This window comes from Coregonus clupeaformis, chromosome 1, assembly GCF_020615455.1.
Source record: "Coregonus clupeaformis isolate EN_2021a chromosome 1, ASM2061545v1, whole genome shotgun sequence".
In the NCBI taxonomy this organism is placed as follows: domain Eukaryota; kingdom Metazoa; phylum Chordata; class Actinopteri; order Salmoniformes; family Salmonidae; genus Coregonus; species Coregonus clupeaformis.
In genome coordinates this window covers 43,229,235-43,290,122 of record NC_059192.1, presented here as the reverse complement: position 1 = coordinate 43,290,122, position 60,888 = coordinate 43,229,235, and the positions used below count along the sequence as shown (strand labels likewise).

Sequence of the window (60,888 nt, the reverse complement as noted above, 5' to 3'; positions counted from 1 at the left end):
GGGCGATTAGGCCTGGCTCGCAGTCGGTGTTCCAATTCATCCCAAAGGTGTTCGATGGGGTTGAGGTCAGGGCTCTGTGCAGGCCAGTCAAGTTCTTCCACACCAATCTTGACAAACCATTTATGTATGGACCTCGCTTTGTGCACGGGGGTATTGTCATGCTGAAACAGGAAAGGGCGGTCGTGAAATTCTTACACAGGGACACTCGAAGTCAATCTTAAATTAATTATCCTTTATTGTCATTGCGCTGGAGAGGTTCTAACCAGAAGCTCTGCTGGGGCAGTCCCAGCAGTTGTCATATATTCTGCTATACACAGACAAGTTATATTTGCAAGAATTAGCATAATTAATTCATCATTACCGTTTTGTTCATTCATGTGACCGACCAATACTGGTTCATATCATGTGACAGACATATAGCTCACGAGGCTTCTTCTCTCTAAGCTGAGACCTTGAAACTGAGATATCTTTCATTCTCAAAACAAGGTCTGGGCGTACTGACAAATTGCAGATACTGATAGTGAGTATTCGATCAGTCAGTCACTTGCATGAACACAGAAATTGGTTTATAGAAAAGCACAAACATAGAACATAGAAATTGGTAAATAGAGAAGCACAAGTATAACATTTCCATCACATTCCATCCTCATATCACTTGTGTGATAATAATAATTACATTTTTATGCAAGCATTTAGATTTTAGCTTCTATATCAAAATATTCTACACTCCTATTAAAGTAAGGGAAATCAACACAGAAAATAACCAGACACTTCATAATTTCAAACCCTTCATTCTGGGTTGTACAATCCAATTAATATGGTAATACTATAATCATAATAAAGGTTATACTTCTATTAATGGGAGTGAGTATCAAAAATACATACACATACACAAGGGATCTGTAGATTCAGAGGTGAATAAATCTCTCAATGTTAACCATTGTTTCCATATCTTACCACAATCGGGTTGGATTGACCTATGTTTTTCACTAACTGTCCCTAGGACATCAACTTAGTCAAAATATAAAACCCTGTTGTTTAACAATTATTGTTAAATGAAAACAACCTTCAATCATTACTCATCGTCCGTAGCTACAGTGGGAAATGGGAGCTCATCGAGAGTTGGAAGCTCATTAGTTTCACCATCCTCTGGAGGAGCAGAAAACATCTTATCAGCCAGAGAGGCACAGATCGCCTTACAGCATGTTAATAACATGTCACAGGGAATAGAGAGAGAACACGTTATAACAGTTTCACACCAACCTTGCTAAGAATGAGATTGGGGCAAGGTTAGCCCTAGCTACAATCTAGTGTCTCTCCTCACATTTTAGGGCACAGTCTCTAGAAGCCTCGCCTTTCCAAATCATATTTATAACTATTGATAAATTATCCAACCCAAATTTAGAATGACAGTCCTTAGTGCTTCACGTTGCTTCTATCACTTTCATTTAAGACCCTCAACTTAGCACACACCGATACTGGCAGAATGTACATTTACATTGACATAGAGTATATTCATCTTGTTTTTCTAGCATTTAACTTTTCTCATCACTTGTGTTAATGACAGATTGGTATCTCAATGCATTCTTAGTCTAAATTACTATACATTTCGCAGTGTGTTGACCTCCACAATCAACCTGATACCCCAAATAACAATTTTGGATAAGCCTAAATCAATTACGGGCAGGGTTGACCCCCCCCCCCCACCCACCCACCTTTTCACGGCACTCATTCTTCCTTTCCTGGTGTTTCTTCATGTTATTCTTCAGATAGTGTTTCAGTTCGTCTTCCCAATGGTACATGTTCAAAGTGGATGGCCCTTGATAATGTCTCTCACCTGATCCGCCACTGTCCTTTACAGTCCATTATGTCTTTGTCCATTCTCCTACCAGTACACCAGCAAATTGGGATGGGATCTCTCTCCATGCTCACTTCACGTGGACCCATGTTGCACTCCTGAGAGAAAAAGCATGAGAGAAAAGGCAGTTGATAACTTCGACTGGATGCTGTGTACAGGTTGCTGGCTCGGACTCAGGTCTCACAATAGAAGTGGTGAAGGACCATCCTGAACGCCATTTTCACCATAATTTCAGCCGTTTAGAGGGGGTGAGGTTCACACTGTTCTCGACCAAACTATCTTCCATGCGTCTAAATACCATCTGTGGTCACCTTTGCCATAACCTTGAGAGAGGACAGACCAGAACAACAGTTTAGTTTAGGGCATTTCTGATTCAGGAAATCCAGATTTCTAAAACAAATGTCATATTCGGAAGTAGTACTTTCTCCTTTCATACCTCCATACAGAATACCTTTATAACGTTATAAATCTTTAGGTTTTCACCTCCACACAGCAGCAACAATCACAGCGCAGCAGCCCGAGAGGTAAACATATCTTCAATGGCTTCTCCTGTCAGTGCTCACTACCTGTTGATCGATGGGGGGTGGTGGACAGAACCCCTAGATAACGTTATAAATCTAAAAACTCAGCTCACACAGAACTGGTTGGGGTATCCATTCTTTCATGCACTCAGTAATCCTCTTTCACACTGGAGCTAGTCTCCTGACAGCTCTCTTTCACTCTGTAAGGTCAGCTTAATATCCACATTTCAATCTTGTTATCCAAATTTCAATCAGCTTATTATCCAAATTTCAATCAGCTTAACATCCAAATTTCAATCAATCATCTTATTATCCAAATTCCAATCAGCCTAACACCCTAATTTCAATCAATCAGCTTATCCAAATTTCAGTCAGCTTATCACATACTTTCCACACTCACACAACCATACACAACTTTCACATCAACATTCACATGCCCCTACTGTTATTTTATTTTACTTCTGCTCTTTTTTTCTCAACACTTTTTTGTTGTTGTTGTTTGATTTTACTTTAAAATCAATAAAAATAAATGCATTGGTTAAGGGCTGTAAGTAAGCATTTCACGGTAATGTCTACACCTGTTGTATTCGGCGCATGTGGCAAATAACATTTGATTTGATTTGATTTGACATTCACTTAGTACTATTCCCAAACACACTCGGTAATTTCCATTATTACCCCATGTGCATCAATCAACGATTCTCTTGTCGTTACTTGCTATGCACCATATGTTTCTTCACTATACATATAAAATAGCATTGAGTGCACCTTATGCTATTCTCTACCAGTGGCTGCAGACCACGTAGACATTTCTCTTATAAATGCCTACAGACAGCTGTCAGCGGGGCATTGTACCGTTACTTGCCCTCGCTCTAGTCTTCTCTCTAAGACTAACTCTAGCCTTCTTCCACGTCATATGTATCTTCAACAGTTCCTCTATAGTCTCTCCAGTCGCCATAGTCTCTACAGTATCCATGGTCCCTGAGCATCTGTAGTCCCTGAGCGTCCATAGTCCCAATAGCATCCATAGTCCCTATAGTTATAGCATCTATGGTCCCTACAGCATCTATAGTCCCTCAGCATCTACTGTCCCCCAGCATCCATAGTATCAATAGTTTATATAGTCATAAATGCTATGTTCTCTATAGGCTCTGTAGTCTTGCCGCTTCCCATACTTGTAAATAACACCCCGTATTCAAAAACACCTTGTGTTATTTTGTAGGCTAGTGGTACACCCCCTCTACATCTTTATGTTTCTTTTTATTGGTTTTATAATTTGTATTTTATTTTTATACAATTCATTTAAATTAACTTACTGAAATCAGTTGCCGTCCCTCAACTGTTCGCATATGATGTGTCTCCTCCTGGGCAGCTCACAGTAAGGGTCTGGGCAGGTCCTCATCCTCTTTTGGTCAGACGGGAATTTCCCTCACACTTCATAAAATGCACCACCGGTTTTCCTCGCAGACCCCCACTGGAAAGCTCCGCAGGCAGAATCAATCATCCTTTTCGTGACGTCAAACTGTCGTGGAAGTTCTTACACAGGGACACTCGAAGTCAATCTTAAATGAATCATCCTTTATTGTTAGCACGCTGGAGAGGTTCCAACCAACTCAATGCACCATCGTACACATGTCAATCAGGAGCTCTGCTGGGGCAGTCCCAGCAGTTGTCTTATATATACGGCTATACACAGACAAGTTACAGTGGGGAAAAAAAATATTTAGTCAGCCACCAATTGTGCAAGTTCTCCCACTTAAAAAGATGAGAGAGGCCTGTAATTTTCATCATAGGTACACGTCAACTATGACAGACAAAGTGAGAAAATAAATTCCAGAAAATCACATTGTAGGATTTTTAATGAATTTATTTGCAAATTATGGTGGAAAATAAGTATTTGGTCACCTACAAACAAGCAAGATTTCTGGCTCTCACAGACCTGTAACTTCTTCTTTAAGAGGCTCCTCTGTCCTCCACTCGTTACCTGTATTAATGGCACCTGTTTGAACTTGTTATCAGTATAAAAGACACCTGTCCACAACCTCAAACAGTCACACTCCAAACTCCACTATGGCCAAGACCAAAGAGCTGTCAAAGGACACCAGAAACAAAATTGTAGACCTGCACCAGGCTGGGAAGACTGAATCTGCAATAGGTAAGCAGCTTGGTTTGAAGAAATCAACTGTGGGAGCAATTATTCGGAAATGGAAGACATACCAGACCACTGATAATCTCCCTCGATCTGGGGCTCCACACAAGATCTCACCCCGTGGGGTCAAAATGATCACAAGAACGGTGAGCAAAAATCCCAGAACCACACGGGGGGACCTAGTGAATGACCTGCAGAGAGCTGGGACCAAAGTAACAAAGCCTACCATCAGTAACACACTACGCCGCCAGGGACTCAAATCCTGCAGTGCCAGACGTGTCCCCCTGCTTAAGCCAGTACATGTCCAGGCCCGTCTGAAGTTTGCTAGAGTGCATTTGGATGATCCAGAAGAGGATTGGGAGAATGTCATATGGTCAGATGAAACCAAAATATAACTTTTTGGTAAAAACTCAACCTCGTCGTGTTTGGAGGACAAAGAATGCTGAGTTGCATCCAAAGAACACCATACCTACTGTCAAGCATGGGGGTGGAAACATCATGCTTTGGGGCTGTTTTTCTGCAAAGGGACCAGGACGACTGATCCGTGTAAAGGAAAGAATGAATGGGGCCATGTATCGTGACATTTTGAGTGAAAACCTCCTTCCATCAGCAAGGGCATTGAAGATGAAACGTGGCTGGGTCTTTCAGCATGACAATGATCCCAAACACACCACCCGGGCAACGAAGGAGTGGCTTCGTAAGAAGCATTTCAAGGTCCTGGAGTGGCCTAGCAGGTCTCCAGATCTCAACCCCATAGAAAATCTTTGGAGGGAGTTGAAAGTCCGTGTTGCCCAGCGACAGCCCCAAAACATCACTGCTCTAGAGGAGATCTGCATGGAGGAATAGGCCAAAATACCAGCAACAGTGTGTGAAAACCTTGTGAAGACTTACAGAAAACGTTTGACCTGTGTCATTGCCAACAAAGGGTACATAACAAAGTATTGAGAAACTTTTGTTATTGACCAAATACTTATTTTCCACCATAATTTGCAAATAAATTCATAACAAATCCTACAATGTGATTTTCTGGATTCTTTTTCCTCATTTTGTCTGTCATAGTTGACGTGTACCTATGATGAAAATTACAGGCCTCTCTCATCTATTTAAGGGGAGAACTTGCACAATTGGTGGCTGACTAAATACTTTTTTCCCCCACTGTATATTTGCATGATTTAGCATAATTAATTCATCATTACCATTTTGTTCATTCATGTGACCGACCAATACTGGTTCATATCATGTGACAGACCTATACCTCACGAGGCTTCTTCTCTCTAAGCTGAGACCTTGAAACGGAGATATATTTTGTTCTCAAAACAAGGTCTGGGCGTACTGCCAAATTGCAGATACTGATAGTGAGGATTCAATCAGTCAGTCACTTGCATGAACACAGAAATTGGTTTATAGAAAAGCACAAACATAGAACATAGAAATGCGTAAATAGAGAAGCACAAATATAAAATGTCCATCACAGGGCCTTCCCCAAACTGTTGCCACAAAGTTGAAAGCACAGAATCTTCTAGAATGTCATTGTATGCTGTAGCGTTAAGATTTCCCTTCACTGGAACTAAGGGGCCTAGCCCGAACCATGAAAAACAGCCACAGACCATTATTCCTCCTCCACCAAACTTTACAGTTGGCACTATGCATTTGGGCAGGTAGCATTCTCCTGGCATCCGCCAAACCCAGATTTGTCCGTCGGACTGCCAGATGGTGTAGCGTGATTCATCACTCCAGAGAACGCTTTTCCACTGCTCCAGAGTCCAATGGCGGCAAGCTTTACACCACTCCAGCCGACGCTTGGCATTACGTATGGTGATCTTAGGCTTGTGTACGGCTGCTCGGACATGGAAACCCATTTCATGAAGCTCCCGACAAACAGTTCATGTGCTGACATTGCTTCCAGAAGCAGTTTGGAACTCGGTAGTGAACGTTGCAACCGAGGACAGACGATTTTTACATGCTACGCGCTTCAGCACTCTGCCGTCCCGTTCTGTGAGCTTGTGTGGCCTACCACTACCACTTCGCTCCTAGACGTTTCCACTTCACAATAACAGCACTTACAGTTGACTGGGGCAGCTCTCGCAGGACAGAAATTTGATGAACTGACTTGTTGGAAAGGTGGCATCCTATGACGGAGCCACGTTGAATGTCACTGAGCTCTTCAGTAAGGCCATTCTACTGCCAATCCTTGTCTATAGAGATTGCATGGCTGTGTACTCCATTTTATACACCTGTCAGCAACGGCTGTGGCTGAAATAGCAGAATCCACTCATTTGAAGGGGTGTCCACATACTTTTGTATATATAGTGTAGACATAATATGGAAAAGAGCAAACAAAGCGAAGAAAGATAAATAAATATACATTCAGCGGCCCATTAATCAGTTGGTGTGTATAAGTGTGTGTGTGTGCTGCAGGGTTGAAGCTACGAACCCATTGGCTTGGTTCTCTCATCCCTTACAGAATTTTGGGAGGGAGGGAGGGTGGACAATGAGCCTGTCGTAGCGGATGTAAGCAATGTCCCCATCCGCTCTGGCAGCTTTCATGGCTGGGATAAATTATTTCCTCTTCTGGCGCACAGCTTCAGGATAGTCCTTGTTGAGGAAGACGTATGTTCCTCTCAAGTTCTTGGCTCTTTCCAGAACAGCTACCTTGTCCTTGAACCTCAGGAACTTGACCACTATCGGCCTGTGGCTGTCACCTGTGCCGGTGGTGATTTTTCCAGTTCTGTGGGCGCATTCCACCTCAATCTTCCTGTGGTCCATCTTCAGTTTCTCCGAGATCATTTCCCTCACTTTGTCCTCAGACTCCGTCCAGGTCTCGTGGAGATTCTGCAATTCCGTCCACAACAATGTTGTTCCACCTTGATTGTCCCTCGAGATAATCTGCTTTCTCTGTCATTGTTATTATGGATTCACATACAGAACTGATGTCCTCTCTCAATGACTTACAGATTGATGTCATCTTGCCGTTCTCATATTTAAACTCATCGAGCTGACCCTGGGATAACTGCAAACTGTTCTTCAGGTCCTGGACCTCTCTGGTCAGGTCTTTTATTAGTTGACTCCACCAGTACTTGGACACAACACTTGTAGAACTCTTTTTGTTCATTTAAAAGATGATAGAGAGACACCACTGTCTTCAACGGTACTGCCGCCGGCTTGGTCTTTGTCATGGTAGTAATATAGGTTACGCTGTTACTCCTCGCAGTTCCAGACAGGGCAGGTCGCAGGGAAGATTGGAAACAACAACAACAAACAGCAGGGATTTAGACACCCACAAGCCCTGGACAATCGGCAGTCCCAGCCACAATGGCTGACCGAGTCGCGTTCAAGCCCTCAAGAAAAACCCTGCTACGTTGATAGGCAGCTAAGCAGCTCCTCAGAACCGGCCTTGATCGGCAGGATCACTGGACAGATAGTATCAGTCCCAGCATCTGATGCCAACCGGGTCCAAACTCAAAAGGTAGCTAACAATGAACAAAGCTTTTTCAATAGACTTTCAAAACTTTCCAATAAACTTTCCAAAACAACAAAGCGAGCTCTCCCTCACACATGCTCACACCCATGCGCTCGCACGCGCACACACACACACACACACACACACACACACACACACACAGACTCACGCATACATGCACACACACCCGCGCATGTACATTCCAACACACAAACACACTTCAAGGACAGAACATTTTATAACCTTGTCAACAGAGCTTGTCACATATCCTCTATAGGACAGATTAGCTAATTGTTGGTAATTGGAAAACAACTTAGACCAGGATTCAATCAGATCAGCAGTAACCCGCGGTAATCAACAAACGCATAGCTTATCAATGCTTTTGTTTTGTTCATAAACAATTTGTATGCAAATGACCTGATTTTACATCACATAAATAAAACTTTACTAATTTAGGTACATTTGCTCACTTAGGAAATTACATTCGAACTCAATTCCTGTAGCTCAATAGTTCGGAAAACCGCACCAAACCAATTTGGTGTGAAAGCCCTTTAAATGTTTCTGACTCATATAGATGCTACATAGGCCATGTTCAAAGGGATTCGCTGTTTTTTAGGGGCAGTCTGTCTTTAAGGTGGGAGTGTTCTTTAAGGTGGGAGTATTGAATGAGAGAAGCTGTTCTGGGAGTGAAATACATGTACTGTATAAAAATATCATTGCAAAGTTGCACAAATCCCTGTGGTTTTGTGGACCTACACAGTATGATTATATTCCTTATCTATTATTTTTGGAGCTACGGTGTGGATGTGTGCAACTGTGTGTTAGTAGTAACTGCTGTGCTTATGTGAGTGTATGTTTGCGGCACCACTTTGCAAATGTCTGTGTGCTTGGTGTGTGTGCGTGTATGTTTTCATCAGCACTCTCTGAACAGCAGTGATGACTCACCCTCTCTGTACAGATATAGATAGACTCAGAGAGACAGTGTACCCATAGGTTGTCATGTCTCTCTGAATTAGTTAATTTCAGATTATGGCTTTGGGTGCTTCAAAGTGAAGGGAGAGCAAAGGGTTTCCCTGTAACTCACCAAAAAATAGTCTATCTTCTAACTTCTGTCAGGTATTATTTTATGCAATTGTTATTGTATAATAAAAAGCGCTTTACAAATGAAATAATTTGTTTTATTTTATTTGGTATCAAAGCAGCAGTGATTTCAACGTCCACAGATGTTACTTTTTGTTCCATTCCGGACTGGCCTTGATTTAGCCTAAACACAGACGTCTACATTTACATAACAATGTTGGTCATTTAGCAAATGCTCTTATCTAAAGCAACTTGCAGTCAATGCATTCAACTAAAGTAGATAAACAACCACATATCACAGTCATAGCAAGTAAAACATTTCTGTAACCGTTACTGAGAATGTTGTTGTAGTTGCAGTGTTCTTGGTTGTGTCTGATAACTTCGAACACGATCACAGCCAGTTCTGAAGCTTTTGAAAAGGCTAACATAAGCTCAAGTGACAGTTGGGAGTAATAATACATATTCCATACTGCAATGTTCATTTTACTCAATTTTTCGTATTTTAATTGGAAATAAAACTTTTGAACGTGATATAATTGGCTCACTGGATGAGTATGTATTTGTACTGTAAATGTGTATGTCACGCTCGTCGGGAACAGAGGAGGACCAAGGCGCAGCGTTGCAGGCAAACATACTCTTTATTTAGCGATATTACGACAAAATAAACAAACGATAACGTGACAGTTCACGGTCTAACACAAACCAACTAGAAACAAGATCCCACAACTAATGTGGGAAAACAGCCTCTATAAGTATGGCTCCCAATCAGAGACAACCAGCCACAGCTGACACTTGTTGCCTCTGATTGGGAACCACTCTGGCCAACACAGAAATATAATACATAGATCTACACACCCTGGCTCAACATAACAGTGTCCCCAGAGCCAGGGCGTGACAGTGTAGATATCTGTATGATTTGAACCTCAATGCGAGGACACAAAGAAAAAAAAGATTTGAGGAATATTGGGGAGGGGAGCGAAGGGAGATGGTGTTGAGCTGTCACTAACAGAGGCACCACCCACGACTGTTGTTTGGGGTCGTGGGCTGCTGGTACACAGCTTGGTGGGCCCAGTTTGCTTGATAAATATAAACAATGCCAGTTAAACTTCTTCAAAGCTGCGTCAAGGCAAAACATTCTTAAAGTGACAAAAACCAGAGGGAACTACAGCATCATGAATGTATTAAAGGCCCAGTACAGCCATATCAAATAATTTCTGGGAAATAATTCAGTCATTTACTTTAATCGTTTTCAGTTCAAATGCAAAAACCACAATTTCAGGCACAAAAAAGGTCTGATAGGCTGCCCACAATACATAAGACTGGCATAATGGTCAATAACAACATACTCCACATCCAGCCACCTTGACACAACTGTGGGAAGCATTGGAGTCAACAAGGCCAGCATCCCTGTGGAACACTTTCGGCACATGGTAGAGTCCATGCCCCAACGAACTGAGGCTGTTCTGAGGGCAATTGCAACCAACATTGGCCACCAATTTACTGCTCCCTAAAGACTTCCGCATACATACAGTGGAAGTTGGAAGTTTACATACACTTAGGTTGGAGTCATTAAAACTCGTTTTTCAACCACTCCACAAAATTCTTGTTAACAAACTATAGTTTTGGCAAGTCGGTTAGGACATCTACTTTGTGCATGACACAAGTAATTTTTCCAACAATTGTTTTCCAACAATTGTTTATTTCACTTATAATTCACTGTATCACAATTCCAGTTGGTCAGAAGTTTACATACACTAAGTTGACGGTGCCTTTAAACAAAATTCCAGAAAATTATGTCATGGCTTTAGAAGCTTCTGATAGGCTAATTGACATCATTTGAATCAATTGGAGGTGTACCTGTGGATGTATTTCAAGGCCTGCCTTCAAACTCAGTACCTCTTTGCTTGACATAATGGGAAAATCATAAGAAATCAGCCAAGACCTCAGAATTTTTTTGTAGACCTCCACAAGTCTGGTTCATCCTTGGGAGCAATTTCCAAATGCCTGAAGGTACCAAGTTCATCTGTACAAACAATAGTACGCAAGTATAAACACCATGGGACCACGCAGCCGTCATACCGCTCAGGAGGGAAACGCGTTCTGTCTCCTAGAGATGAACATACTTTGGTGCGAAAAGTGCAAATCAATCCCAGAACAACAGCAAAGGACCTTGTGAAGATGCTGGAGGAAACAGGTACAAAAGTATCTATATCCACATTAAAACGAGTCCTATATCGACATAACCTGAAAGGCCGCTCAGCAAGGAAGAAGCCACTGCTCCAAAACCACCATAAAAAAGCCAGACTATGGTTTGCAACTGCACATGGGGACAAATATTGTACTTTTTGGAGAAATGTCCTCTGGTCTGATGAAACAAAAATAGAACTGTTTGGCCATAATGACCATAGTTACAGTGGGGGAAAAAAGTATTTAGTCAGCCACCAATTGTGCAAGTTCTCCCACTTAAAAAGATGAGAGAGGCCTGTAATTTTCATGATAGGTACACGTCAACCATGACAGACAAAATGAGAAAAAGAAATCCAGAAAATCACATTGTAGGATTTTTAATGAATTTATTTGCAAATTATGGTGGAAAATAAGTATTTGGTCAATAACAAAAGTTTCTCAATACTTTGTTATATACCCGTTGTTGGCAATGACACAGGTCAAACGTTTTCTGTAAGTCTTTTCACACACTGTTGGTGGTATTTTGGCCCATTCCTCCATGCAGATCTCCTCTAGAGCAGTGATGTTTTGGGGCTGTCGCTGGGCATTACGGACTTTCAACTCCCTCCAAAGATTTTCTATGGGGTTGAGATCTGGAGACTGGCTAGGCCACTCCAGGACCTTGAAATGCTTCTTACGAAGCCACTCCTTCGTTGCCCGGGCGGTGTGTTTGGGATCATTGTCATGCTGAAAGACCCAACCACGTTTCATATTCAATGACCTTGCTGATGGAAGGAGGTTTTCACTCAAAATCTCACGATACATGGCCCCATTCATTCTTTCCTTTATCAGTCGTCCTGGTCCCTTTGCAGAAAAACAGCCCCAAAGCATGATGTTTCCACCCCCATGCTTCACAGTAGGTATGGTGTTCTTTGGATGCAACTCAGCATTCTTTGTCCTCCAAACACGACGAGTTGAGTTTTTACCAAAAAGTTATATTTTGGTTTCATCTGACCATATGACATTCTCCCAATCCTCTTCTGGATCATCCAAATGCACTCTAGCAAACTTCAGACGGGCCTGGACATGTACTGGCTTAAACAGGGGGACACGTCTGGCACTGCAGGATTTGAGTCCCTGGCGGCGTAGTGTGTTACTGATGGTAGGCTTTGATACTTTGGTCCCAGCTCTCTGCAGGTCATTCACTAGGTCCCCCCGTGTGGTTCTGGGATTTTTGCTCACCGTTCTTGTGATCATTTTGACCCCACGGGGTGAGATCTTGCGTGGAACCCCAGATCGAGGGAGATTATCAGTGGTCTTGTATGTCTTCCATTTCCTAATAATTGCTCCCACAGTTGATTTCTTCAAACCAAGCTGCTTACCTATTGCAGATTCAGTCTTCCCAGCCTGGTGCAGGTCTACAATGTTGTTTCTGGTGTCCTTTGACAGCTCTTTGGTCTTGGCCATAGTGGAGTTTGGAGTGTGACTGTTTGAGGTTGTGGACAGGTGTCTTTTATACTGATAACAAGTTCAAACAGGTGCAATTAATACAGGTAACGAGTGGAGGACAGAGGAGCCTCTTAAAGAAGAAGTTACTGGTCTGTGAGAGCCAGAAATCTTGCTTGTTTGTAGGTGACCAAATACTTATTTTCCACCATAATTTGCAAATAAATACATAAAAAATCCTACAATGTGATTTTCTGGAATTTTTTTCCCTCAATTTGTCTGTCATAGTTGACGTGTACCTATGATGAAAATTACAGGCCTCTCTCATCTTTTTAAGTGGGAGAACTTGCACAATTGGTGGCTGACTAAATACTTTTTTTCCCCACTGTATGTTTGGAGGAAAAACGGGGTGGAATCCGAAGAACACCATCTCAACTGTGAAGCACTGGGGTGGCAGCATCATGCTGTGGGGGTGCTTTGCTGCAGGAGGAAACAAACAAGAAATAAGACAAAAATACCTTGAGCGTGCATAACTATTCACCCCCTCCGCTCCAGCTCCTTCAAGTTAATAATAATAATATAATATGCCATTTAGCAGACACTTTTATCCAAAGCGACTTACAGTCATGTGTGCATACATTTTTACGTATGGGTGGTCCCAGGGATCAAACCCACTACCCTGGCGTAACAAACACCATGCTCTACCAATTGAGCTACAGAGGACCACAATAGAGTTGGATGGGTTCCGCTGGTGTACAGCAATCTTTAAGTCATACCACAGATTCTCAATTGGATTGAGGTCTGGGCTTTGACTAGGCCATTCCAAGACATTTAAATGTTTCCCCTTGAATCACTCGAGTGTTGCTTTAGCAGTATGCTTAGGGTCATTGTCCTGCTGGAAGGTGACCCTTCGTCCCAGTCTCAAATCTCTGGAAGACTGAAACAGGCTTCCCTCAATAATTTCCCTGTATTTAGCGCCATCCATCATTCCTTCAATTCTGACCAGTTTCCCTGTCCCTGCTGATGAAAAACATCCCCACAGCATGATGCTGCCACCACCATGCTTCACTGTGGGGATGGTGTTCTCGGGGTGATGAGAGGTGTTGGGTTTGCGCCAGACATAGCGTTTTCCTTGATGGCCAAAAAGCTCAATTTTAGTCTCATCTGACCAGAGTACCTTCTTCCAAATGTTTGGGGAGTCTCCCACATGTCTTTTGGTGAACACCAAACATGTTTGCTTATTTTTTTCTTTAAGCAATGGGTTTTTTCTGGCCACTCTTCCGTAAAGCCCAGCTCTGTGGAGTGTACGGCTTAAAGTGGTCCTATGGACAGATACTCTAAAAACAAGTAATTTTTTTCATTCCACTTCACCAATTTTGACTATTTTGTGTATGTCCATTACATGAAATCCAAATAAAAATCTATTTAAATTACAGGTTGTAATGCAACAAAATAGGAAAAGCGCCAAGGGGGATGAATACTTTTGCAAAGCACTGTATGTAGGTGAACTGTTTAGACTGTGAGGCATGAGGTAAGCTTAACGCGGATGTTGAGATTAGCTTTTAGTCCTGATTGCAGCCAAAATTTTCAAGACTATTTCGCCTTCTGGTTGGTTTAATTATCGGAACAACATAAGCTACCGTATGCTTCCCAGTTGAAACAGTTTGGCTAAATTTCTGACGTTTTGGTTCATTTTGGTTCTCTGTGGGGGGTTTTTCAGCTGTTCGTGCACACTACTGTATATTGGAACATGACGTGTTTGTCATTCAATGAGAGACGACTAGTTTTCATGCACATTTTCTCACTTGAGAAATACTGCACCAAACATCTTAGCTAGATGTATCAAGATCAGAGGTAAAATATCTCTGGACAGTCTATATTTGAAATGTGTAACTAAATCAAGTAAATCATCATTGAGTTATCAAATCTATATTTTTTATCAAATGAAAATGTAGTTTATAAAGTTCTTTTGAATGGCATATATGATATTATTTTGCCATTTAAGGTGAAACATTTGAATTAAATAATAGGCCTACTACTTCTGTATTCTTATACTGGGGCGGCAAGTAGCCTAGTGGTTAAAGATGTGAAATCCTGGGTCCGACTTAAAAACTCTGGTGGGAAGTGAGCTAGTAGCCAGAGGGTTTTTAGAAATGTTGTGTATTGAAAATGAAATACAGAAATATGTTATTTACATAAGTATTCACAACCCTGAGCCAATACATGTTAGAATTACCTTTGGCAGTGATTACAGCTGTGAGTCTTTTTGGGTAAGTCTCTAAAAGATTTGCACACCTGGATTGTATTATATTTGCACATTATTCTTTGTAAAATTCTTCGAGCTCTGTCAAGTTGGTTATTAATCATCGCTAGACAGACATTTTCAAGTCTTGCCATAGATTTTCAAGCCAATTTAAGTCAAAACTGTAACTAGGCCACTCAGGAACATTCAATGTTGTCTTGGTAAGCAACTCCAGTGTATATTTGGCCTTGTGTTTTAGGTTATTGTCTTGATGAAAGGTGAATTTGTCATGAACCCTGCGTCCTGAGTCGGTTCCTGCCTGTGTTGCCGTTTTTCTGCTCTAAATCTCCTGTTTCCTGAGGGTTCTTGAATGCTCCCTGCCTGGTTGCCGGGCGACGTTGCTAGGCGGGAGATCCCCCGATTACCCGCACCTGCATCTCATCAGCTATCTGCACACCTGGTCCTGATCATCACCCTTCATAAGCTCTGACCTGACATCCATTCCCTGCCGGATCGTTAGCCATGAACAGTATGTTTGTCAGCGTATCAGCCTCTGAGCTACTAGCGTTAGTTTGGTTGTTTTGCACCTTGTTGGCTTGCCGTGTACTGACCTCCGTTTGTTTCTGTCTCCAGTCATTCTCCCGGAACCTTCACCCAACCCCTGCCTGGTCGTTGGCGGCTGCCGAGCCACTATTGGATCTGCCACTGCACCTCCACCAACTCATCCCCGCCGCCCGCTCTGTCCCCTGGATTATTCTGCATCACCTTTTGAATCTGTTAATAAATACTCACCTTCGTTCAACTCACCTTGTCCTGGTCTGCTTCTGGGTTCTGGCTTAGAAAACCGTGACAGAATTTGTCTCCAAATGTCTGTTGGAAGTCAGACTGAACCAGATTTCTCTCTAGGATTTTGCCTGTCCTTAGCTCTATTCCTTTTCTGTTACAGGAGGGGGTCGCAGTTCCGGAGCGACCCACTAGGTGTCATCCTCCGACAACCTTGGGCACCTCCTCACTCACAGTCGGGACTAATCATCATCCTATTGGTGTCACCTGTGTCTATCTGTTCACGTGTATTTATGCCCTCACTTGGAACACTGTGTTCCCTTGCTCAGTTTTCTCTGCTAGTTTCTCTATATCCAGCAGTACTACTCAGTGTCTGATCGGAGACCTATGTACAGGTACTTGAGAAGTGTTCTCCCTGTTTCGTTATTTGTTTCAGTCTAGGTAGTATTTTGTATTTTGTCTGTCAGCCGGTTTTTGGAGACTTATTTGCTCCACCTTTCTTTTATCGTGATACGTCCGTTATTTTGTATTTTGGCTTTGGGACCACCAGATAAGATCCTTGTTTCACCATCTCTGCCTACTGCCTACTGTATATCCTGCACCGCACCTGGGTCACACCTCAACCCAACCCTTACACGTTTATTTTTATCTCCAAAAAACTCCCTAGTCCTTGTTGATGACAAGCAAACCCATAACATGATGCAGCCACCACCATGCTTGAAAATATGGAGAGTGGTACTCAGTGATGTACAGTGTTGAATTTGCCCCAAACATTACGCTTCGTATTCAGGACATAAAGTTAATTTCTTTGCCACATTCTTTGCAGTTTTACTTTAGTGCCTTATTGCAAACAGGATGCATGTTTTGGAATATTATTATTCTGTACTGGCTTCCTTCTTTTCACTCTGTCATTTAGGTTAGTATTTTGGAGTAACTACAATGTTGATCCATCCTCAATTTTCTCCTATCACAGCCATTTGAAGTCACCATTGGCCTCATGTTGAAATCCCTGAGCGGTTTCCTTCCTCTCCGGCAACTGAGTTAGGAAGAACACCTGCATTTTTGTTGTGACTTGGTGTATTGATACACCATCCAAAGTGTAATTAATAACTTCACCATGCTCAAAGGGATATTCAATGTCTGCTTTTTTATTTGTACCCATCTACCAATATGTGCCTTTCTTTGTGAGGCACTGGAATACCTCCCTGGTCTTTGTGATTTAATCTGTGTTTGAAATTCACTGCTGGACTGAGGAACATTACAGATAATTGTATGTGTGGGGTATAGAGATTTCGAGGTAGTCATTCAAAAATCATGCAGTTGTGGCTGGAGCAGCAATTTACAAGTAACATTTTTGATAACTGTGCACCAGTGGCATTGCAAACGTTTTTGCACATGCTTTTTTGAAAGTATACTTATATATATTTTGTGGACATTTAAGTTAAATATACCTCTTTGAAAGTATACTTAAGTACATTTCTTGAGATATGAAAAAGTATTTTCCCAGGAAGCATGTTGTCACGGTTTCGGCCGAGGCTGCTCCTCCTCCTTGTTCGGGCAGGCTTCGGCGGTCGTCGTCCCCGGAGTACTAGCTGCCACCGTTCGATGTTTCATGTTTGTTTGGTTTTGTCTGTTTGTACACCTGTCCCTTGTTAGTGTTTGATTTTGTTTCCTATTTAGTTATCGTGTGTTGGGTCAGGTGTTATGTGTGATTGTTATGTCAGCTGTTGCTGTTGATGGGTTTTCTCTCTCATATTTGTTTGTGTAGAGAGTCCGCACTGCGTGCGCCTTTTCTTGTTTTACGCACTGTTGTGTGTGTGCGTAATTTTGTTCATGCCTCCCGGTTGGGTTGGCTATCCACCTGTTTGGAGTTCTATTTTTGATTACTAAAGTCTGTTGACGAACAGCCTTGTTCCTGCGCTTGATTCCCTGCACCACATCCACACTCAGCGTTCTGACAGAATCACACATCTTACATGGAATCAGCAGGAGCAACCGCGCCAACAGAGACCATGGAGGACCGTCTTCGTGGGCAGGAGGACAGGATCAACCAGATCGGTCACGCCCTGGATCGGGTGATGAACACTCTCCACCGATGGGAAAGCAGCGGGGTACCCACGCCCCCACCTACCGGACCATCCCTATCGGTCAGTCCTCCTGTCCACCTTCCGGAAACCAGTGGGATTCGGCTCTCGCTCCCGAGGGCGTACGACGGCTCCGCTGCCGGGTGTCAAGGGTTCCTGCTGCAAGTGGAGCTCTACCTCGCCACAGTACACCCGGCGCCCTCGGGACACGAGAGCGTCTCCGCCCTCATCTCCTGTCTCACCGGCAAGGCGTTGGAGTGGGCCAACGCCGAATGGAGGAGAATGGACGCCGCTACCGTTACCTATGCGGAGTTCTCCTGCTGCTTCCGTGCCGTGTTTGACCATCCACCAGAAGGGAAGGCGGCGGGGGAGCGTCTGTTCTACCTCCGACAGGGGATGAGGAGCGCCCAGGATTTTGCTCTGGAATTCCGGACTCTAGCGGCAGATGCAGGATGGAAATGAGCGGGCCTCATAGACCACTTCCGCTGCAGCCTCCGGGAGGACGTCCAGAGAGAGTTGGCGTGCAGGGATACCACGTTGTCGTTTGACCAACTGGTCGACATGGCCATTCGGCTGGACACCCTGCTCGCCACCCGTGGACGTCCCGGATGGGGGTCGCCCATTTCACCCTCCAGCGCCTCCGAGCCGAGCCCTATGGAGCTCGGGGGTGCTGGCGCTAGAGAACGGAGGAGTAGGAACCCGAGGGGGGCCGTTCCCTGCACTAACTGTGGCCGTGGAGGGCACACCGCGGCTAGGTGTTGGAGAGGGTCCCCCGGTGGGGGTGAAGGCAGGCCACGCATTGGGGGGTCCCCCCAGGTGAGTAGGCGCCCTACTTACCCAGAGCTTTCTGTCGTTCACTTAACCTTGCCTGTTTGTTTTCCACAGGTTGCACCTCGTTCCCAGCATAAGGCGCTAGTAGATTCAGGCGCAGCTGGGAATTTTGTAGATCGCCAGTTCTGTGTAGAGTTAGGGATTCCTCTCCTTCCCGTTGATAAGCCTTTCCCTGTACATGCCCTAGATAGCCGTCCGTTAGGATCTGGGTTGATTAGGGAGGTCACAGCGCCCCTTAAGATGGTGACGCAGGGGGGTCATGAGGAGACGATTCAGCTCTATCTGATTGACTCTCCTGCGTATCCGGTGGTGCTGGGGCTTCCCTGGTTGATTACCCATGACCCTACGATTTCGTGGCGAGAGAAAGCTCTTAAAGGATGGTCTGCTCAGTGTGAGAGGCTGTGTCTGGGTGTTTCCATAGGGGCGACCTCGGTGGAAAGTCCGAATCTAATGCCAGCACTGCATATTCCCCCCGAGTATGAGGATTTGAAACTGGTGTTTAGTAAGACTAGGGCGGCGCAGCTGCCGCCTCATAGACAGGGGGATTGTGCGATAGATCTCCAGTCAGGAGCAGCCCTCCCCGCGGAGCCATGTGTATCCCTTGTCTCAAGAGGAGAGGAAGGCAATGGAAACTTACATCGCCGAGTCTCTGAGACAGGGATACATACGGGCCTCCACTTCACCCGCTTCCTCAAGTTTATTTTTTGTGAAGAAAAAGATGGAGGTCTGCGCCCGTGTATTGATTACCGCGGTCTCAATCAGATTACGGTGAAGTACAGCTATCCACTTCCTCTGATTGCGACTATGACGGAGTCATTACACGGTGCTCAGTTCTTCACAAAATTGGATCTCAGGACCGCATATAACTTGGTACGCATTAGAGAGGGCGATGAATGGAAGACGGCGTTTAGCACGACCTCCGGACATTACGAGTATCTCGTCATGCCATATGGGTTAATGAATGCTCCCTCAGTCTTCCAATCCTTCGTCGATGAGATTTTCCGGGACATGCAGGGACAGGGAGTAGTCGTGGTACATAGACGACATTCTGGTGTACAGTTCTACCCGAGCAGAGCATGTAGCCCTGGTGCGCCGAAAGTGTTGAGGAGGCTGTTGGAGCATGACCTATATGTCAAGGCAGAGAAATGTCTGTTCTTTCAGAAGTCGGTCTCCTTTTTGGGTTATCAGTTGTCTGCGTCAGGGGTGAAGATGGAGGTTGACCGGGTGTCAGCTGTGCGTAATTGGCAGACCCCAACCACTGTGAAAGAGGTGCAACAGTTCTTGGGTTTTGCGAATTATTACCGGAGGTTTATCCGGGGTTTTGGACAGGTGGCAGCTCCCATAACATCTCTGTTGAAGGGGGGTCCGGTGCGCTTGCGGAGGTCAGCTGAGGCGGACAGGGCTTTTGGGAAACTGAAGGACCTGTTTACCTCGGCGCCGGTGTTGGCGCATCCGGATCCCGCTTTACCTTTCCAGGTAGAGGTAGACGCGTCCCGAGGCCGGTATAGGGGCCGTTCTCTCACAACGGTCTGGCACACCACCTAAACTCCGCCCCTGTGCTTTTTTATTCTAAGAAGCTCAGTCCGGCGGAGCCGGAATTATGACGTAGGGGACAGGGAGCTGTTAGCCGTGGTACAGGCCCTAAAGGTGTGGAGGCATTGGCTTGAGGGGGGCTCAACACCCTTTCCTCATTCTAACTGACCACCGTAACCTGGAATACATCCGGGCAGCTAGGAGACTGAATCCTCGCCAGGCCCGCTGGACTATGTTTCTAGCCCGGTTTGTGTTTAAAATCACTTACATCCCTGGGTCCCAGAACGGGAAGGCAGATGCCCTGTCTCGGCGGTATGACACGGAGGAGAGGTCCGTTGAGCCCACTCCCATACTACCAAAGTCTTGTCTGGTTGCACCGGTGGTATGGGAGGTCGATGCCGAGATCGAGCGGGCGTTACGCACCGACCCAAGTCCTCCACAGTGTCCAGTGGGTCGGACGTACGTTCCGCTCGAGGTACGCGATCGCCTCATTTATTGGGCTCATACGTCCCCCCCCCTCTGGACATCCAGGTATCGGCCGGACAGTTCACTGCCTTAGCACTAAGTACTGGTGGCCAACGTTAGCCAGGGATGTGAGGATTTATGTCTCCTCCTGTTCAGTGTGTGCCCAGTGTAAGGCGCCCAGACATTTGCCCAGGGGTAAGCTACAACCCCTGCCCGTTCCACAACGACCCTGGTCCCACCTCTCGGTGGATTTTGTTACAGACCTTCCCCCTCACAGGGGAATACTACCATCCTGAGTCGTTTGTGGATCGGTTCTCGAAGGCCTGTCGTCTCCTTCCCATGCCGGGTCTACCTACTGCCCTACAGACCGCTGAGGCTCTGTTTACCCATGTCTTCCGGCATTACGGGTACCCGAGGATATAGTGTCTGATCGAGGCCCCCAGTTCACCTCCAGAGTGTGGAGAGCGTTTATGGAACGGTTGGGGGTTTCGGTGAGCCTTTACCTCGGGGTTACCACCCGGAGAGTAATGGGCAGGTTGAACGTGTTAACCAGGATGTGGGTAGGTTTCTGAGGTCTTATTGCCAGGGCCGGCCGGAGGAGTGGGCGAGATACGTTCCTTGGGCCGAGATGGCACAGAACTCTCTCCGCCACTCCTCCACCCAACTAACCCCTTTCCAGTGTGTGTTAGGGTACCAGCCGGTTCTGGCACCTTGGCACGAGAGCCAGATCGAGGCCCCTGCGGTGGATGAGTGGGTGCGGCGCTCGGAGGAGACATGGAACGCTGCCCACGTTCATCTGCAGCGGGCCATCCGTCGGCATAAGACGAGCGCCGATCTCCACCGCAGTGAGGGGCCTGTGTACGCACCTGGAGATCGAGTCTGGCTCTCGACCAGAAACCTGCCCTCCGCCTCGCCCTGCCGGGAAGCTGGGTTGGCGGTTTGTGGGGCCATTTAAAGTCCTGAGGAGGTTGAACGAGGTGTGTTACAGGTTAGAACTGCCTATTGATTATAGGGAATATTAACCCCTGCGTTCCATGTGTCTCTCCTCAGGCCGGTGGTAGCTGGTCCACTCCAGGACTATGAGATAGAAGAGACTCCTCCGCCCCCGTTGGACATCGAGGGGCTCCGGCGTACACTGTGAGGTCCATCCTTGATTCGAGACGCCGGATGGGGGGTCTCCAATATCTCGTGGAGTGGGAGGGGTACGCCCGGAGGAGCGGTGCTGGGTGCCGAGGAGGGACATATTAGACCAGTCCCTGCTGACCGAGTTCCATCGGGGTCATCCTACGCGCCCTGCTCCGCGTCGTCCTGGTCGTCCCCAAGGCCGGGATCGGCGCACGGCTGGAGCCGCGCGTCAAGGGGGGGTACTGTCACGGTTTCGGCCGAGGCTGCTCCTCCTCCTTGTTCGGGCAGGCTTCGGCGGTCGTCGTCCCCGGAGTACTAGCTACCACCGTTCGATGTTTCATGTTTGTTTGGTTTTGTCTGTTTGTACACCTGTCCCTTGTTAGTGTTTGATTTTGTTTCCTATTTAGTTATCGTGTGTTGGGTCAGGTGTTATGTGTGATTGTTATGTCAGCTGTTGCTGTTGATGGGTTTTCTCTCTCGTATTTGTTTGTGTAGAGAGTCCGCACTGCGTGCGCCTTTTCTTGTTTTACGCACTGTTGTGTGTGTGCGTAATTTTGTTCATGCCTCCCGGTTGGGTTGGCTATCCACCTATTTTTGATTACTAAAGTCTGTTGACGAACACCCTTGTTCCTGCGCTTGATTCCCTGCACCACATCCACACTCAGCGTTCTGACACATGTTCCTCAGCTGTGCATGTTCCCTATGTGGAATAAACAATCATTGTCAACTTTGAATATACTAAATTACAATTAAAGCGTATGAAATTAAAGTACACCTTTAATTCGATGTGTTTAAAGTACAGTTTTAATAAGTGTATTGAAGTATTATATTATATGTATAGTATACTTAAATACTGGGAAAACTATTAATTTAAAGTACACTTAATACATTTATTGAAGTGTGATGATAGTACATTTATAGAATACTAAAAGACTGAAAAAAAATATTTATCGTACACTTTTAATAAGTGTGTTGAAGTTTAAGGATAGTACATTCATAGTATACTTAAAATATACTAGAAAAGTACATCTCATATTTGAAGTATATCATTTGAATTTGTAGTATATTTAAGTATACTTTTGCATACTTGTAATATATTGAAATATAATTTTTTCACTGATCTATAAACATAAGCAGATCTGCAAATCTGTATATGCGACCAATAAGCCTTAATTTGATCTGCTGGCATATCCTTGTGGGTTTTGTTGCAATCAAGCATAGTTTAGCACGGAGGTGCATGTAATCTCGCGTTAGTAGCATTTTAAGAAATCCAGCAGTAATGCGTAGCATTCGCCCATTGGTTGCAATTGGCTCAGATCATTTAATTAGGTAAGAATATCAAGTCAAATCATTTTTTGTATGATAGGTCACTTTACTCATTTGAACACTAGATGGTGTCAATAAAAGGCCCCCTTGTTTGCTATGTAGTAAATTCAAGCAAAATGCCTTATTCAAAAGTTGTTAATGAAATACTTTACACTCTGTTACACTACTATTATTCTGCAGTCCTCTTGAAAAGGTGGTCACCCATGATGATGGGCTTCTTTAATTGTCTTTAAACAATGATTGTCACGCCCTGGCCTTGAGAGCCCGGTTTTCTTTAGTTGGTTTGGTCAGGATGTGAATTTCTATGTTTGGCTTGTCTTATGTTTAGCCTTGAGAACTTCGCGTTACGTTGCTTTTGTTGTTTTGTCGGTGTTTAATAAATAAACGAACATGTACGCATACCACGCTGCACCTTAGCCCAATCCTGTATTCAACGGACGTGACAATGATTTTCAAATGTATTAATAATTGACTCTATTCCTCAGCTGGGCAGATACACATGAATGAAAGGTACTAGACAATACAAATAAAGATGATTATTTTGTACATCACTTGACAATTACTATGACAATCAGTATGAAAATGTATGCACTCACTAACTGTAAGTCGCTCTGGATAAGAGCGTCTGCGAAATGACAAAGATGTACAATGATGAAAGATGTAATAGCATCATGCTGGAGGTTTGCCCTGTTGTTGCTTGGAAATCTCTCAATGCAAAAGGTAAGGAGTGCAAGAACAGGTTTCCGTGATCTTTCGTGATGTCCAGAGTTTAAGAAGCACTTACATGCATTTCCCTTGCAGGCACACAGTGAAGGCAGCACAGGTTGTTTAGCAAACATGTACATATAATACAGCACCTATAATTATTGACACGCACCCACAAGTAGCCGGAGTGCTGCTCCTATATCAGATGGTGTGTTGTGTTGTGTTATGACGCCTTAAAAGAGGAGTCGTGCTGAGGGTCTGAGGGTTGGCTTAATAGACAGCTCTAGATCACCGGACAAAAGTAAAGGGGACATCAGGGCTGGACGTGGTACAGGCTATATATTTGCTGTGCCTCCCCTCGTTCAGGTGGAAACAGCTCTGCTATACATTCTCAATGTCTCATATAATAAATCACAATAGGATATAACATTACAATTTAAAAAGAGGCTTTAAGATCAATAGCTAATATATCTTGAAATATGAATAGACCAAATAGATGAATACATAGGAATTAGTGATATAAAATGACTTTCAATGTGATTTAAAACATTTCTCAATATAATAGAATACAGAATAGGGCAAATAGACAGTGTTTCACAATAACAAGCCCATCAATACAATTTAAATGACCAACAATTTGATTAAAAATAGTCATGAAATCACAGATACAAATATGAACCACATTCTCAATTAATACCATCAATAGAATATCATAATCCTATGTTAAAAAGGATGTTCAATGAAAAACCTTGTAACCTAGGGTCAATGAATGAGCCAATTGAATCGTTTACACAGTATGTGACCAATATTGTTATGATTAAAGTACAACGTTTTCAGAGGGTATGTGTCCATTTAGTGAGTTTTATACATTTAAGGGGAGGGGGGGAGAGAACACAGCCTACCTCGTTCAGATGGAAACAATTGAGGGCATCCTGTCGGGCTGTATCAGAGGGTGGTGCTTGTCCATATATGTATATATTCTTAAATTCCATTCCTTACTAGATTTGTGTGTATTGGGTATATGTTGTGAAATTGTTAGATATTACTTGTTAGATATCAAAGCACAAGCATTTCGCTACACCCACAATAACATCTGCTAAACACGTGTATGTGACAAATCAAATTTGATTTGATTTGAACAGCTTTGAACAAGCTCGCGCGCGCAGCGCTGACGTCACACAAAATACAAGACTATTACAGTGAAGATCCTCTGTGTTTCTGCTAATCTCAAACAGAGTCCTATATTAGCCACACTTTTTATTTATTCAGACACACCATTTGTTTTGGATTCAGTGATTGGATTTGACTCATATGGCAACTATATTGTTACTCTTCTAATAAGCCTTATGTCATTTACAAAAGCTTCCTTGGATGGGATCATTTTGGGGCTTTATGGGATCAGTTACCTAATACCTAGGTTTCGGTATTAGAACAAGGGCCGAGCAACGAGTGTGTCTTGAGATGGTTGGTGTTCACTAGATCAGTATATTTAATTGAGTGATAGACCGTATTTAATTTACATGTATTTTAAATACATACTTCAAATAATTTGGTAGGTAAGGTTAGATGAATAGTAAGCCATGTTTCTACAATGGTAACCTCTCATGGACAGACTATGTCACACCTCTAAGGTACAAGTACTTGTTTTTCCAATAGGTCATACAGTTTCCCTGTGAACATATTATTATTATAGATTATTGCAGTAACACATATAGTGTAAAGGTAACTAGATTTTGGACCTGGATAACCTTATTTGAGTTTTGTTAAAAGTTTTCTCAGATAATGTTCTTGGACAAGTGGATTGGGTTTTTAGGACCATCTGAGTTCGTAGTCTAGACCACTTTTTTTTACCTCCAGATTACAGATTAAATCTTGTCCTTCACTAAAAAGCATTTTCAATGGAGATCCAAAACAGTAATCCCAGTATTCCAGTATGCGCATATCCACCTTTCATCTCACTGGACAACTGAAGATGAAGAAGCACAACTACATTGCCACATATAACAAATAAAAACTGGACCAAATGTGAAACATTAATCATACACAGGAAAGGTTGACTTTTCTCTAGTCACAACAATAATTTTATCTTCACCTCTCTGGAACCAAGGGACCTGAATATTTATTGGCTTACTTTTATTCCTCTCTTCCTGCATGTGTATCAATAAGAGGCTTTTCACATTTCGTTTTATTTGGAGAGCCTCCCAAAGGTAGAACAACAGGGTTTGTATTTCTACCCCAAGTCCCCCTGTTCAGCTTTACATCAGAGAGGATTTCGTGTTCACACAGCTGTCCAAGCAAGCACCAAACACCCTTCTTTCCCTGCCTGTCTCCCTTTGTACAGCAGCTCCATGAACCAGTAATCTCAAACAGTAGCACTTGTTTCTCTTTACACCCACAGCTCCTTGTATCTTTCACTGCTAATTAGAGTTTCTCCCAGAGGAGCTAGGCTCACAGTGGCACGTGTTCTACCCCACCTCATGTCATGCGCAATTACGACCTTTTCCCACTGAATTAGGGTGACCTATTCATTTTACATATTTGGTTACGGGTTCATTCATATTGGTGCAATGGAACGAATTGTGAGCCAGCCAGACGAATTAGCAGGTTGCACGCGAAGGACTTGGGGTTGAGCCAAATCGTGGAATGGTTAGGTCATTTTCTCTCTCTCTCTCGCTCTCTCTCGCTCTCTCTCTCTTTCTCTCTCTCTCTTTCTCTCTCTCTCTTTCTCTCTCTCTCTCTCTCTCACGCTCGCTCTCTCTCTCTTTCTCTCTCTCTCTCTCTCTCTCACGCTCGCTCTCTCCATCTCTCTCTCTTGTACTCTCGCTCTCTCTCTTGCTTTAAGAATAAGAGAAAAATCACTTCATTATGCATTTGATTCCCAGAAGTGCTAACCTTCCCAATTGACCTGCTGGATCTCCAGACACCAACATTGTGGGATCGAGCAGCTATTAGGGCCTAATTGTATTTGACATTCATAAGTGTGGAATGTTCCGGTTAAGTACTGAGACAAATCTAGGTGGTCTGGGGATCACCGGGGTGCTAGAGGTGAAGCAGGTCAATAATCCTCTTACTCTGAGTCTAATTCTTAGGGGCATGAATATTTGCTGACTGGGGTCGCCTTAGGATTTCTGTTCATGTCCAGGGATTTCTATGTGTTTGATAGTTTGGCTAATACTTTTAGCCAGTTTACTGACAGTTTCCATTTTAATGCAGCAGAGGGTGCTGGCTGCTCACCAGTTACAAGATCTGTGAAGCATCTGTTGAGTGATCAGTGGTGATATTTATTTCACATAATTTCAACATTCACATTTATACTGGATTTGTTAACATCCTCCACCACAAACCATTAACCCTTTTTTTCTACTCAAAATGCAAATTTGATGTGTACATGAAACAGATGTGATCGTACTTCGTAAAGAAAGAAAGGAATGCCCAGCCAGCAGCCGCAGTTGATTGGTGTTTATTATGAAAATAGACACAAGAAAGCACATTAGATGTGCAGGACAACAATATGTTAATGGAAGTAGATTCGTGATTCGTCGCTTTTGCATGTCAATTACAGACTGGGCATTTTGTAATCAAATCTCATAACAATGACAAAAATAGTTATGTGTTTTTTCATAGTTTTGATGTCTCCACTATTATTCTACAGTGTAGAAAATAGTAAAAATAAAGAAAAACCCTTGAATGAGTAGGTGTGTCCAAACTTTTATCTGGTACTGTATATATATATATATATATATATATATATATCAGGAAATGTACATAGTGATCTCGTACACATTGTAAATATGAAAATAGAATACAGTATTTCAGAACGTGAACTACGTCTTGCATAGAATTATCGGACTGGGAAGAATTGGCATTCACAATCTCCTCCTATCTGCAAGCATAAATAACCAATGGCATAACACCTTATTGATATGTAAATTCAACCAACCAACAGGAATACATAAACATTGAATACATATTGCTGCATTGGCAAGTGGAACCACAACCAACCCTGTTACATATATGTCAATAATTGTTGTTCATACAATGTGTTATTGTACCTCAGCTATGGAAATACTATTTAGTATTAATTTGAGTATTTGAATATTTCCGGAATAATTTGTAGTAGGATTTCAGGATTTATTGAAACTATGCAAATAGGTGTAAATTATGTTTGGATTTGAAATCCCACTTTTGAATAAAATTATGCGATCCTGATAATGTAAACATTACCCCAGACAAGTAATTTCCCCACTGAAGACTGGGAGGGAGGACCATTTACTCTAAGAACCACAGATGAAGAACCATGTTTGGAGGAGTTCAAAAATGTATACTTCAGTGAAATATTCACAGATCATTCAACTTGACATTGGTGATGTACACAGTGGTGTAAAGTACTTAATTAAAAATACTTTAAAGTACTACTTAAGTAGTTTATATGGTTATCTGTACTTTACTATTTATATTTTTGACAACTTTTACTTTTACTTCACTACACTCCTAAAGAAAATAATGTACTTTTTACTCCTTGACACCCAAAAGTACTCATTACATTTTGAGTGATTAGCAGGACAGGAAAATGGTCCAATTCACACACTATTCAAGAGAACATCCCTGGTCATCCCTACTGCCTCTGATCTGGCGGACTCACTAAACACACATGCTTCGTTTGTAAATTATGTCTGAATGTTGGAGTGTGCCCCTGGCTATCCATAAATACATTTAAAAAAAATAATTGTGCCGTCTGGTTTGCTTAATATAAGGAATTTGAAATTATTTACTTTTGATACTTAAGTATATTTTAGCAATTACATTTACTTTTGATACTTAAGTATATTTAAAACCAAATACTTTTAAACTTTTACTCAAGTAGGATTTTACTGGGTGACTTTCACTTTTACTTAAGTTATTTTGTATTAAGGTATCTTTACTCTTCCTGAAGTATGACAATTCTGTACTTTTTTCACCACTGGTATAGCAAAACAACAAAAATACTTAGATCTGAGAAAATTCACTGCTGCTATTTTCCATCTTGACTGAAAACCTTTTGACTTTTGATCTTTTGGAAAGATTAGTTAAATAAGAGTTTTACATCTGCCTTATTGATGTCAGTGTGTGTACACAAGAGGAACTGGGTAATGTGTTAATAAAAGAGTCACACGACTGGCAAAAATACATTTACAGATACAAGGTATTGTGACAAAATAGACTAACGTGATTTTTTGAGACATACAGCATGGCTTACAGTACATCTTATTTTTAAATGGTCTAATTCTCAATCAGACAGTGATTGAGGTCTGAGTAGAAATGTCATGTGGATCCTGGCTCAGGGCGTACTGGAGGTTTGTCACAGACTTACCCCATGCTGACTGGCCTTATCAGAAGGACAGGCCTCTCTCAGTCCTGTCCTATCTGTGATTGACAGTCCACTGGAAAAAGGTTCAAACAGACAAAACGTAAAGTGAACAGTGCCCAACTGCTGCCTGATTATTCAAGGGTTTAGACTATAGAGGAACCTGTTGGAGATGTCTTGCAGATGTGATCACATGACAGCTCCAGTGACAACAACAACAACAAAATGTTTGTTTTTTTAAGCGATAAAAGAGAGTCTGGGTCACTGATAGAGCTCCCTGGAAATGGAGGGATCAAGAGGAGGATAGGGAAAGAGGGAAACAGAGAGTAGGGTCTTACCTTAAAAGGGCAGAATCCGAGGGCGGCTGGGCCATAACGGTAGGAATGTAAACCGTTGACCTGTGAACGCTCCTCCATTTGAAAATGGGGGGAAAAATCCATTTGTGTGTGTGTGTTTGTTTTTGTGTGTGTGTGTGTGTGTGTGTGTGTTGCAGTAGGTTGAACTTGGGTGCATTATTGGTTAATGCAGGAAGTTAATGCAAGAAGCAGATAAAAGCAATATTGCTTTCTTTGAGTTAGTCACTGGCTAGAATGTAAAACATGTTTTCATGCATTTGTAATACTTTTCAAATTCATTATAGAAACTCATATTATATCTATATTGTAGTGTTATGATATGGGTTAGGGAGTTTAGGTCTTAGGAGCGTAAGTAGACACTACCACTTCCACACTCCATCCCCAGGGGGCAGCAGCAACCGGGTCAGAGGCTCTACCAGGAAGCCTTGTGAAGCCTTGATGAGCACACAGGTGTGGGCAATTAGAGATGATTGTCAATCCGTGACACGAATCCTCTCTAATTGCCCACACCTGTGTGCTTATCTGGCCAGAAGCCTTATTTCTCCTGCCTTTTTTTGTGTTATCTATTTAGTTTGGGCATTCCTTTTGTACATATTAACTTTTGTCACCATTTTGAACTAATCATCTGCTTGGGCAGGCCGACCCATGGGATTCAAGACAGGGGTGGCCCTGGACCCCAGTAAGTTTGCTGTCTCCTGGGCACATGCATACACCACAGTCCGCATACTCTGACTTCTCACACAACAAATCAGGGTATAGACCATGTAGCTAGGCCAAGGACCCCTAGACATAGCGAGGGCAACAATATCTGTAGGCTAGCCAGCTGGTTTCGTAACAGTAGGCCTACTGTACTTCTAACAGTAACTGTCCATGCATGCTCATTGAGTACACTAAGTACAGTAAGTACAGTAAGTACAATGCCCCACCTTAGGATTCTGAAAGGTGACACTGTGAACTTCTGTACAGTTATGCCATGACACTGACAGAAGTGTTGTAGAGCTGTAGGACAGAGAGAGCGAGGGATGAGAGAAAAGGGGGCAAATGATGTCACCCCGGCTGGATTTCCCCCATATCTATAAGAGGAAATGTCCTCCCAGTCTACAACCCTTCCCCCTCGACATCGAAGGAATTCTCACAGGGTTGTTTCGAGGAAACTCTGCAAAGAGCAAATATATAACTATCACATATGTCAATTCCACGAATGTGTGGATATAGATAGTTGAGTGGGGCACCCTATTGGAGATACTCTTAATGGGCACTTGTTGCCGTAGAGATGAGCAGGGCCGTTCAAAATACAGCCGAACATAGCAGAGGAGACGGCACTGGAAAGGATCCTTTGATCTCATCCCCTCCTACTTACACTGCCTTTTGAGGACAGTTCAGCGTCTCATAAATAGTCTCAGTAGGAGTACTGTGATAGGATCAGATTCCCTCTCTTATTCATTATGATTTAACCCTCTAGAGTCAAAGCTGTAAGATGGTCATACCAAGGATCATTTAGCTATTTGATTTTGAATTTTAGGACCCCTTAAGGTATAAAAAGAAATATGTAAAACAATTATTTGATGAAACATTGAATTTGGCCTTACTGCTATTAGCCCATAGAAATGCATTGAATAACAGCTTCATACGTGGATAAACAGATAGTCCAAAAAAATCTAAAGGAGTTTGTTCTGAAGTGTATGTGCTATATCAGAGAGATATAAGAAAGATAAGGAAACTATTTTAAACCCTTATTTTATGCACTAAACTATCTCCATATATACTCCAAAAAAAAATTTAACTGGTACCCGGCTACCTTCAGACTAGTCTGTTGAGGCTTGTGGGCATCCTAGAGCAAAACAACCGACATGTACATGTTCGTGAGAGACTCACCTTTACATAACAGTGTGTAGCCCAAACTGTTCAGATGATACAGACAGAAGTTGGCAGATCAAGGCAAAACTGAACCTAGATCAGAGCTCCTACTGTGAGACGCTTAATGAATATGAGTCCTGTGCATACATTTTATATGGCAAGATTCTGTCACTATTGCATAAATAGTCGGGAGTGGGATGACTGATTAATTCATGATGTTTTCAGTGTGAGGAATGTCATAAATTAAGGAGATTAACTGGCAAGCTCTGCAGACTTTTGGGCCCCTGCATGTGTCCTGTCTCACGAAGGCTTTGCTGTATTAATCACTAAGCTGACAGTACAGCAGAATACTGTACAGTACTGTGTCTGTCTGTCTCTGACTGCAGGCTGAACTCTGGGGCATAGAAACATGTATCTGAAGCCAATAAAGTACAAGTCACTCCTCTTAACTGTACATGAATGTACATCATGCCTCTTTTACTGTACTGTACATTAATGTATTACTCTACATTACCTATGATTTATGTTGTCCACTAAGTTCAAACTTCACGTTAATTAAGAAACTCTCCTTCTCAAAACAAGACACCAACATAGACCTTTAACCACATGCAAGCTAACAGTTATAAACGTGTTTACAGGGTTGTGAGGACTGAGGGATGCACACACAGTGATGTACTACAGTGGAATGGTGTCTGGATCTCGACTTGTACCCGTCATTCTCCCAACGATCTGACACTGTCCTGGGCTTCAATCTTTGACCTTTGCCCTCTGCCTCCACCTCAGCTTCAGTCTCCATGTGCTGCAGACACAAACCTCCCTCACCATGGAAACAGTAGCAAACAACCTTTAACACAGCAGTCCTGAAGTATGCAGGCCTCAGAGACCAAACTGCATGTGAGCCTGCTTGTAGTCTGCTCTGCGTCACTCTCTCCTCCCGTAATTTTGTTGCCCGTCAGGCGAAGTAAGTACTCCACGTTCACCCGTTTTTTTCCCCCTTCTGTCTAAGGTGAGCTGGGTTCTATTCCAAGCGGCAGATTCAGCAGGTTTGGGGAGAACACTTGATCCCTGCTTCTGTGCACATCATCCCAAAGTAAATGTTCCCATAAAGCTCCACTTATTGCCCAGGTCCTGGGGGCTTAATCCAGATATCAAACCTGGTATTCCCTCGACAAGAAATCATATCTCCTTCTTATGCAACAACAATAACACTTATATTTATTTTCAAGATAGGCCTAGCAGTAGTCTCGGACATTTCCTCCTGTCCTCCCTTCTGGGTGTATGAAAAGCGGTCATGTTTTGCTCGATGTTGTGGCAGAGCAGTGAGGGGAAGACAAGAATACCTTTATCCTCCTGACCGAGACTCTGCTTTCTCCTCGGCGGGCCAGAGAGCAGGGAAATGTCCCTCTATTTGCCTAGTGTGAATACCACTATGAGGGGCTCCATAAGTAACACTTCTATGTGAAAGACACTGCATACATTATTCCGGGCTCTGTCTGAGCGGGGGTGGAAAAATTTGCCTGGGTTTGAGTTATGCTTTCTTTGGCACTCCTGGCCCACGGGCCAAACCTTATTCATCCTGAAACCTGACAGCTTCACCTTAGTCCAGGAAACAGAAACATGAGAGAGCTGGACTCCCATGATCTCAAATGTTCTGTTGGGGTAATTGAAGCGAGAGACAGTTTCTTGAGAAACCTGAACGATTTATCAACTGTTGTGATGAATGAGAACATTCTTTGTGAAAACAAGCTCAGTGGTATATTTATAGTTTAGCCACTGTATTCGACTTAGGGGGGAATGTTTACGGTACCTTACTGATCCATGATCTTGGCTGCCCATGGCTAATACCTCCCTGTAGGGAGTGTGTAATATGTTCGAAAATATGGCTATGAACTACTTTGTTTGTTTGTGTTTCCTTGCTTAGTCTAGTAGAATTCCATGTAACAGGAAAGTGAATAAACATATTTTTCCAGTTAAGGTCCTCCCTTTTCATCAGGCTTCTTATTATCACCACTTTGCCAACCCAAGGCACCAAAGTCACAGAAAATAGAATTGAGTAATTACGTATTTGCTGATTTTGTCAAGCGACCGACCGACGGACCAACGGGGGCAAATTACTGGGCGCCAGGTAGTGCAGATACTGCCGACGCCCGTGTCGCCTCTCTCTCCTTCTGGAGTGTCACTAATCTGGCTAAACCAATTACATCCCTCCCTTTTTCCCAGCACTAATGACCGCGTGTATCTGGATCCAAAACAGAGACGTGGTGAAAACATGGAAAAGAACAAAGTTTGGGCCAAACCTTTGTAGTAATTAAAATTTCAAAGGCATTGAGTCTGAGCTGGAAAACAGCCAGTGAATTCAAGATAGAGCCAGAGAAGCAAGTGAGAAACAAGTAGGGATGTTGTTCTGTTTTATAATATGTCTATGGGTGTATCACATGCTAAATGTTTCCATTTGGTGCGTGATAATATCTCTCTACTTTGTTTGTGGCATACATAGGCGTTGAGGAATAGCAGCTGTAGCAGTAGAGAGTTGAACCTGGGTTGATCCAGGTCGACAGGACCTAACCTTGGCCCTGGACCCCCCTGGTCACAAAACACAGTCCAGCAAGGCTATTTTATACCTTCTATACAAAGAAGTACAATCCCTGGCATTCTGTATTCTTCTTTTATGATTTTTGGGTAGACCAGCACAGAGAGTTGGCAATTTGGGAATTGAGACAGGCAGTACAGGCTATCTGAGGCCCGTAGTTGAGATGAAGAATCTTACAATGTAGTGAATAAGAATTTATGATGAACGATAAGCATCATGGTCAAGGACAGAAGCTGTACAAGGCTTCACAACAAGACAACAAACTTAAACAATCCCACAAACACACAAATAGAATATCTCACATTAAATTTGAAAGCATCAAAATGGAAATAATAAGAATATATGAAAGGAACATTTTATAACACATTACAGCCAAATTAAATACGTTTTCAGTATTTTATGTTTGAGGACGTCAAAACAGCCTCTGATAATTATTTGTTAAGGTTAGGGTTGTTCTGACGCAAAGCCTTGGGGAGCTTTTTTAACTCTCACAGGAATGCAACATACATTTGTGTAAAAAACATTAGGAAAACCTGCTCTTTCCATGACAAAGACTGACCAGGTGAATCCAGGTGAAATCTATAATCCCGTATTGATGTCACCTGTTAAAACCATTTCAATCAGTGTAGATGAAGGGGAGGAGACAGGTTAAAGAAGGATTTTTAAGCCTTGAGACAATTGAAACATGGATTGTGTATGTGTGACATTCAGAGGGTGAATGGGCAATACAAATGCTTTAAGTACCTTTGAACGGGGTGTGGTATTAGGTGCCAGGCGCACCGGTTTGAGTGTGTCAAGAACTGTAATGCTGCTGGGTTTTTCACGCTCAACAGTTTCCTGTGTATATCAAGAATGTTCCACCACCCAAAGGACATCCAGCCAACTTGACACAACTGTGGGAAGCATTGGAGTCAACATGGGCCAGCATCCCTATGGAACGCTTTTGACACCTTGTAGAGTCCATGCCCCAATGCATTGAGGCTGTTCTGAGGGCAAAAGGGGGTGCATCTCAATATTAGGAAGGTGATCCTAATGTTTTGTACATGCAGTGTGTTCCACAACATACTACAGCCCACAGCAACTTTTATAAACAGCAGTGTTCACATATATGGTTACACGACTGTCCTCTGAAGACTGTCATCAACTCAATGATGTACCATTACAGGTATAAACACAGGCATTACCTCTTCCTCAGCAGCAAGAATTCCATTACTAGTTAGTGCTCAGAAGTTGTGCTCGACAAACTCTTTACAACTCATCCAAGGAATTTCCACTGGTTAGGTCATCTGCTAACTACCACATGAGTTTTGCATGACGGGCAGCGAAATGTGCATGTTCCTCCTCACATCTGGTTCACGGAGGCATGAGACGCCCCTGACCAGGCTTTCCATTGTTGTTTACGGACATAATGAGGTCTCCCAACCATTTGGGGGAGGTTTATCACATCTAGTTATTCCTCTACAAAAATGGAAGCAAACCAAACTCATGACTTGCATGTGAAATTAACTTTCTCAAACAAACACAAACAATAAATTGGGAATGGGATGTAACTTGTGAAAAGTATGCCGCAGGGGTATTATGGTGGCTGGCCTTATCTATGTTTTCTGAAGGGGTCCTATGCCGGTTAAAGAGTGGCACCATAGCTGGTTCTTAAGACATCTAATGGGGCACGGTGGGGGACACTTAGCCTGCATGTGACCACATTAAGAGACCATAAGAGGAGATGGAGGATGGGGATGAGGAGGGTATGGAAGGGGGAAACGGGGGGTGGTTAAGAGGGTACAGGCATGGGTAATTACAGCTGCCTTACCCTTTCAGACTGTTGTCTCAACACTGCTAGGTCAACACCTTCTTTATTGTAGCTAGACAGAGGTGAGTGGCCATCCGTCTCTTTGTACTGAACATAGTTTGCCTGTGGGTAGATGGAGAGACTTTTACAACCCCAACTCCACTATACACTGATTGATGGATGGGTGGGTTTAAAGCCCCTTCAACTATAAACAGCTGATTTATGCCCGCTCCTAGATCCATGTGATCCATTGCTGGAATGTAGGGAATTTTAAAGACCCCTCCTCTGCTTGTCCCGTCCGCACGCAAACAAACGGAGCAGGCGCCTGGTTGAGCAGATGAAGGAGTGCTCTCTCACCAGTGCTCCCACTGCAGGGCAGTGAAGGAGAATGTAAAGAATGCCAGAAGGCGAGAAAGAAAGCCATTCTGTCCTTCTTCTCTCTTTTCCACTGTCTCGGTCTGTTTCAGTTTCGCATCTCTCCTCACGCCTTCTTGCTTTTTGCCTGTACTATACTGTACTATACTGTACTATACTGTACTGTACTGTACTGTACTATACTGTACTGTACTATACTGTACTGTACTATACTGTACTATACTGTACTGTGTAGGTCTATCGTCTACACTTAGTCTTTCTCTATATTTTACTCTCTATCTCAAACCTCAGTCTTTTTCTCTGAAAGTTCTCATACCACCAAGGATACAATTCTGCTAAATCACAAATTATTTCACTCTTTTGAAAAACGTAGGGGGAAAAAGGACACATTTTATTTATTAACGCCATATAATAAAAACACAAGTACTGTACAGTATGCATAGGATCTTTGTAGTTTTGTTAATAAAATGGTCATGTGACAAACAAAACAGTGCTTTGATAAACATATTAAAAGTCACCAAGATGCATTATATTTAGATAATGAGAAACAGAGCTTTAGATTGTGTATCAAAGCAATACCTACTTTAGAACACACTTTAAAGTACTTTTTTTAAAATCTACAGTAAAGCGAGATAAGAACACTAAATAAACGTTAATTTACAGTACCAGTAAAAAGTTTGAACACACCTACTCATTCAAGGGTTTTTCTTTATTTTTGCTAATTTCTACATTGTAGAATAATAGTGAAGACATCAAAACTATGACATAACACATAAGGAATCATGTAGTAACCAAAAAAGTGTTAAAGAAATCAAAATATATTTTAAATGTGAGATTCTTCAAATAGCCACCCTTTGCCTTGATGACAGCTTTGCACACTCTTGGCATTCTCTCAACCAGCTTCACCTGGAATGCTTTTCCAACCGTCTTGAAGTAGTTCCCACATATGCTGAGCACTTGTTGGCTGCTTTTCCTTCACTCTGCTGTCCGACTCATCCTAAACCATCTCAATTGGGTTGAAGTCGGGGGATTGTGGAGGCCAGGTCATCTGATGCAGCACTCCATCACTCTCCTTCTTGGTAAAATAGCCCTTACACAGCCTGGAGGTGTGTTGGTTATTTGTCCTGTTGAAAAACAAATGATCGTCCCACTAAGCCCAAACCAGATGGGATGGCGTATCGCTGCAGAATGCTGTGGTAGCCATGCTGGTTAAGTATGCCTTGAATTCTAAATAAATCACAGACAGTGTCACCAGCAAAGCACCCCCACACCATAACACATCCTCCTCCATGCTTTACTGTGGGAACTACACATGCGGAGATCATCCGTTCACCAACACCGCGTCTCACAAAGGCACAGCGGTTGGAACCAAAAAGGACACATTTCCACCGATCTAATGTCCATTGCTCGTGTTTTCTTGGCCCAAGCAGGTCTCTTCTTATTATTGGTGTCCTGTAGGAGTGGTTTCTTTGCAGCAATTCGACCGTTGATGTTGAGATGTGTCTGTGACTTGAACTCTGTGAAGCATTTATTTCGGCTGCAATTTCTGAGGCTGGTAACTCTAATGAACTTATCCACTGCATCAGAGGTAACTCTGGGTCTTCCATTCCTGTGGCGGTCCTCATGAGAGCCAGTTTCATCATAGCGCTTGATGGTTTTTGCGACTGCACAAAGTTCAAATGTTCCGTATTGACTGACCTTCATGTCTTAAAGTAATGATGGACTGTCGTTTCTCTTTGCTTATTTGAGCTGTTCTTGCCATAATATGGACTTGGTATTTTACCAAATAGGGCTATCTTCTGTATACTCTCCCTACCTTGTCACAACACAACTGATTGGCTCAAACACATTAAGGAGGAAAGAAATTCCTTTTAAGAAGGCACACCTGTTAATTGAAATGCATTCCAGGTGACTACATTTACATTTACATTTAAGTCATTTAGCAGACGCTCTTATCCAGAGCGACTTACAGTTAGTGAGTGCATACATATATTTTTTTTATACTGGCCCCCCGCGGGAATCGAACCCACAACCCTGGCGTTGCAAACGCCATGCTCTACCAACATCCCTGCCGGCCATTCCCTCCCCTACCCTGGACGACGCTGGGCCAATTGTGCGCCGCCCCATGGGTCTCCCGGTCACGGCCGGCTACGACAGAGCCTGGATTCGAACCAGGATCTCTAGTGGCACAGCTAGCACTGCGATGCTACCTCATGAAGCTGGTTGAGAGAATGTCAAGCGTGTGCAAAGCTGTCATCAAGGCAAAGGGTGGCGATTTGAAGAATCTCAAATTTATTTGTTTAACACTTTTATGGTTACTACATGATTCCATATGTGTTATTTCATAGTTTTGATGTCTTCACTATTATTCTACAATATAAAACATAGTACAAATAAAGAAAAACCCTTGAATGAGTAGGTGTGTCCAAACTTTTGACTGGTAGTGTAATTGCAAAATAGATTGCAAAATAGGCTGGGATTTAGTAGTAATTCAATAGCGCATGCATCTCTCATGCCTGTAGCACAATGCACAATCAGAAAAAGCATTGAAACCATATGAAAGCTCAGATAGAAACGTATTTAGAAAATAAGGACATAAGCAGAGATGCTGCATACTTAAGTTAATTTCCATCACAATAATATCCACATGCCATAGACAATATTTTGACAGGTTTGTGAGTCTTTTCTCATAGTTCTCTCTTAAGTTCTATATTTCCCTTTCAACTCACCAGCCTTGGCATTGCTCAAGGTCTGCTCTTTGCCTTGGGGTCACCCATGATGTTGAGTACATCATCAAGGATGGATGGGCCCAAATCGAGTTCAAGTGACAAAAGTGAACCAGTGATGTGGGAGATTGAATCCTGTGACACACTCTTGTCATTGCAGAACTCAAAGTCAATGTCGCAAATGCGCCCCTCATCCACCCCGCTGTCCCTGTCCACCCAGTCTCCATTGCAGTTAGAGAGCGCTTTCTCGTAGCAGAGGGTAATGTCATTGTTAAAGCTTCCAAAGCCATTGCAGTTGCCGTTGAAGGCTTCGTTACCATTGAAGATGTCATTGCTGTTCCCATTGAAGCCACCATTACCATTGCAGGTGCCATTGCTGTTGCCATTGATGTAATAGGTTGGTGAAGGCTTTTCATACCTGTTTTCAACATTATACTTTTCATAATTGCTTTTGAATACTTTCTTCTTCTCTGGCTTAGCTGGTTTCTCTATCAGATCCAGCAGGACGTCTGGTTTGGATGTGACTTCTGTAGGAGGTTTGGTGTGGTCGCTGCTTAAGACCTTAATGGAACACAACAGGGTTTCCATCTCCAGGAACTCCAGTTTATCAGTCCCATCTGGGCCCCCTAGGGGAGTGGTAGGGACCCGCCCTACCATGCCATCCAGGGGCTCCGTAGCGGGCATAGAGAACACAGCGGTGGAGAGGAGGGGCAGGGTGAGGGCCTGGCACCCCCCGATTGAAGGGAGCGAGATGGCGTTCTTCAGAACCGGAGAAGGCGTCTCGGTGAGCTGGGCATCAGATGCGCTGTTGGCCCGCAGGAACTCGTTGTGGATGCCGTATTGCGGACGGAACACCTCGCCTTTCCCATGCAGGAGCTCAAACTTCCCCTGGAGGAAGGACATGTCCCCAAAGGCGTCCCTCTCGCCGCCCTTTCCGATGTGGATGGTGTGGCGGAAGTCCCCCAGCGGTGGGCTGATCATGTCTGGGGACAGGATATCTCTCAGACGACACTTCTTTCCTTTCTTGCTGTTGGTGGACTTCAGGTAGATGGGTGCTTTGGCAGGCATGGTGGTCACTGTCGAATAGAGCTCAGAGATAAAGGACAAAGAGAGGAGAACACTCCTAGAACATTAGGATTGGTGAAGAACTTCACACTGAACACAAGGTCTCCCTGCAGAGATGGGGGAATTACATTCTCAATGAAACGGCTGTGTTGTCTTGTGCTGCTCCGAAGATAGGTTCGATCTATGTGTCGTAATCAGGAAATCCAAGTCCAAGTTCTCACCAGTGTTGTCTATGAGGTTGCAGAGCGGTCAACAGGCCACTTTTCTGAAGACAGAAAGAAAACAAAAGGAGATCAGATATTTGATACAGTGTTCCCCCCAAAAACACAGTTTATTAGTCTATTAGTAAAATCAGGGGTATGTTGTATGCCAAGATGCTTAAGTCAATGTTACATTTTTATAAAAATGCAATATTCACATAACAATCTGAATCGCATTGTTGACACATTTATACATTTCTCCAACTTCTTCCCTAGAATACTTACTGATCTGTCAATAATGATCTACACTTCATGTCAATCCCTATTCTGATAACAATATAAAGTTACCATCACAAGACCCCAAAATAAAATTGTGGACAAGCACGGAACGTCCTCATCCCCAGTTCCACTCAACCCCCTGCATCTGGAGAACGTAACGACCTGATGAGATTTGAGGGCTAGACCTGCTGAACTGAAGCCCAGGGCTCAGGCCCCTCTGCTCAGATCCTCACAAGGCCCCCCCAAGGCTCCCTTCTTCTACCCTTCTACATGTGCTAATATGGAACAGCTGGACTGCAGATTGGGCAAAGTGATGCGAAGGGGCTTTAGTAGGATCAGAGCAGGGCAGGCGATGGAGGAGGGAGCTACTACCCAGACACGCACCAAGATAGAGAAGGGGGAGGGGGGGGGACACACGTTCTGCTTCAATCATAATATTAACTGAAATACTAGGCATCCCACTGGGCACAGACGTCGATTCAAAGTCTAGTTTTGATTTACATTTCATTAAGTTAACTAACGTGAAATCAATATTAAATCAACAAAATATTTAACCATGTGTTAGGCCTACTGCTGCTAGGTAGCTCTCTCTCTGCTCTCCCCCTCCCCTCTGTCTGTCCTTGATTGCAGGAGTGAAGTCTGGTGTGCGGGAGTCAGGGTTCCAGCTGCAGCTCATTCACCATAATCACCTCAGCCTTTAAGACCCGGTCAAACTTTCCACTCATCGTCAGATCATAGTCAAGACAACCATGTTAGTCTCGCTGCCGACTCAACCTGTCTGTTTTCGCTCTTGTGTTTTTGGACTGTTTATTTACTTTTTTCTCCTGTGCCACAGATATTTGGAACCTGACTCCTGCCTCCGCTTCACTCCTGCCACCACCATCCTGCTCTCCACTATCGGGCCTCTCCTTTGGACTCACCACGGACACTAGGACATTACGGTACCACACCTGCCCTGACCTGGATCTGTACCCTCCCTGTAACCTGGACTTGCTCTTCCCCATTTATTGGAAACCTGGACTATTGAACATTATAATAAACCTGTTAAAACTTCTCTGGCTTGGTGTACTTGTCTGCATTTGGGTTCTATCCAGTTAAATCATAACACCATGTCATTGGATTTACGTTAAAGGTTGGGTGAAAAGAGCCAAAAATCCCCCAAATTCCTTTACGTTGATTACTTTTTGCGAATCCAATCAGTTTTCCATGTTTATTCAACATCATCACATTTTAGTTTTTTATTTAAATATATATACAGCTGTGGAAAATATTAAGAAACCACTGCACATTTTTCTTAAATCAGCATCTCTACATGTATGACAGCCATTCCATTCCAGTGTCTGTTGAATACCAACACAGGCACACCTCATTCTACTGAATTAGGTACTGATTAGGTGATCACATGAACCAAATCTTATTAAACGAGGAAAAGTATAAAAACCACTGCTGTGGTCATCACTATCCTCTTGCAATAGGACCAGCTGGATTTCAAAAACAGTGCTAATAGTACCTCAAACGTAATATTAATCAAAAAATAACTATTGACCATGCCAAAATAGTTGAAAAGGAAAGTTTTGAGTGAGGAAAAGAAGGGTTCAATTCTGGCTTTCCTGGCAGAGGGATACAGTGAGCGTCAGGTTGCTTCCATCCTTAAAATGTCAAAGACGGCGGTTCATAAGAACAAGGTTAAGCAGCAGACATTGGGGACAACAAAGCTACAGACCGGCAGAGTGCGAAAACGACTCTCTACTGACCGGGATGACCGCCAACTCATTCGAATGTCATTCAACAACCGTAGGATGACATCAAGTGACCTACAAAAAGAATGGCAAATGGCAGCTGGGGTGAAGTGCACGGCGAGGACAGTTCGAAACAGGCTCCTAGGGGCAGGGCTGAAGTCATGCAAAGCTAGAAAAAAGCCCTTCATCAATGAGAAGCAAAGAAGAGCCAGGCTGAGGTTTGCAAAAGACCATAAGGATTGGACCGTAGAGGACTGGAGTAAGGTCATCTTCTCTGATGAGTCCAATTTTCAGCTTTGCCCCACACCTGGTCATCTATGGTTAGACGGAGACCTGGAGAGGCCTACAAGCCACAGTGTCTCGCACCCACTGTGAAATTTGGTGGAGGATCAGTGATGACCTGGGGGTCCTTCAGCAAGGCTGGAATCGGGCAGATTTGTCTTTGTGAAGGACGCATGAATCAAGCCACGTACAAGGTTGTCCTGGAAGAAAACTTGCTTCCTTTTGCTCTGACATTGTTCCCCAAACTCTGAGGATTGGTTTTTCCAGCAGGACAATGCACCATGCCACACAGCCAGGTCAATCAATGTGTGGATGGAGGACCACCAGATCAAGACCCTGTCATGGCCAGCCCAATCTCCAGACCTGAACCCCATTGAGTGGCATAAAGTCACCCAACATCAATGTGAAAGACTGGTGGAGAGCATGCCAAGACTGTGATTGAAAATCAGGGTTATTCCACCAAATATTGATTTCTGAACTCTTCCTAAGTTAAAACATTAGTATTGTGTTGTTTAAAAATGAACATGAACTTATTTTCTTTGCATTATTCGAGGTCTGACAACACTGCCTTTTTTTTGTTATTTTCACCAGTTGTCATTTTCTGCAAATAAATGCTCTAAATGACAATATTTTTATTTGGAATTTGGGAGAAATGTTGTCAGTAGTTTATAGAATAAAACAGAAATGTTATTTTTACCCAAACACATACCTATAAATAGTAAAACCAGAGAAACTGATAATTTTGCAGTGGTCTCTTAATTCTTTCCGCAGCTGTATATATATTGAATATTTAAACATACAATCTACCTACAGTGAAGCCGCTCAAAATCTACATTCAGTCATATAGCAGACACTCCCATCCAGAGCGACCCACGGGAGCAACCAGGGTCAAGTGCCCCGCCCAAGGGCACAAGGACAGATCCCCCACCCAGTTAAATCGGGGAACCGAACCAGCGACGTCTCGGCCACCGGCCCAAGCTTCCAACCGCCAGGGTAACAACCATCCAAGATCCCCCCACAGTTCCCCTCGAGAGCTGCCCCTGAACCATCCAAGACCACCCCACAGTCCCCCCCCCAAACCCCCCCCCCCCATTTATGTGCCTGTCTGGCACTATTTACATGTGTGTAAATGTCTGTGTGTTTTCACGTGTGTGCGTTTGAATGCAAGTGTGTGTATGCATGTGTATGTGGACACAATGCTGATTCAACCAGCTTGTGCCCAGTGCGATAAGCCTACAAAGCATCAGGATAATCATAATTGTCAAGAGGTATTACTGTAGATTGTTTTCCAAATGTTTGCTCATAAGTTTCATGTGTTGCAATGTTCGCACATGATTTTGCTGTACTTGCAGTAACACTTGTTGAGGATGAATTGATCGAGGAGAAGACTTTAAGTGGAGCTTGACAGAATCTAGCAGCCACAAAGAAAGTGAAAAATACACTGAGGAGGAGGAGGGGAACAGGCTAAGATGAAGGGGGTAGGGAGAAGTGGGAGCAATTCAGAATAGAGAGTAGATAGAGGGAGAGAGTGCTTGCCCATTTATAGACATATTTACTTGTGAGAGGTCTGTCGGCAGTGACCCTCACTGACAGAGTGCACCGCTGCACAAAAGTGCCTGGGCGGCCAAGTCCACCCAAAAATGCTTGACTGAGAAAACATCCACATTCCAGCTGCATGCAGCAGACCCCAATGGGACACACTGCATCCAACAGACAGGCACAATCCTTATCAGAGGCTCTCCAAGTAAGCTAGCTACATTTATCCAATGTACATGTTTAGTGAGGACAGCCATGGACACTTGAGTCTGGATTGCAGACCAGATACCAGTATAACTTTGAAGACAACATACAATAGTCTCTTTCAACAGCGGCCACTTGGTACGCGAGACTAAAGACATGAGAATACCACCATTGCTCATCTAAGTGATAACATCAATGTTATTTGTAATAAATACAGCTTTACTTCCCATTAAGTATAATACAACAATGGCCATACATAATGTACATTTCAACAAATCCTTTTCTAGGAAGACTTACTTACTCAAACAATACAAAAGGGCCCAAAAACTGAACATATGGTAGGCTATATGAAGTGGTTCAGAGAATGTTCTCACTTGGGGGGCGGTGGGCATTACAACACAAATAAACTTGCCACTTGACAAGCACTGTGGCTCTATATTTAGACATGACAAGCAGGGTGGAAGGATGCAGAATATCTGTGAGCGGGTCTGTATGGCATGCTCTCTTAAGAGCCGTGTGCAAGCGAGTGTTGGAGTGAGTGTGAGTGTTTGCTTGACTAGGCTCAAGAGAGATAGCAAGCAGATTTGAACAAGCTCCATGTGCGAGAAGGAGAGTGTGTTTGTTTACTGTGCGTCTGACAGGGAGAGAGTGAGAAAGAAAGAGAGAGACAGATGAATAGCAGACTGTCAGAAAAATACTCCTGCAGTGTTTCTTTGAAGGAACAGAAAAGAAAAACAAAGATCCCCTGCCTCGCATAGCATCTGACAACCTTTTCCTCCCTCTACTTTTCTCGCCCTCTCTCCATACTGCTCTTTTCCAGTTGACCTTGAAAGCTCACTGCAGCTGGGAATTGGGTTCCGATAGGAAGTCAGAGAAAAGCACAGCCAAACCTCCAAATCCTAAACCCTTCCTCTCATGGGTTCGGTCCAATGTATGTGCTCTGTATGTGCTATTAGAAATCCTCCGCAAAGCCACATTTCTCATTGCTGGACTAGAGCGAATTTGGCTTGGCAGAGTATTTCTACAGAGTTATTCTATTGATAGTATAGATAGAGAGACATCCGATAGCATAGAGATACATCCGTTGTGCATCTAAATCAAGGTTGCCAGCCGTGGCCCATGAGGTGTCAGCTGGTATAGGGAAAGCGGATGACCTTCAAACTGATCATCCTTGTGGTGGAGTGGAGTTTGGCTGCATTTGGCAGTCATTATTGGAATGTCAGAGGTCACTAGTAAACTAAAAAGGAAGTGGTATTCAGCTCAGTCAGTTAACTCTGTTTTTCTGAGAGGATAACTAATAGCGGACTAAAGCTGTAAAAAAAGCAAAAACATCTGATATAAATATTTAAACTAAACTTTCACTGGTTGTGAAATTGTCCTAAATTACAACATGGCTGGTACAAACAAACTTGAGGATATGACAACTGCACAAGAGGGAAATATATATGTAATGCTCTCCTAAATGTGCCAAACTTCTGCAATTCCATTTGTCAAACAAGCTTTTCAATCAATCAAATGAGAACACCTTCTCTTGCTTAACTCACAGTTTTCCCATGATTAGCCACAGTAGGCTGATATCCAGCGGTAGTTCAAGAGGAAATCAGATTACAATGCCCATGAGCAACCGCTTGGCCTGCTGACCCCAGGAATAAATCTTTGTCTCCGGCGGGTGTTGGAAGTTGAGCAGGTGCACACTGGTCTAACTACTACCCAAGGCCAGATTCACACTCTACTTTTGGAACGAGGCCTAAAAGGAGCAGCGAGTGCGGCACGTGTATGTTGCCAGCCTCGGGCCCGCCGCGACGCCACTGCAGAATGCGGTCATGGGTTTTCATTTACAACTCTGGGGAAGGAGGGGATCTGCTGGCGACTTCCTCACAAGTGGTCGCTGAGCACCGGTCCAATCATCGAGAGTGGCAAATAAAGCTTTGGTGTCATTGGGTCAGCTGTCTGTATCTGTGCAGGCAGGATGGGGAGCTGGAGCAGCTCCAGCCTCTAAGGACGGCTTTGGGTTCATTATATATATGATGGGGAATGCAATGTAAGGCCCAGTTTAGCGGTGTTAGCTATTGTAAGCAGAGAGGGTTGAAGTAGACTAGGGAAGCGCTGAGGGTTCTGGGTAATGGACAGATGATTTTGGGGGTGAGGGCCGTGGGGTCCGGTTATGGACCCCATCTCTCGTCTCCTCACGATCGTCTGTTTTGGAGATGTAGACCGCTAATGAAGTCACGTGACTATCGGGGTCATCTTATTATTAGAGCTTGTGTAAGCGTGCTATAGTCTAGAAAAGTGCCTATGATGACACTTTACAGTTTGGTCTCACTGTACACAGAAATGCATCACATGGGTGGCGGAGCTAGAGAGGCCTACGGTTAAGCATGGAAGCTGCTCACACTTCGGCTCACATTTTGACCTATTTAAGCCGTTGCCCTTCTTTAAAAAATGAAACCATCAAGATCCATCCTTCAAGCAAATGTCTGTCTAATACTAGCATTACTTGGATTACAAGGTTTTCAGGGATTTCAGGTTTACAGGGATGTTGCTTCTTCTTCTTCACTGAAAATGGAGTTTTGAAAAAACTAGTTATACATTTTGATGTAGAGTTGAAATCGTATTTCAAGGCCTACCTTCAAACTCAGTGCCTCTTTGCTTGACATAATGGGAAAATCAAAACAAATCAGCCAAGACCTCAGAAAAAAATTTGTAGACCTCCACAAGTCTGGTTCATCCTTGGGAGCAATTTCCAAACGCCTGAAGGTACCACGCTCATCTGTACAAACAATAGTATGCAAGTATAAACACCATGGGACCACGCAGCCGTCCTCCCACTGAGGAAGGAGACGCGTTCTGTCTCCTGTATAAAAGACACCTGGGAGCCAGAAATCTTTCTGAGAGGGGGTCAAATACTTATTTCCCTCATTAAAATGCAAATTAATTTATAACATTTTTGACATGCGTTTTTTCTGGATTTTTTTGATGTTATTCTGTCTCTCACTGTTCAAATAAACCTGCCATTAAAATTATAGACTGATCATTTATTTGTCAGTGGGCAAATTTACAAAATCAGCAGGGGATCAAATACTTTTTTCCCTCACTGTATTTTGGGCCGTGATTAAAAAAAGAACCAGGGCATACACATCAGAGGGTAATGGTATCCCTTAGAAGACACTCAGAGAGAATTGATCTGAGCTGTTTTGTTACATATAGAAACCTCAATCATAGGCAGTGTGGCTGTGGTGGGAGTGTAGTAGAATGGCAGGGTAGTGTTTGTTCTGTCTGATTCTCCCCTCCTCTGTGCCTCTCCACACCAGCGATTACCCCATGCCACCCGCTAGCATGGGTTCTGCTCTCTGCTTAGTTGTACTTGGCAGGGCCGGGCAGGAAACCATATCAAAGCAGAAAAGACATGAAGGGAATGTCAACACAACCACTCACTGGCAATGTGATGAGTACAGTCTTTTTTGGGCTAGCCACTCCGTAATCCCTCCAAAAACCCTACGAAAACATCTCCAAATCGGTTCACTCAGGAGATTAACGCAAAGCAAAGCTCTACATGTCAGTAGAACATGTCAGAAGTGTGTTGCCTGGCTTAAAATGTCCCCTCCAGGAAAGGGTTGGTGTCAGGTTGCCCCTAACTGCTCACCCCTTGTTGTGTAGTGCAATAACATTTTCTGGACATAACTTATCCCTACACTCTTTATATCTGTAACTGAACACCAATCATCACAGTTTAAACCACTAACCCATCAACTACTGTACAAACTCAATGACACACATTCATTTACATTTTAGTAATTTAGCAGATGCTCTTATCCAGAGTGACTTACAGGAGCAATTAGAGTTAAGTGCCTTACTCAAGGGCACATCGACAGAGTTTTCACCCTAGTGGTCTCGGGGATTCAAACCACTAATCTTTCATTTACTGGCCCAACGCTCTTAACCGCTAAACTGCGGCAAGACATCCAACAGTGAAGCTGACCCAAGTTAACAGCAACATTGTCCCTTTGAATACATAGTCCCATTGAAGGTTTTACCAGAATGTACCAAATCATACAATGCCAGAGATATCCTACACATGACAAACTAACAAGTCTAAAACCATGCTCCCACTTTTCCCTCACCCTTTGTAATTCCTGGGATGAGCTCCTGGTTCGTGTCAGAAGGAGGTGTCCACTGTCCTCCTGAAGGTCTTCAGTCCTAGTGCTGACTGCTGAAGAGGTGTGTGTGGCATGTGGTTCCCGGACTCACTGGTGCTGGCTGACTACTGTCTCTGCCTTGGAGCCGTGCTGCTCTCGCCACTCGCTCTCGGGAGGGACGTCTGCTGTTTTGGAATTCCTCTCAAGCTCGAGCTAGCTATTCCTCTCTGGAACTGTAGTCTCCTCCTACCCTATGACTGCCGTCTGCAGCACCTGTGCCTGTCTGTCTATCTGTCTGTCTGCTTTCCTAGCCACAGCCCGAGACGTTTTTAGTGCAGACTACAGTGGGATTGGATGAGTGGGATCCTCTCCTTCTGCTCCCTGGTGTGTATGTGTGTGTGTGTGTCTTTCTCTCTCTCTCTCTCTCTCTCTCTCTCTCTCGCTCTCTCTCTCTCTCTCTCTCTCTCTCTCTCTCTCTCTCTCTCTCGCTCTCTCTCTCTGTGTCTCTCTCTCGCTCTCTCTCTCTCTCTCTCTCTCTCTCTCTCTCTCTCTCTCCTGTCGCTGGACAGCTGTTTGCTGGGGTGGAGAGAGGTCAGGCTGGGGGGTCAGGCTGGACAGCTAGGTTACTGTGTGGAGGATCAGTATGCTGCCTCTGCTGCTGCTGGCTGCTGTGCTGGAAGTCTGTCCTTTTGTTTAAACTGTCTGCTCTCTGTCCCTCTCTCTTAAGCTACAATATCTTGCTCTGTGTCCTTCTCTCTCTCTCTCTCTCTCTCTCTCTCTCTCTCTCTCTCTCTCTCTCTCTCTCTCTCTCTCTCTCTCTCTCTCTCTCTCTCTCTCTCTCTCTCTCTCTCTCTCTCCCCTCCTCTCCACTCTCTCTCTGCCTTTATCTGATAAAAGCTGCTCTGTAAATCTAGTAGGAATACAGCAGACACTTGGCTTGCTGTATTCAGGAGGTCGGTCTCTCTCTCACACACACTAACTATCCCTGTCTATTTTATAAACACACACATTAAGACACTCATTCTCCCACTATTTCTCTTGACTATATTCATGCCAGTATATTCATTCACATTCTCGCTGCTTTATACAGCATCATTTTTATATATATTTTTTTATCTTATCTGTAACTCTGCATTGTTGGAAATGGACCCACCCGTAAGTAAGCATTTCACTGTTAGTATACACCTGTTGTCTATGAAGCATGTGACAAATACAATTTGATTTGATTTAGTACAGTATCTCTTTATGTTCCTCCAAACATTTCTCTGTTTCCTGTTGGGTTGAGTGGGCTAATTCCTGCAGGATACTGCTGCACTGCAGTGCTCCAGAGGACAGTTATTAATTGGCTAATAGTCAACACATGACATACTGCAATTTTTTTCAATCACTTTGGGCAATTTTCACAAGTATGTGGTACATTTTCATAACTCTAAGCACAAAAATGTAAACAGATAATCAAAGTGTCTCATGTTTCAAAACTCCAATGGCATTTTCTGTTGACTGAGTACAACAAAGAAATTCACAAAGTCACTTGTTCACTGCACCAAACCACTCTTTCAATTTGGATACATATTCAATCGAAGTATCTGCTTTTCAAAATGCAACATTCACTTTACTTTTGATATGATTTTCTTGTCATTTGTTAACAATACAATTAACCATCACTTAATCAAACACAATTATGTAGTGCCTAGTTAACGTATTTAAGTGCTGAACACTGTACATGTTTGTATTTTTACCTCTTATCCAGAGCAACTTACAGTTAGCGACCATTGTGATGGCCACTCCAATACCTTGACTTTGTTGTCCTTAAGCCATTTTGCCACAACTTTGGAAGTATGCTTGGGGTCATTGTCCATTTGGAAGACCCATTTGCGACCAAGCTTTAACTTCCTGAATGATGTCTTGAGATGTTGCTTCAATATATCCACATCATTTTCCTTCCTCATGATGACATCTATTTTGTGAAGTGCACCAGTCCCTCCTGCAGCAAAGCACCCCCACAAAATGATGCTGCCACCCCCGTGCTTCACGGTTGGGATGGTGTTCTTCGGCTTGCAAGCAACTCCCTTTTTCCTCCAAACATAGAGATGGTCATTATGGCCAAACAGTTATATTTTTGTTTCATCAGACCAGAGGATATTTCTCAAAAAAGTAAGATCTTTGTCCCCATGTGCAGCTGCAAACCGTAGTCTGGCTTTTTTATGACGGTTTTGGAGCAGTGGCTTCTTCCTTGCTGAGCGGACTTTCAGGTTATGTCGAAATAGGACTTGTTTTACTGTGGATATAGATACTTTTGTACCTGTTTCCTCCAGCATCTTCACAAGGTAGGCCTTGAAATACATCCACAGGTACACCTCCAATTGACTCAAATGAAGTCAATTAGCATATCAGAAGCTTCTAAAGCTATGACATCATTTTCTGAAATTTTCCAAGCTGTTTAAAGGCACAGTCAACTTAGTGTATGTAAACTTCTGACCCACTGGAATTGTAATACAGTGAATTATAAGTGAAATAATTTGTCTGTAAACAATTCTTGGAAAAATTACTTGTGTCATGCACAAAGTAGATGTCCTAACCGACTTGCCAAAAACTGTATTTTGTTAGCAATACATTTGTGGAGTGGTTGAAAAATGAGTTTTAATGACTCCAACCTAAGTGTATGTAAACTTCCGACTTCAACTGTATACCTGGATTGTATATAAAAATATATTCCACTCATTATCTGATTTTCATTGATATACTGTAAGCTGATGAACTGTGCTGCTATTTTTGCACAAAAAAACTGTTACCTTGGTAACCACTGCTGCTTGATTGTGAGTCAGAGAGGGGAGGTGGGGGGTAGAGAGCATGGATTGTATAAATAAAGGTAGAGAGAGAGAACAAGAGGAGAGAGGAGAAGGGAGAGAGGGGGGATAGAGAGGGGGTGAGAGCCTTCTCCCGCTAATGTGTATCCACATGTGTGTTTGCTTTGGGGGAAAGGAGTGAATGCGTGTCCTCGCACGTCCTAATTGTACGCTAAAAGTAGTCCTGTCATGTTGGATGTAGGACAGGGCACAAAATTCCCACTCCTTCGCTCAAGTAGATTTGACATAGATAACTCACTCTCCCTAATCCATTTCAAGCATGCAATGATGTCTTATGTGATAGATTGGGCCAGTAATAACCAGCTGTTGATGATACATTATACAGGCTCTGTTACTGAAATGACTGTAGGGGCAGATTCTGTTGTAGACAGCTTACAGTTGTTGAGCCACCCTCTATTTAAGTTGAAAATACATCATTTGGCACTGTTTAAACAGCACTTGTGAATAGAATGGTGGTGTGGCTCAGGGTTAGCCTGAGTACTATAGCCTCTATGAATCTGAGAGTGGAAGACTCCTCTCTCGTCTCTAACATGTATGCTCACTTTTTGTGAACAGTCCCATCACAAGTCAGACTGTTGAATTAACTTCATTTGAAAGTACTTTACCTGTTGTCTGCTGATTTTGTCCTTATGTAGGAGGTAAATTGAGACAAAATATCCACAGAGTAGTGTTATAGTAGAGTACACTTCCTATCATCAAAAGGACCAACTGTCACGACTTCCGCCGAAGTTGGTACCTCTTCTTGTTCGGGCGGCGTTCGGCGGTCGTCGTCACCGGCTTTCTAGCTGTCACCGATCTATGTTTCTTTTTCCATTTGTTTTGTCTTGATTGTACACACCTGGTTCCCATTACATTATATTATTTCCCTATTTAACCCTCTGGTTCCCACATGGTTTTGTGCGTGTTTGTTCTTTGTTTTGTGTCTAAGACTTATGTGAGCTGGTGTGTTTTCCCTGCGTGGAAATTAGTGTTGTTTATTTTTCGAGTAAAGTACGTCGTTTACTCAGTTCTGTGTCCTGCGCCTGACTCCGTCCTACCGCTGCACATTGACACTTGACACCAACAGCACGGACAACCGGTAAAGCACTTTTAAATATCACTGTATTCAACATTCTGGCTTGTCGAAACTCTTGTGTCTTTTTTACAGCACTTCTTTCAGACTAATATCCATGGAGTATCCTAACCATGGAAGCCTAACAGTCTGATGTTTAGACAACCTGCATACCAGTCTCTTTAGCTAACATTCCACTCCTTGCCACTCCTTGTCAATGCCAAAGAGAGTGGCCTTTCGGCAATCTTGAAATATGAACATTCTATCATTAACGAGCTTGAGGAGATCAGAGGATTTGATTCTGATTCGATAACCCTCACAGGTATCCTCCAATCACAATGTTTATGCAAATTAGACCAATAGGAAAAAGTTCTAACTTAATTCATACATTTGATTGTAAACATTCTAGCATTGAGCATTCTGACGTAATACATTTAATTGTAAACATAAACATTGGGCGCGGGAAGAACAAAGGATTTCCGTTTATTACATTTTTACCACCAGCCGATTTGATCACATCACAACAGAGAAGCTCACACCATTCAAACCTACCTGCCAGTTCATTGTGAACGTTTTAGCCTATTTTATATCCATCATGCAAGAGCAAGGTGCTTCTTTCCCAAATATATAGCCTATATTTTTTTTTTAATTGCTCAAAATATATAGTTACTTCTGGGACACGCATTATGCTAGGCTACAGATTCAAGAGGTATGAGAGGAATAGAGAGAGGATGGAAGAGAGAGAGGCCAGTGGAGATGCATGAATTGCTCAAGAAGGGAACAGTGAAGACAGAGATGTGTAAATTAATAGGCTGGGCTATTAATCCACCATTCGTATGCTAGCCTATATTAGGCTACAGAATTGAGGCGACCACCACCTGTGCTATGCAAGCCAGAGACAAACAAATATTTTTTTCTGACGCACGTTTTGTGCCAATGAATTGAAGTTGAACTTGAACATTGGCAAATGCGTCCATTTAGTTAAATGTGCAATAAAAAATATATAGAGCCTAGGCCTATTTAATGAAACCCTGGCTGTTGACCTAGGCAACAGATCGCAAAACAGGTAATCTCCGATTCCCCACTGAGCTCCTTTTTGGAAATGGCAAGATCACTTTCTCATCCTTAAACATAGCCTATATCAAGTGCAGCAGCAGCTCACATCAGCAGGATGTGGGGCCTTTTCATTAGGAGGGACGTCTAACGTGGATCACTAAAATAATGATTATGATCACATTTCCTCAATTAAAAAATGTGGCCTATGGTGACACCTATACATTTGGCAGCCAAGCACGAGTGATCAATGTAACTATTTATCATCTAGACTTTTAGGGTGTGTGTGTGTGAGTTTTCTAATTCTCTCTAGGCTAAGTCCATTCAGAAAGTTTCCTAAAGTAGCCTGTCTAGACTCCATCTCTTAATAACAGAGGAGGGACAAATAATATAACTGAAATGAGCATAACAAAATTGTAAAAATGTAAGCGAGTCAAGATGATCAGCATGTGTGAGGAATGACAACAGGTGGCAGTTTTTGCGTTTCTTTCCTCTCACTATCATTAATGGGATGCAAATGAAGCAAACATAGCTTGATTTAATCTTGTAGGCTAATATTTTCCGCATCATTATTTCTCTCTCATTGCAGAGTCCTCTAGCCACTTTGAACAACATGCTCTTGCATTGACACTGCCTTCTCACAAGGGCATGACCGCAGCAGGTTGTAACGGTATTGTTTATTGTTGTTCTTCTAATTCTATTTTGCGCCAAATTTGTGCGCACCCCGTCTTCCATAACATTGTCATGGAAAATATGAATACGTTATTTTTACCCCCTCAGCCCTCGCGCTAGCCACTTTCCCTCGGAATCATTGTCGAAACTGGATGAAGTTTGATTGCCATCTTAAGTGAAGGTCCAATTCACAAACGTTGCCCCCTCGGCCCTCGATTTAGCTCGAGGGACCGAGTGAAGCACTTTGATCACTTGTGGGGTTGATATTACCCACAATTCAATGCAAACTGTAGTCAGGTGTCAAACTCCAGTGGCCGCGAAGTGTCAAACTCAATCAACACGGCTGCATTTTCGGCATGTCAGACAAAATTATGACGCTAGCTTGCAAAAAAAAGAAATATATATGACATTGATTTTAGCGTTAGAAAATCGGCTTAGTCTAGTAGTGAAGGGCCTATAAAGCGTAGCTAGCTTCAGAAACATATTTTTTTGAATTCTGAAATGTATTGGAATAAATGACCAAACTATAAAACTAGCTTGCCAGCTATGGGTAACTGTAGCTAGCTACCTGACAGGAGTGCTAGCTAGCTACGTTAGCTTGCTAGGTACATTAATAGATTTAGGTTGGTTGTTTTTAAGCTCAACTTCAAGATTTCCACCAAGGACCTTGCCTCTCCTATCATCACTCTCCCTTGCTTGGGCAAGGGACATTTAAGGTACACTCGGATGTGACGATGTAAAACGTAATTCAAGGGCTGAGGGTTTAGGGCCGAGGGGTGTCTACTTTGAGTTTGGACTGCAGCCAATGTTTCGACCTACCAATCAGCAACTGTGAACTGTGCGGTAAATCCGTCTGCATATCCACCTCATTTTCGAATGTTGCTATGGGCACAGCCAAACGACGGAAGTGATGGATTCGACTTCTGCTTTACTTCCCTACTGCAGCGTGCAAGTGGCAAACTTGCCAGAGTAAATTATTTGAAGGAGTCCATTTATAGAGTATAAAGTCAAGTAAACAAGTTTAAGTGTCATTTTATATTTATTTCATTCAAGTTTGCTAACTTTAGCTAGACCTACTAGTAGGCTAGTTCTGTTGTGATAAGGACATTGTGTTGTGTCAGAGTTAAGGGCCATCCACCAAGCCAATGATGATAACTATAATGATATACTGTAGGCTACATAACTATAAAGCATTGGTGAGCATCCACTAGAGGAACGTTTATCGTTCTGCAGTCCTACACCTGTCAATCAACTGATCAACGCATCCTACTGCACTCTGCCTATTTATAAGGTGGTAACACAAGACCATTCATGAGATCTCTAACACACAGATACTGGTTCAGAACATTCAGTGCTTTCAGGGTGGGTTCATTGTCATAGTGACAACTGCAAATAATACTTCAATGTAGGCTACATGTAGGCCTAATTAAAAATAATATAGTAACTTGTATTTAAAGGTAGCAATTCAACAACAAATGCCGTTTAGCCTGCACATCTATTACAGCTTGTCATTGCCTCGTTGCTCAAGTGCTTTGCAAGTGATTTCCATTTTTCGAATGGTTGTCAATTTCTTTGGGTCTTCTTTTTCACTGTGCTTATCTCTCTGTTTGTCCTGGGCAACTATTTGCAATGCATCAGTGCAACTAATGTTATCATAACCGGCCAAAAGTGATCACACCAATGCACTTTCTCTCCTCAACATTCCCCAACATGCATTTTCTATGCTGTATGCCTTTTTTACATTCAGCAATTTGCAAGACCAAGCCTGCTGCTTTCCCTGAATAAGCTATTAGGCCTAGTATAAAAAAAGTATGTCCTATAGCTTTTCCTGGGATTTCACGAGAAGAGGAATGGCCTATTGCGTAGAGAGGCTTGCGTAGCCTATAGCCCTGGTGTAGGCAACCCTGTTCCTGGAGTCCCGCAGGTACTGCAGGATTTGTTCCAACTAGGCACCACACCTGACCAACTGAGCTAATTGTCAGTTCAATTAATGCCTAAATTCAACACACCTGGTCTTCCAGGTCGGTTAAATCAAAAACATGAAGTGCCTGTGGCACTCCAGGACCAGGGTTGCCTATCCCTGTTATATAGCCTGCTGTGCATGGAAACAGCTGGAAGAGAGAGGCTAGTGATGTTTAGCCACAGTAAAAATCTAAATATTAGCTAGATATTAGGCCATCAACTAGCAAAATATTAGGGCTATAGGCTAAATATTTACCAGTCAAAGTGCAAGAAAAAAAGTTAACAGATTATGAAATGGCAGATCTGTAGTGTGTTCCTCCAGGCTGTGCTATGTGGTCCACGGGCACGCAAAGCTTCACTATTGATTAGGCCTAGGCCTAAGTTTTTAGACAAGAAAATTATTATACCTGGGCTACAACAACACAGTGCAATGAGGAATTTATTATTGTTACCTGAGTACACAATTATTGTCCATAGTGTAACGATCCCGGCAGTCTGAGTCGGGTCCTGTCTGGTGACCAGTGTTTTGGGTTCGTAGTCTCCTGTTTCCCGAGGGTTCGGGAACGCTCCGGGGAGCTCTCTGGTTTTCCGCACCTGCATCCCGTCAGCAATCTGCACACCTGGCCCTCATCATCACCCTTTTTAGGTTCTGGCCAAACCTCCAGTTCCTGCCGGATCGTTAGCCATGAACAGTAGGTGTTCTGTGTATCAGTGTAGAGCTTTCTAGCGTGAGTTTTGTTATTTTGTACTTTGTTGAGTTTTTGTGTTCTTACCTCCGTTTTTGTTCCACCTGCAGTCACACGTCCGGAACCTTCACCCCACCTCTGCCTGATGGTCGGCGGCTGCCGAGCCATCACTGGACCCAGTACTGCACCCCCAACTACTCAACCACGCCGCCCGCTCTGTCCCTGGATTATACTGCACCTTTTGTCGTATCTAATAAACCCTCACCTTCGTTCAACTCTCCTTGTCCTGGTCTGCTTTTGGGTTCTGGCTGAGGGAACTGTGACAGAACGATCCGGCCAAATATGAACCCAGCGGACCTGGACTCTGTTCGCCATGCCATTACCCAGCAGGAGAAGATGTTGGGCCAGCATAGCATGGTACTACAGGAGATCGCGTTGTCAGTTCGGAACCTTTCTACCGGCCTGACGGAGGTCCAGAACCAACGCCAGTGTCCGGTGGAGGACCCACTGCCGGTTTCACCCATCTCGCCTGCCGCTTCTGAAGTTGTGTCCCTCCGTGAGCCCAAGGTTCCGACGCCGGATAAGTATGAGGGGGAGCTGGGAAGATGCCGTTCCTTCCTTATGCAGTGTGGATTAGTGTTCGATCTACAGCCCTACTCTTATGCCACTGACAAGGCTAGGATAGCCTTTTTGATTGAGTTGCTGCGTGGTCGAGCGCTGGAGTGGGCTTCAGCCGTTTGGGAACGACAGGATCCCTGCATGGCTTCATACCAGGGGTTCACGGCCGAGATGAGGAAGCTCTTCGACCATTCCGTCCGAGGGAGGGGACGCAGCTAGGCGTCTGTTTTCTCTTCACCAAGGAACTCGCAGCGTGGCCGACTTCGTGATCGAGTTCAAGACGTTGGCTGTGGAGAGTGGATGGAACGAGGAGTCTTTGCAAGCGGCCTTTTACCAGGGCCTGTCGGAGCAGCTCAAGGATGAGTTGATCTCCTATCCGGAGCCTAGTGACCTGGACAGCTTGGTAGCCTTGTCTATTCGGGTGGATAATCGAGTCCGAGAGCGAAGGAGGGAGAAGCAATGGGGTCCGTCCAATCGATCAGCTTCTCAGTTCCCAGTCGGGTCGGGTGGTGGACCAGAACACGTCGATCATTCTCCACCACTAAGGATTAGTGGAGAGGACCTCTCTCCCGATTCTGAACCCATGCAAGTGGGGCGGCACGGGTTAACCAAGGAGGAGCGCCAACATAGACGTAAGACCAACTGCTGCCTCTACTGTGGTCGCTCGGGACAGTACATCTCCACTTGTTCCCGGCGGTCGTCAAACTGCCCGGCTCGCTAAAGTTGGGAGGACTTTTAGCGAGCCAGTTTCAACCTCTCAGTACCTCTGTCAGACCCCGCTTCCCGGCTACCCTTGTGAACAGGAATCAGAGCTTAGCGCTTAACGCTTTTATCGATTCAGGTGCCGATGGAAGCTTTCTTGATGCCGAGTTGGTGGAACAGCTGGGGCTTTCCAAGGAGCAATTGCCGGAAGCCATTGAAGCGACCACTCTGAACGGCAGTAGTCTGGCACGTATCACGATGAGGACTGAACCGGTTAAGATGCGGTTGTCGGGGAATCATTCTGAGATGATTTCATTTTTCATTCTGCCGTCTTCCCATGTTCCTCTGGTCCTTGGATACCCCTGGCTGAAGGAACACAATCCCACGTTCGATTGGGTGACGGGGCAAGGTAACGAGTTGGAGCCTTGATTGTCATGCTAACTGTCTCAAGACTGCCTGCCCCCATTCGGTTCCCAGTCAGGTGATTGAGGCTAAACCCCCAGATTTGTCCCTGGTTCCCGAGACATATCACGATTTGGGGGAAGTTTTCAGTAAGCAGAAGGCTCTGTCACTTCCTCCCCACCGACCATATGATTGTGCCATCAACCTGGTTCCTGGAGCTGTCTACCCCAAGGGAAGGTTATACAGTATCTCCCGACCTGAACGTGAGGCGTTGGAGACCTACATCAAGGAGTCCCTAGCTGCTGGTCTCGTTCGTCCCTCGTCATCACCCCTGGGGGCAGGATTCTTCTTTGTGGGAAAGAAGGATGGCTCTCTTCGACCGTGTATTGATTATCGGGGGTTGAATGACATCACGGTCAAGAACAAGTATCCCCTGCCCTTGATGAGTTCTGCCTTCGACTCCTTACAGGGTGCTACGGTGTTCACCAAGCTAGACCTACGCAATGCGTATCACCTGGTCCGGATCAGAGAGGGGGACGAGTGGTTGACGGGGTTTCAATACACCGATGGGTCACTTCGAGTATCAGGTGATGCCGTTTGGACTGACCAATGCTCCAGCGGTATTCCAGAGTATGGTGAACGACGTCCTGAGAGATATGATCGGTCTCTTCGTGTTTGTTTACCTGGATGACATTCTGATCTTCTCGAAGGAACCTTCCGACCACGTCCAGCATGTCCGGCAGGTTCTGCAGCGATTGTTGGAGAATCGCCTGTTCGTGAAGGCCGAGAAGTGCGAGTTTCACGCCCACACTACATCCTTTCTCGGGTACATCATCTCCAGGGGTGAGATTAGGATGGATCAGGAGAAGGTTAGAGCGGTTCTGGAATGGGCCCAGCCCGGTACGAAATTGCAACTCCAGAGATTTTTTGGGGGTTTGCGAATTTCTACCGCAGATTCATCCGGGATTACAGCCGTGTGGCCGCTCCATTAACTGCCTTGACTTCCAGTATCAGGACCTTCAAGTGGAATCCGGAGGCGGATCGAGCGTTTCTGGATTTGAAGAGGCGATTCACCAACGCACCGATTCTCTCTCAACCGGACACGGCCCGTCAGTTCGTCGTTGAAGTGGACGCGTCTGATGTGGGAGTTGGCGCCATCCTGTCGCAGCGATGCTCCACGGACAGTAAACTCCATCCCTGCGCCTACTACTCTCGTCGCCTTTCGCCTGCAGAGAGGAATTACGATGTGGGTAACCGGGAGCTTCTCGCGGTGAAACTTGCCTTGGAGGAGTGGCGCCACTGGTTGGAGGGGCGGAGCAACCGTTTATTGTCTGGACTGACCACAAGAATCTTGCTTACGTGCAATCGGCTAAACGTCTCAACTCCCCGTCAGGCCAGGTGGGCGTTGTTTTTGGACGATTCAAGTTTGCCCTGACGTTCCGACCTGGATCTAAGAACGGCAAGGCGGGACGCCTTGTCCCGGATGTTCTCCAAGACGGAGGAGAGTGGGTCCAAGACCGAGACTATTCTCCCCCGGAACTGCGTCGTGGGAGCAGTGATGTGGAAGATTGAGGAGGAGGTGCTGGCGGCCCTTCGGACTCAGCCCGGTCCCGGTAACGGTCCACCCGGTCGGTTGTTTGTGCCTGAGTCGGTTCGTCCTGCTGTCCTCAAATGGTCCCACGCCAGCAAGATTGCTTGTCACCCTGGCGTGGCTCGGACAATGGCGTTTCTTCGCAGACGTTTTTGGTGGCCTGCCATGGCCGAGGATACTCGGGGTTTTGTTGCTGCCTGTCCAGTGTGTGCGCAGAATAAGAGTACCAATCGGCCCAGCTCTGGACTACTTCACCCCCCTTCCTATTCCCCGGCGTCCATGGTCGCATCTGGCCCTGGACTTCGTCACGGGGTTGCCCGCTTCTGAGGGGAACACGGTCGTTCTGACTATCGTGGACAGATTCAGCAAGTTCGCCCACTTTGTGCCTATTGCCAAGCTTCCCTCTGCCTCGGAGACGTCCGAGATCCTGGTTAGGGAGGTTTTCAGGGTCCACGGTTTGCCCAGTGATATCGTTTCCGACCGTGGCCCTCAGTTTACCTCTGCTGTCTGGAAGTCCTTCTGTTTGGCCATTGGAGCTACAGTCAGTCTCACATCTGGTTTTCACCCCCAATCCAATGGTCAGGCGGAGAGAGCCAACCAGAAGATGGAATCCACGCTACGCTGTCTGGTCTCTTCCAACCCCACCTCCTGGGCCTCTCAGTTGCCTTGGGTTGAGTATGCCCACAATACTCTCCCTACATCTGCCACTGGGATGTCTCCCTTCCAGTGCCTGTATGGCTACCAACCTCCCCTGTTCCCTTCTCAGGAGAGGGAGCTATCAGTGCCTTCTGTTCAGGCTCATATTCGTCGTTGCCACCGGACCTGGCATCGGGCCAGAAAGGCACTCCTTAGAGGTTCGGATCGGTATCAGCTCCAGGCGAATCGTCGCCGGATCCCCGCTCCCACCTATACCATCGGAGATAGGGTTTGGTTGGCCACACGGGATCTTCCGTTACGGACTGAGTCTAGGAAGTTGTTACCGAAGTTCATTGGTCCGTTTGTGGTGGAGAAGGTGATCAATCCGGTGGCAGT

General features: G+C 44.1%; 1 protein-coding gene across 1 annotated transcript; it reads right to left on the bottom strand.

The window, feature by feature from the left end:
* Window positions 1-38,482: 38,482 nt before the first annotated feature.
* On the bottom strand, window positions 38,483-48,627 carry LOC121582684 (cdc42 effector protein 3). The gene is made up of 2 exons (XM_041898675.2): window positions 48,238-48,627; window positions 38,483-40,141 (listed from the first exon to the last, which is right to left on the bottom strand). Exon 2 carries the CDS (start codon window positions 39,877-39,879, stop codon window positions 38,830-38,832), a length of 1,050 nt encoding a protein of 349 aa, XP_041754609.1. The 5' UTR covers window positions 39,880-40,141; window positions 48,238-48,627; the 3' UTR covers window positions 38,483-38,829.
* Window positions 48,628-60,888: the final 12,261 nt, after the last annotated feature.

Excerpts from the sequence above, each read along its gene's own strand:
- LOC121582684 (XM_041898675.2), bottom strand. The coding sequence starts at position 39,879 with ATGCCTGCCAAAGCACCCATCTACCTGAAGTCCACCAACAGCAAGAAA.